Below are 72,089 nucleotides of genomic sequence, written 5' to 3'. Positions count from 1 at the left end.
TAATTCAATCATGTCGCCAATACGAAAACTTGTGATACAGGCAGTACAACATTTGGCCTTATACTTTCCATCAGAATTACCCTTGACACAAAAATTGTATTAAATATTTGTCATGACTGGTTTTCGGCTTCCATTATGACGTCATAAGTGACAATATTACAACGTTTACCTTACTTTTGAGGGATTGTTAGCCAGTTACTGTTCTAAATAACAAAATCATGGTAGAGTTTTGTCTTTCATGTCGGTTTAGCGTCGTACCTGATTTAAGGGCTACTCTTACCTTACGACCATTTAATTCTATTTTCAGTACAAAAACTCAATTAACACATTGCCTTACGGAGTGCAGTGACATTGTCAGCATCAGATCAGGAAAAAAACCTGGCCTAAGTTGAAAGTATTCACCCCATGTTAATAGCTAATACGGTCCCACTCAAAATAATGAAATAATTCTATATTATCAACGATCGAAAATTGATAACACTCTTGGGTGTTATTGCTTTTCTCTACTTGACATTATTCCGTATCAACCCGCTGTCGGAGTAATGCGATTTTTGTCGGAGAAGCATAATGCGAGTAACTAAACGAAGATTGATTAAAACATAAACTTGTGTCGGACTTCGATTTGTATAAACCAGGGCTGTTCCGCCACGCGGAACAGAAGTGCTATATTTTTTAAATTATAGTCATGCTCATACCAGGATGCGCAAATATATTCTAGCATACAGGAGGCATGTGAAATGAATTGACCTACCTATCCAGCGATCAGAAAATGATACAACACTATCCTGTTCTGGGTACTGCCGTTTTACGTACACGCACGGTTTCCATTTCATGATGAACAAGCGTACTCCTTTACTTACTTATTTTTTCGTGCAAATTCTTTTGAGCTGCCGTATTGTCGTGCCTTCGACCCGCCATTTATGCAGAATGCAGAAACGTTGGTATGTAAACAATTGCGCGTCCCATCCCTATCACGCATTAAAATTGAATAAATAGCCATTATTCTTGTCTGGTCTGATCTGTCAGTGAAATTATATTTAACTCATCGTACATTTTGATGATCAACAAGAAGTAATTCTGCTAATTAAGTCGTGTAAACGCATTTCTAAATGAATTTATAATATAATTTGTAGAGGAAAATACGCAAAATTCTCATCAATTATCCACTTACGATGGAACAGAATAAGTTTTAGATTTACATAGTGCCTTTTGACATGCCATCTTGCGTTTTATATATCTATTTGTAAATATGATATTGCATTTCAGCTTGTCACCAAACTCTGTGCATACACATTATATGAGATAATATTCAAGCAAAAATTGCATTCTGTTTTGGGGAAATGTCGCATTTATATCACTTTGTACCAACTTGATATCATGATTATTATATTCCATACAATGACTTTATATCAGGATACTTGCATTAAATTACATACGGCAATGTTAAAAGCTTCATTCTGAGCATTGAAAACGGAAATGTTACAATTTGCGATTTGACAGAACTATTCTATAATGGTTTACGTTCAATCCATTTATGTTTTAGTGAATTTAGTCTGTTTGCTCGCTCGGTTGGTTACTAAGCCATTTCTAACGCACAAGTATAAGTTACTTATTAATTGTCCTTTCAGTGATGTACAATAGACACATTCCTCGTTGAACGATTCTCAGTTTAAAGAAGTTCTTCGTTGAACGATTGATTTTCAGTTTAAAGAAATTTTTATATATATGCACGCACTATGACTTATGTCATTCAGCGGTCATGCGGTATGTTATCATACGATTGCACCAGAGGACGCTGGTGTATTCAGTTTGACTGTCGAATCATAGTACCAAACATGTGGCTATATGTTCGGAAACCTGACATCCAGCATATCCTTGTCTAAACGTACGATCCTTTATGTATGTTTTTTCTATTTTTATCATACCATTTGTTTTCACAACTAAACCAATAATAATTATTATATTATCTATATTTCAAGGTCAATTAAACTGCGGTATATATGGTGGGATAGAGTATGGGAACAAGTAAGGTATACTTACCACGAAAGCGATACAGTGTCCGCCTTGCGAACGAGAGGTACCGTACTCGAATTCCGATTAAGTCTGATTGACGTATCTGTTTAAAAGGAATTGCTACCAGTAGTACATTTATTATTTTATAAAACATCATTGATTTTGAGAGGCTTGGTGTTTAAACTTTCCAAAAAACGCAACTTCATAAAATATAGCCAAAAAAAAATCACAAACTTATATTTTCAGACAATTTTGCGATTTTGTCAGCGGAATTATGCAAATGAATTTGTAGGCTTATAGAAAGATTAGTGATAATCTCTAAGTAATACATAAAATACAGGAACAAAGCGGAGTGAGTTATCTTTATCCATTTTCTTTCTAAAAATTGTCCAAATTTGCTCACATAGATTCTGAGGAATTTCGAAGACAAGATGAAAACACAAAATTCTAGGATGATAAATTCGTTTCAACATCAAACATAAAAGCTTCAAGAGAACAAGTAATGTAAAACAGCATACGTATCTGAAATCATTTACAGAAAGACGACAAATACTGCTAAACATAGTAATTGAGGAAATAAAGTATGCTCCACTTCTTTCTACATTGACAGTTTGAAGAACATACACGTATGCAGATTTTGGTAGGTTCAGCCAGAGTATACTTTAATATAACAATCCCATTGAATTTACTTTCAGTTGAGGAACATTCAAATTTGAAATATGAATAATACGCTTTTAAAACTTTATTCCAAAATGTCTCCATTCATAGTGTATTATATAGTGATATCCCATCAAGGCTGACACATGTATTTGCGTATCATTTACGGTCAAAGTATAAGGAATGCATGACATTTTATTCCAAATTACAATTAATTTAATAAAGCAGTTTGTAGAATTCTTATTGATGAATCATAGACAATTCCATTTCCTAAAAAAACCCCTAATGAATGAGATTGCTTTAATCAGTAACTAAGAAATAAGTCTTTCTAAGACGCACAAAGGTTATTCTTTTTCTTTAACGTATTGAAGTAAAATTATGTTGCTACACAGGTACTGCATTGTATTGACACGGATAGTAGGATTTGACAAAGCGAGGGAGACATTTCCTCGAATGTGTGGGAACCTTACATTAGAAATAACCATTAATGTGTAAATTAGAATAAACGCGTTAATCGTGAAATTTCAACTGGAACAATTTTAAGAGGTAATTATCAGTATTCTCTGCAAATCACGTATTGACAGTACTTTGCTAAATATAGGTCAAGATAAATGTCATGCAGTATTTGTCTTATAAGATAAGTCAATACAACAGATGATATAATGTGAGTTTTGCATTGGAGGTAAATTGGTAAAATATTGACTAATGCATCATTCGTCAGAATGGGAAGGACACGGTACTTGTGTATGTACCTTACAACGGGAACTCATAGGCCAAGCGGTGAAGCTCGCTGACTTCGAATCGCTTACCCCGCACAGCTATTGTTTCGAAATCTCGCTTAAGGTGTAAACTCTTTCAAATGAGGAAGCCATATTCGAAAGGGCACCTGTGATCTTCAGTATGACCTTTACCGTATGACGTTTAATTGTGTGGATGCAAAACACAATAAAATCGACAACGGTGCTGTTTTTTTCTCTCAAATAGATCTTATTGGAAGGCATATCTTTATTTTGTTGTTTCCATAACTTCTAATAAAATTGGTATATGTAATCTAATTAGTAGAAACAATTCGAAGGAAGATCGGTATCATAAGGCGTATGTCGTCCTGTGGTATTTGCACATTTAACGGATGAGTGCAACTTTTGTGAATTACTAAGGCGTAACAAAAAGGCGAAGTAAAATACAATTTTAATAGAGAGAAAAATGTCATTTCTTTTCATCGGCCATTAAGTCTTAAAATATTGAATTGGTTACAAATTGAAAGCAGGAGAATAGATGATATAGTTATATAATCTAGATGAAAGTATTACATGAAAAATTATTCCTATAACCCAAGCTGTGTAATCACAGTTACTGTTTTTCGGTCTAAGCACAGCTTCATGCAACAATCTGAGACTTTATTACTTCACTAACGCTTTTAATAAAAATTGCCCCCAGTTGGTTTTCTTACATTGTCCAAGGAACTGTGTATTGCATACCTTAAAAAGTGACGAATTTGAAATGAAATAAGTATTTGCGCAAATTCAACACTATACCTATGTAAAACACATTTATGGTGTTTGATGGAACTGTGCTTTGTTTCCTCCCTTCACTATCAATTTTGATGATCTCATATTGTTAGAATATTCGTTGTCCACTTAATAAGCAAGCGATACGTTTCCGATACTTTTCCAAAAGCAAAAAGTGTAGATATTTCAGATCATGCTTCTATTTCACGTTTGTATTTGTGGCTATGCTATTCCTACTGGATATTTATCTTTGTTTTTCACTTACGTATTATTTAAATATGGAGTGTTATATAGGCAGCTGCAATCGTCGAGTATGACTTTTCTGACAGACTTTTGTCTTTATTGTTTATGGTGCAGATTTTTGTGTCTATTGCTAACAAAATCACATACGAACGTCATTGTATTTGTCCATCCATTTTTAACAGACATGTTATAATTCAGGGATTTCAAGTATTTGTACTATTTTTACACAATGCATTCTTAAAGTCGCATTATTTTTGTTCTCATCATTCATGCCCATCATATGCAAATGTCAACGGTTGGAGAAAAAGCAAGTTTTTCCTTCTATATTTCCGCTTTATTAAGGCTGTATCCGGTTATTCTTCAAGTAGTCCTATTGATTTTCTATCGCCGTATATATATGACGTAATGAAATGGAAATTTTCTGCGTTGAAGTTTATGAAACAACTATTTCATGGAAATTGCACTGAGACGGAGACATTTGTCTTAAATCAACTTGTCTTAATATCAAGATGGAATCGGTATGTTTCAACGATAGAAGTACCGTACCAGCATTTATTAACAACCTCTCGTTCGTGGAATTTTTTCTACAAAAGAATGTTCTGTATAGTTTTAAATGAGATCATAGCAATTATCATTGAATAACAAGCTTTATCCGAGGTGGATTACTTTGCTGACATCCAATTGGTCTGTGGGCCAGTTTCTGAAAGTCCTCTAGTTTTTCGATTTCGTAACCCAGAAATTAGGCAAAGGTTCATCCACTTCAGCCATTAATACATTCATTCCGGGATTGTTTAAGACCGGATGTCGCTTTCTACTGTCAAATAAAAATTATACACATTTTAGTAAACCTTGTGTATGAAAAATGCGGAATTCTCTCTCTTTGAAAGTATTGTTGGCTACAAACGAATTCTTAACAGATTGTTTCAATACTGACTTTCAGATATTAGAGTTTTGCTTATGTAACTGTTCTAAATCAATTAAAGCTTCACTGTAACAAAGTTTTCCAAATTTTGACGATTTCTACCAAAATTTAGGGGTCAAAATACCCCACCCACCCGAGCTACATTTTTGCCATTTTAAATAACTCATAAAATTATCAAAATTACTATATTTTTTAATAAGACATCATCAAATAATTGTGTTAAGATTCACAATTTTATATATTTTCATGAGAAAATATGAAATATTGCAATCACTTTAGGTTATAGACAACGTGCATGCAAATGTAATACATATAAATCACATGCTGTTTCTCAATAAATCAAGCCTATTTGTGTTTCATTCAGAAAGGTTTTGGGTACCAATAATTTTCTTCTATTTTAGATGTCAAAGTAAGCTTACATGTATAATTTTGACCTTTATTTGATAAAGATACTTTAAAATGTAACATACGTAACAGCCGCCACTCAAATTTTCCACCTTGAAGAATTAGCAACATTGAACATACTCCAGCAATTGCATTTGTATGCTTTTAATTAAAATAAACTATGCACACATGACCGTTATAATTTTGTTGGACTTAACCCTGTAACTATTCTCAATTATAGGATGTCGACAAACTACAGTAAAACAACGGTGCCTCTTTCAGCATCACTGTAAAGATAGCATAGATTTAATAGCATTTTATGGATTCTGCTTCAAAAGATAGCATATTGATAATTAACAATAGACTTGGTTACAGTTTGTACGCAGTCTGAATATTTTTGTCTTTCATTCAAAATAAATACAGAACGTGAGGGTATCTAAGAATCAAATGTACGTTACCTAGGTTTTAGTTTATACTTATTTGTTATAGCTCGATTGTAATGAAAGCTTCAAGCCTTTTGAAACCACTCTTTGAGTCCGCTTCCTGGAGAAACCAATACTGGTGCCATATGAGAGGTCATGGTCGTGATCCTAGTGAGGCTCGAAACCAGAACCACTGGGTTGAGCGGCCGGCACCTTATCCACTAGACCACCTCTCCTACCTAGGTTTTAAAGGTCACCTATTCAATTTTATATTTCGTATATAATTATTCTAGGCTAATACATAAATCATGCTTACTGGCATCGCAAAGCACCAACTCAGTCAGTTTTTACAGCATTACAAAGATGAAATGAATAATATATTATGAAACATACGTTACCAAGATTACACAGAACATTAAGTAATATAAAAGCTACATTAAGTAAAATTAAAGCTATTATAGTTTTGGGGTTTCGATGGACTTAGGCGGTTTCAAGACAGAGGATTTTATATTTTAATGCGTTGTTTTGATATTCACGGAAGGTAAGATTGTATTCATCACTGAAATTATCGGTTTATATGCATTATGTGCTCAAAGTTGCTGATATAACTCCTGAAGTAAATAAACACGGCACATTTTGAACTTATGGAGCATCATACATATACAGTACAACATGGGTACATGTAGTGAAACAAATGACACTTTTTGTAAAACATGCTTTTTAAAATAGTTCTGTTTCTGACCATGATGATTTTCAAATATCACTTAAAATGTGGGACGGAATTACTAAACTACGAATTCATATTACATTCCCTTAACGGAAACATAGATAAGACTCCTTGTTATATCCTGATTGTGGTATCATTATTGTCAGTTCTGCGTTCTTACTAAAATTCAATATTCTATTTTCAAAACTATTAACAAATACAAAGAAACTTGTTCGTTCAAAAATTGGTGTATTTCAGCTGTTACATTTAGATTACCTTGGTATGTAACTGTGTTTCAACCATTAAGTCTAGTAACTACCGTAATCTAATTTCGGTAACGTATGTTTCAGAACTACACAAGAGGACACATTATAACACCTATGTACACCATATGACAGAAATATACTCTAAATTTTGATATGAGAGGTTGCGTGGAAGTCACTTTTCGGTACCAGTATCAGAATAAGTTCATCATACACGTATAAATGCATATGTACATACTTACAGAGTCTGTGCTATTTGCTTGGAAAACGCCAGTGGTAATTTGATATTTTCATGACATATCTGTAAAAGCTCTTTTTAGTTAAGTGCTTTATTCCGTAGTAAAATCATTAAGCTACATCCTAAAAGGGATTGAAACATACGTTACTTTAAATATTAATTACAACAATACCAATAATTATTGCTCATACAACCAAATAAAAGAAACAGATACGATACACGACTTTTTGATTCCAGGACTTGCTCAATTTATAGCTGCGAAGCTCTGTACTACCTGTTCATTATGTCAAGCAAATGCATGACTACAGATATATTCATAACAGTATGGCACTATTTCAGAGGAATACGCATTGAAGGGATTTTGTTGAATGATGTATGATATATCTGACTATTTCTATTTCAAACAAAACAGATAAAACTTTCAAGCACAACCTAAAGGTACATCAATATATATGCATCTTAAATTGATTTGATAGGTTTAGAACTGTATATGCTCATTTCTAGGATACACTGTATATATAACATCTATCAGGCAGCCATTCTGATACAAATTAATATTACATTTTAGCTGCATTCAAAATCCTTTAAATGAAAATTGAGAGTAACATGTTTAGTTTTAAAAGAAATAAAAGCAGTATTTAAATCATATTACTATTATGTCTTTTTATGGTACGCATTTTGAAAATGGCGCCATCTTGATTAAAACAATAGAAGTAGTTCATATTGGTAACGTAGTTTTCAATTGAACATTATAAATCCTTTAAAATGTTTAAAAAGACGTAAGTGTTTGTACAATGATCTTTTTCACTACCTCAGAAGAAAGTGACAATTTCATGGTATGTTCCATTCTCCATTTCTCATTATTCCACTAGGATACACTGTATATGTAACATCTATCAGGCAGCCATTCTGATACAAATTAATATTACATTTTAACTACATTCAAAATCCTTTGAATGAAAATTGAGAGTAACATGTTTAGATTTAAAAGAAATAAAAGCAGTATTTAAATCATATTACTGTTATGTCTTTTTTGGTACGCATTTTGAAAATGGTGCCATCTTGATTAAAACAATAGAAGTAGTTCATATTGGTAACTTAGTTTTCAATTGAAATTATTTTAACTTCTATTACAGCAATGATTATTTAAATCTTATCCATATGTATGTTTGCAAACTTACTTTTGGCGCCCAGTTTGAAAATGACAGGACAGTATCTTTATTAGATTGATCTGGATTACCAAACTTCAATCCTTGGAAACTTATTTGGTTTGTTTTATAATACTGAATATCTAAACAGTAGTAGCTCATCAATATTTGTACATGTAGCCGATTTCAGGTGGTCATTTTGTGAGCGGTAAAATCCTCTGTAACATGTTTCAATCAATATCAAGTGATTCGTGTTATAGTTTTGACTTTTAAAGAGCTACGCCTCTTTCATATGTGCATGTGTGATCAAATTTAAAGCAGTTATTTGGAAATTTGGAAAGTGGTGGCCGTCTAAATTTGAATAGTCTGCGTAACTAAATAACCTAATTTGTTGGTAGTTTAACAAACATAAATTTTGGGTGATTTAATAACTACGTACAAAATGACCACTAAGAAGACATTATACTATGTGGACCTGTGACGAAGTTTGTAAAGCCCTTTCCTTTTTATTGAACAACATTTACATCAGGTTTGGGAATGCAGTTTTTAGACAAGTTGTTGGTATTGCCATGGGAACAAATTGTGCACCCCTTGTCGCAGATTTGTTTTTATATTGTTATGAAAGAGACTTTATGTTGAGCCTTTCTCCAGATACACAAGCAGATATTTTAACTGCATTTAATAATACAGCACGCTATCTGGATGATATTCTTAATATGGATAATCCGTTTTTTGGTCATTTGGTGGGTACTATTTATCCTAGGGAGCTTCAGTTAATTAAAACTAACAATTCGGATACTGATGCTTCATTTTTAGATTTACATCTCTCTATTTATGACAATATTATACATACCAAAATTTATGACAAGAGGGTGATTTTAATTTTAGTATTGTAAATTTTCCCCATTTGGATGCGGATGTACCTCAGGCTACATCTTATGGGGTATATATTTCTCAATTAATTCGGTTTGCCAGAGCGTGTAGTCATGTCAAGCATTTCAATGAACGTAATCAATATATTACAAGTAAACTTCTTCAGCAAGGCTACCGTTATTACAAATTGCGTAAATATTTTACTAAATTTTATTATCGTAATTCTGATTTAGTTTTAAAATTCAATAGTAATTTAAAGACACTTCTGCGAGAAGGTATTTCTAAACCCGTTTTTTATGGGGATATGGTTTACAAACTTCGTAAGATCTTGGGTCATGGTAATTTTCCAAATGTATTTGGAAAAATTATCCAACGTTTTATTAAAAGAGGTTACGACCCAACTGTTTTGCGACATACCGCATGTTTAGTGTTCAACCCGTTTACAGTTGGACACTACGCTTCCGTCTTTGATTGCGTCTGACGGAAGAGGGGGAGGACTCTATGATGAGCAGTTTTTAAATCCTACCAGGACTGAACTGTTTTGATATTTGTCTTCTGACCTGTTTCGTCGGGCCCTTAAGGGTGTTTCTCTTGTTGCTCTGTCTTCTGAAAAGGCATTGAGTACATACGTTTTTGGTTCTTAAGGTTTGCTTTTTATATATTTATACACGAGCATTTTTGTGTTTTACATGCCATGCCTTTTTGTTTCCATTACGTGTGTTAGAGATTCACCTGGAGGGGATTACTTTTATTTACACTGTCCCATGTCTTTGGAACATGGTGGGGGTAAGAGTGAGGTTGGGTGCGCACCATAAACCGGTTTAAGCTCCCCAGTGGTGTTTTTGCCACTGACCGTTCCAAGGCGGTACCCCACTGTGTTCCTTTGTTTGTTCGTTTTGTCCTTGTGTGTTGACTTTGTGTGCGCGCGTGTGTGTATGCTTATTGTTCGTCTTGTCCTTATGTGTTGGCTTTGAGTGTGTGTGTGTGTGTGTTGTTCGTTTTGTCCTGATGTGTAAGCTTTGAGTGTGTGTGTAAGCTTTGAGTGTGTGTGTGTGTGTGTGTGTGTGTGTGTGTTTGTGTGTGTGGTGCACGCGTTTGCGTGCTGGGGGTTCATTTTGAGGAGGCTGCGCTTTTGGTGCGTGGCATTCTCTGTTTGATATTTCTCTTTGTTTTTCTAAGCTGGAAGAGAACTAAAGTCATCAAAACATAAAAACGTTTGTTGCATTAACTCATATGTATAATAATTTTGGATTAATTTGAAATAGCTGTCATCTTGAATAAAGACTTATATTGCTGGATCTGCTTCCATTTTGATGCTCTCCATAGGGAACTTCCATAAAACGTTTGCGGTCGTTTTAGTTATTGCAATACTTTCATCATTTTTACTGCACTAGCAAAGAATAGGTCTGTCAGTATGCAATTCGCCCAGAAAAAAAACACAAACCATAGGTTTAGCCAACTGATATTAAAGTGTAAAGGTGTCTGAAATTTTAGTTAATTATTCATTCATTTCGTTTTCATTACTGTAAACATTAGGATTCTGTTCCTTTATAAAGGATTAAAAGTTCTAAAGATTTCCCGCATAAATATATGTACTAATGTGGTGGATGGGGTACATCAACCCCTACTTTTTACATTTTATTCAGTATATAATACATATCGTAGCATTCTTTGACAACAAAAGTAAATTATTGATTATTTCAGACATTAAAAGATAAGATTTGTTATAAGAAATGTCGCATAAATGTCTCTTACCATCCAAATCGGCGATATCCCTATGCAATGCTAAATCGTATTTATTAGACACCAACGTTTTTTAAATCGTCATTAAATTTTACTGACATGTCGCTCAGACCGACATCCACCCTTAGAAGTTTCCTGAATGATAGTATAACATCATGGTATAGCTCAACCTTTGCCTAATTTCTGGGTTACGACTTTCAAATTTTTTGGCCTTGGCCCACGGACCAAATTGGACCCTTGCCCAAATTTCTATATCTGCAGGAAGAGGCTATATAAAGAGTAAAATTTCTTAAATCAGTATCATCATGCGTTTTATAAAATAATAGAACAACTTCGGGATTATTTAATAATGGTCAATTAATACAGCCAATGTTAATCTCTTGATTCCTTGGTGAAGTCAGTTTGTGCTCTGCAAACATCTGACAACCGAAGGGCAGGAGAAAACATTTTGGATGTATATTTTTATATCAAATCACCATAGAGAAATCTTGGGTTGTAATTTCTTTTCTCCCTCATCAGTTAATCATGCCGGATTACAGTTGATGAATTCGTGAACTGGATACGGCATTCATATTTAACCTCTATTGATATACCGTGTTACACAAATTTATATGTTTATATAAGTAAATGATCATTTATTCTTAAAAAAAATACCATTCTATATCTACTACCTACTGAAACCCTGGTAACGAATTAGAATTTCACATAAATCAACCGTTCTCCGGGTCTAACTGATTTTTCGTAACTATTACATGTGAAACACATTATCAGGTTTATTGATACAAATATTCGAATAAGCATTGGCCGAGAGGGCTAAGACGCTTTCCTACGGAGGTGAAGACCCATGGTTCTATTCCTGGCTACTCCGACTGCGATGTGTCCTTGGGCAAGGTACTTAATCACGATTGCCTCAGACGACCCAGCTGTAAATGGGTACTAACAATTTGCTGAGGTAAGGTATAATTGGTTTTAACTGTTCTTAAAATAGGGTCGCTCAAAAGTTCTACAGAGTTATGATCATTGTTTCGAAAAGCGACGGTAAATAAAATTTACTTAATAATCAAAATTGAGCTGACTTGTAAGTTGCAATTATATGATGTTCTTGTTATATAAAGTACTGACATGGTATTTTCACACGTAGAGGTCGAAAACGCTGTCTGTTTAACAGTCACAAAACAAGCCATTCAATACATACACTAGATTGTGCGTTATCATGCAACACGTCGCTGTTTGTTCCTCACAATTACTACGTCGTAGCGTCAAACGTCATAGCTGTGCGCTGGAAAAGAAACCTACACAAACGACATATTTCAACTTAAAATACAATGTAAGTATCATGAGAGTTTGGAATATACAGGTAACAGATTTCCCAAGAAATTAGTTTATGTAATACTATAAAACCTATATTGGAAAATTATTTCTTTCATATAATAAATAGCACAACTCATGCAAACATTGCGACAGGGTGAACAACCTCCATAATTCAATGTTGGTTGAAACAGTATCGTTACAAATCAGTAAATTTCAGTTATATAGTCTCTCGTACTTTAGTATAAAAACACGAACAAGTCGAAGATATTTGTCACTGATAAGATGGGTACAATTAGTGTGTTAACTCCAGTGGATATAAACGTGTAAGAGACGTTTATAGAGATGGATAAACTTGTAAACTGAGATACAGTAGTATGTTCAAACTATGGACATAAAGCTTTGAATATAATTTATTTCTAGGTTCCTGTCAATATTGCATATGCTGATATAAACAACACGAGGGTGTTTTATTTGTTATCTCAACTGTCACGTAGTTACAGAGTGAGCTTTTCGCCCTTCGTCCGTCCGTCCGTCCGTCCACAATTTCTTGTGAACACGATAGAGGCCACATTTTGCAATCAATTTTAATCAAACTTGCACACGATTTGTATTGGCGTAATATTTCGGTTCCTTTCGAAAACTGGCGTGATTCCATCATGGGTTGAGTTTGGGTGCGCACCATAAACTGGTACGTGGCATTCCCTGTTTAATATTTGTCTTTGTTTTTTCCAGATTTATGGACCTTAAAGGGCCCAAATTTGCTATTTTGGCTTTTGCAGCCATATAGAGACTTCATTTATGGTTTGATTTGATACAAACTTACAAAATATCTTCAACAACAATAAATCTTGGATTCCGTGATGAATCAGTCAGATCCAATCATAGGTTCTAGAGTAACGGCCCCTGATTGACCCCTAAGGAGCCAAAAGTTGTTAAATTTTATCTTGTGAAGACGATAGAAGTGACATTTTACATTTGATTTTAACCACACTTACACACAACTTAAGTCACAATAAGATCTCGGTTTCTTTCTAAAACCGGCTAGATTCCATCATGGGTTCTAGAGTTACTGCCCCTGAATCAAAGGAAAAGCTTGTTAACAACATAGAGGCCACATTTATGACCCTAGGCAAAGGTTGAAATTTGATTTGGTCATATGGGGTAAAAATCTAGGTCACCCGGTCAAATCAAAGGAAAAGTTTGTTAACATTCTTGACGCCACATTTATAATCATATCTTCATGAAACTTGGTCAGAATGTTTATCTTGATATTTCCTAGGCTAAGTTTGAAACTGGGTCATATTGGGTCAAAATCTAGTTCACCTGGTCAAATAAAAAAATAAGCTTGTTTATACTCAAGAGGCCGCGTTTTTTGGTCCAATTTTAATGAAAATTGGTCAGAATATTTGTCTCTATGAAATCACTAGGTAAAACATGTTTACACAATTATTTTATGTTACTCAGGTGAGCGACCTAGGGCCATCTAAGCCTTCTTGTTTTAGTATATACGTATCACACTGCGTTAAGAGTATCAGTATAACTGTCAACGTCACTGGCACCAGATCAGAAAGAAAATGTCTCTGTACATGTTATACTCTACCCCTAGGTATTATATAAGAACCATGGTCGTGAACGGGAAAATGGACTAACCCATTTCAAGCGTACATTTCTCACATAAAACGCTCAGTTCGATGAATGGGTACCAAGCATATTGCACAAGCGGTAATTTATCTTCCATCGTGCACCAGTTACATTGTCTCACTACTTCATATTGCAGAGATACTCCACATTTTTTATGATTTCGTCAACGTTACAGAAAAAACTTGCTTGAACTTCCCTAATGAACATCCGATCTAGAGGTCACAGCAATGTGCACATGTTTGGCGGAATGTAAACAAACAAAAAACAGAATGCAAAATACTCACAGTTATACAATAAAACTCAAAATGATGAATGAAATTCATCTTAGAAATGATTTTGAATATGAATTCATACATTGGTACACATCTGTTTTGTTTATTTTATTCACATTGCACGTTTATGCTGCATATACACATTTTAGCGAACACGTGTAGTTAAACGACGACTGATCTACATTTTCACATCAACCAATCAGAATAGTTTTGTAATCTAGACCGGAACGTCAACAGGCAAGTTCATCAAAGTTTTTTTCTTTCTGTAACGTTGATGAAACTATAAACTAGCATTGTTTCTCTAAGGATAACATATACTGTAGAGGTGTGACCGATACACAATGGAAGACAAATTACCACTTGTTCAATATCCATATTACACATTTACCGAACTGCACGTTTTAGTTGAGAAATTTGCGATTGAAATGGGTTAGTGTATTTTCCCGTTCATGACCATGGTTCTTATAGAATACCTAGGGGTAGGGTATATCATGTACAGAGGCATTTTCTTTCTGATCTGGTGCCAGTGGTCAACGTAAGGGGAATACTGTCAACTGAAACGAAGCACTTTGCCGAATACTAGAAGTATTATCAATTCATGAAAAGCAATATTTTATTTGTTTCATGATACAAAAACAAAGAATTATAAGTGAACAGTTTTATAAAAAAAATTAATTGAAAATTTGCACTAGTAAAAATTGCAAGAAATACATTTACGTCATTACTCCCATTACAAAAGCTTGAAAATTGTGAATAAAACTAGATATAATAGCAGTATAATTTTGTGAAAATAGATAAAATATTATAACGTTTGCTTGAATGGAACTTTTAATGGCAATAAAATGAAGTTTAGCAATGGTAAAATATTGTATATTCTCTAGACTGGAAGTTACTAGTACATTCATAAATAATCAATGAGTTCCTTGTGGGCTGCAGCAAATGTTTTAATGTACAAAAGTTAATAATGGTTTCGAAATAAATTGCTTTTCTTGTGGAAAAGTGTGACATTTATTTAAGATTCTCTCCATTTCCTCACAATGGAATAGTTTATAACCCAATAACTGAAATAGGTTTGGGAAATTTCTGTATAATCAAGAATTTACTGGCATCAATATATCTTACCATGATAAAAGATTTGACGTTCAACTGAATCTTCTGTGACACTAAGGAACAAAATAACAGCGGAGTAAAATACATTATCGTGCCATACTGACCGCAAATTCAGACGAAATTAATTATCCGCCAATAAAAAAAAAAACTGATGTATTTCAGTAATTGAAGGGAAGATGAAAGTGTGTCTATGTAAGTAAAAATGTAATTCTAAAATGGAATTTATTTCTTAAAACTATCAATTCGGCCTTACATTTTAATATAAAAAATATCCTCTTCCGATTACAGCAAAATGTTGTTGTTGCAATATTTTATATTTCATTTTATGTGTTAGATGAATTGATCATAATAATTTTGCGTATCTCAAACCGCAGTAAATAACATAAATAGTCTGACCGAGACAGTAAATAAAAATATTTATTATATAATTGCAAAGAAAGCTCTCATTATTGCGGACCGAACATATAGTAAAAGTTATTTCAACAGACATGTCATTCACAATTTTAAGGCCAGTTTCCTTTACATGCTCTGTACAACGAACAATCTACAATCTTCCCAATGGTGTTGTGTTGTTGACACTACGCTGTGACCCACTGCATAACGTCTGAAATAAAAACGGAACATTTTATGTTTTTATTCTTCCGATTCATATCTACGTATGGGATTTACTCACTTCGATATTTTTGTGTTCTGTGTTAGCGATTCTGTTGTTTTTACTTTAACTTTTTAATATGCTTATACGCCTCTTATTATTACCCCTTTATATCAATTCATCTATCTGTATAATAAGGTCAACTCCTCTCTCGAGTGTTACAGACATGGGGTGCGCGTCGACCTGTTAGTTAAGGTGAAATAGAGCTTTAAAAGACTGATTGGACTTAATATATGAGCATCTATTTAATTTACATATCGTTCATTTCGATAACACTGCATGTCTTAGGGGCTTCATCTGGCGGGTATAAATTTCATATACCTACTTGTAGCTTTCTAACATATATGGGATTTAAGGTGGCCTATAACGGTTTATACATTTGTTTTTGCATTTAATATTTTTGAAAGTACTTTTTGATATATTTAAAAAACACATACACCTGTCCATTTTTTTAAATGTCCTTTTTAAATATATAAAAAAAAACAAACAGACAAAACAAAATTAATCGTTATCCTTAAAAGTAAAACAAATTATAAAGGTCACTATATAGAATAACATTTCTTACATAATTCAACTTATAAATGTTTTAACAAAGCTTCCATCAATGTATTCCCCGTTTGAGGGAAACTTTTCACTTAATAGAAATTTCTGTCCTCACAAAACATGCCCTTATATCAGTGACAATTATTGTGCCTCATTAACCAAACGAAACAGGTCAAAAAATTGAAACAAATTTTCTACAAAGCTATGACACGATTTCCTCTAGCAGGTAAACTGTTAGCCTTTTTAAAAAACTTATTATGGGTAAAACATTTTATTCCCGTTAGTGATTTTATAATTTTATCTTTATATCAGACGAATTATGGTAAGTGTTGATTTTCGTTTTAGAGTTTCAAAAGACATTCCTAAGAATATATTTACTATGTATAATAAAAAGGAAAAACACCTTGATGACTTTAGCGAAAGATTTTCAAAAACTCCTGTTATGCGTAGCTTGAAATTGTAGTGATTATGTGCACAATAAACTGGATTTAAATCTTCATTTATGACCACAAACCATTCAAAGGCTATTCCCTATTGTAAAATGTTTTTATTCTCATGTACGTTTACCATGTCTACGTAATTTCCTATCTGTATCTTACGTACAAGTCCCTATATACACTCTGTAAGATTTTGCGCTAAGGGGACACCGTATGACAATATGCTAAGGGTAAACATCATCAAAAGCTGGAAAGTCGCCAACAGCACGGTATTCCTATTTTGAGGGAAATGTTTCACTAAATGTACATTTCTGTCCTAAAAAAATATACCCTTATACTGTTAGTGACAGAGCCCTATATTCCATTAAACAAACAAAACAGGACATAAAATTAAAACAAATAAGTTTTCTAAATATCTATGAAACAGTTCTCTCGGGCAGTTAAACTTTTTCGTAAGCCTTTTTCAAAATTCAATAATGGATAAACATTGTATTCTCTTTAGTGACCTTTTGATTTGATCTTTTTGTATTTACAAAAATTAAGTTTTGATTTATCTGTAAAATACTTTCCAAAAGTATATGGGTTTATATATTTTCTCTGTATAATAAAAAGGTACAAGCGAAAGAAATTCAAACATTCAATTAACTGGATAAAACTCCTCAGTTATGACTAAAGACCACACAACCTGTCAAAGACGATTTCCTATTCCTAATTTTTATTATTATTTTTCATGTCTACGCAATTTCCTGTTTGTCTCTTATGTACAAGTCCGTTTACAAACTCTGTAGAAATGACACTGTATTGAAATCATAAGGGTACACGAAATCATTTTTCATTATTTAAAGTTGTAAAGTCGCCATATACGGAGTGGCAAAACCATGTGCAATTTCGGTGTCGTACACACGGGAACATCGCTCGATCCAGGTAACATTTTTGCTTATAATTTCCTTACTCATTGAATGATTTTAATAATATAAACAGCGTCGAATACAGGAAAATAAGTGCTTTCCTCGAAACAAAGCGTCTGCCATACATACTCTATAATTTCTCAAACAGTTAGCCCAAATGTTTTTTTTCATGGACCAAATATGTAGATAACGTACACTGATTTGGGCGAAATGTTTGTTTTCCTGTCATCTTATTAAAAAACGTCAAGTAATAAAAAAGATATCGGCAAAAACTTTACCTGACTGGCGTTATTTCTCCGTGTGTACGAGTGCGAAATGTCACATGGGTTGGGTACCCTGATATAACTTTAATAGCATAAATTATGGGATATTATTGAACACGGAGATATACGGCGAATCACAGTGCAGATTTAATAACAATTTCATAGGTAGCGCTGGCAGCTGAGAATGAAATATAAAAATGAATTATTTTAATCATTTGGTAGAAGACATTTTCTTTGGAGTCTGTTTTAATTCATATATGAGTGACATTGTACATTGTATTTTATGTTTTATGATTTATGTTGTATATGTAAGTCAGTTAAGGGACTTGAATAGAAAAATAAATGATAATGATCTTTCTGAATGTAAAACTGTTTTATAAATGTTGATAAACGTTAGTATAATTTAGTGACGCAACACTTAATAATATTAACCTTTATATAATTTCATAACATAAACGCGACAGTTTAACAAAAGACGGAAGACATTTATTTGTTCAGATAGTTTTTCACATAATTTCTCGCCTAGCTTAAGTTAGCTGATTCTGTTAGCACATCATGTATCAGTCTAGATGAAATCTTGGCTTCTGTTGTTATAACCATCTTTTATGATGTTTAACTTTTTTCTACAAAACTATAGTTAATCAGTCTGTAGTCATTACAGAAACGCTAATTTGTTACTGTTATTGATATTTGTCCAATCCAACACCTGATGCATGAGTTAATCTGTATATGGAACAATATAAAATACTTATAAATACTTATTATATTGACCAAAAGAACTGCTTTAGGAATTTTATTATATCTGTCACAAAGCCACAGTATGATACAACCAACAGTTTTATGATTAAAATGTCATTTCCTAGTTATTAAAGTTGTCTGGCTTGAACATCACCAAATATTATGTTTGAATTGCAATATATGATAGCATATCTTGCTAAAATGTCTGTAATTACAGTAATATACTTTTGTTAGATTTCACATTTTACCTAATGCAATTTCGGCATTCCCGGGATCTAGGAAAAATTATGTACCAAAATAAGTCTAAAATCATTACAGACGAAGCATAACGAACATATAAGATTACATAATCGAACGGAATGTACCGATTGCCATTCGGGGTTCAGTGCCTTAAATAGGAATATATTAATCGGTATAGTTGTAACGTTCAAGAGACTTGAAATCTTTCTCAGGAAAGGGACCGAGGCATTTCGAGGGCTGAGCGCGAAACTATTGTATCTTGTTCTCTATTTATATACAGTTACAATAGTTTCGCGCTCAGCCCACGATTTAATGAATATGATAAATTCTCTACCAACATTAAATTACAAATGAACAGTTTTACTTGTAAGTCTTTTCATGATGAAACCTTAACGAATGAGTTGTTAGCCATTTACTAATGTGATAACATTGCCCATATACAAGAGTCTGAAAAGGTTAATGAAATGATGAATGGACTATTTTACTTGCAATGGTTACAATTTATGCTGAATCTGCCAATTTCAAGGTTTTGCTACTGCTACAATAAATGCAATCACATTAAGCTATGTACTTATTTATGATTAAGATGAAATATATAGAAAGATTAGCGGCTCTTACGGACAAAAAGACAAACATTGCAATGTTTACATATCTATACTAAAGCGGCTACTGAGGCGGCACATTTTTGTTGCTATAAATTAATTATTATTACATATATATCATATTGATTCTTACTGATTTGTAAACATTACCTAAATAATGGATTTTTCCATTGTTAAAAGTACAAAAACATCGCTGACCTCAAAACCGAACTGTAGAGGTTGATAGAAGTAATTGCTTCTGAAGCGGAAGCTAGAGAATGACAACTCTGAAAGTATTGTGAAATTGTTCTTGATTAATGGACAAAATACCACAGGACGGCTGCAAAACATCATTGATCTGACGTAACGTGTCAGCTACCCACACAATTAACAGCTTTCATCTTATGCGATCATATGCGGTCGTTTTATTTGACGTTACTTGAAACATCCTGTTTTATTAAAATGCATTTTTTTTTCATTTCTGGAGGCAACTGTTGATAAAATGTCATGCGGAATGTGAAGGAAAATGACTGATTTTATGTGGAAGATAGAAGAGTACGAAGCTAACAATCACGGTCTTTTTCAAATAAAGTACATTTAATCATAAACTCCACTTTTAAGCACATTTTGTAAATTTTGGATACGACTATTTTGCAAACTACTTTTTGAGTTGTACGATCCAGAGTAAAAGTTGCATAAGGTTTAAAGAAACACAAGTTACTACAAAAATAAGGAAGCCCATTTATATCATATATGTTATTTAAAATACAAAAGGGGATTTTCCTATTATTTCGAAGGAATGTAACGCTATTATTAATTCCTAAAGGTATGTAGAGTAAGCACGAGTTTTACCTAATTCTTGGAAAGAAAAAAACAATACAACGAAGATCGACCGTTTTATGGAACAGATAGACAGGAATTTTAATTTTTAGAAATGAAACGTATGTGAATGTCGATAATCAAATTTTTGCAAGAGACATACTAGTTAGAAATCTGTGAAACATCAAATCAAAATTATATTTTTGTGTCTTAACGGTTAGTTACAGTGGAGAAAAGCGTTCATGCCACGGCATATTTTTGATGTGAAAAATAATAACCCAAACGAGTTTACCTACCAGATAAGGAAAAGTAGCATTTAACTTCTTTAATGACATGTCATTTTATTTTCAATTATATACGCTTACGATCATGTCATATTGGCGAAATAATGTGGAATCAACCATGTATACACAGAGAGTTTTGCGTTACCTTATTTAAATTTGAATGACTGCCTGTAGGTGGCCTGTTACATAGGCAGGAAGTGTTCAACTCTCAGATACATTTTCCTTTTTTTTTCATTGAAATTGTTTGAGGTGCAATGATTCTAATTTTTGTAATTAAATGTTTCCCTAATTACTGTCATGTGCAAGTAAATTTCTTTTCAGTGCTAAACATCAGTCACAAGGCTTCCAGACGTCCCTATTATATGTACGCACGTATTGGGTGGTAAATGTCCTGACTAAAGTTATTTAATAGTGTACATTCAATACGAGCGTACACTCAATGCGTCAATGCGGTGATTTAATGCCGAACTGCTGCCTCAGCGGTCTATAGTTTTGTCAGCTGTAGTCCCAGTCTTTGACTCTAGTTTCCTCCTCTGACGGTTCGCCACAAAGTCGTAAGAAATGGTTTTTAAAAATTAGCGAAATCGAGGAACTCGATAAATGGCTGGTAAAACAATGATGATGTAATTGCGAAAGGAAAAGCATTTCCGAATAGCAAAACACTTCAAAGTACAAAGAAAACTTACCCACTATGGTGTCTGATTTTTTCCATTTCGTTCTGGTCTGTTGTTGCAATAAGAGAACGTCAAGAACGAAAACCTAGTACGCCAATACGAAAATTACCTTAATTGTTTGTCAACGCACTAATTTGTCGTTCTGGCGTGTAGGCGCGATTGAAGGGCGCCGATGCGCTAACAAGCAAGAACGACAAATTGGCTCTTAGTAAGTTGTCGTATCGGCGCGTTTATTTGTCGTGTATTTATGAGAGGAGTAGTCATGTTTCCTTTTAACAGGCCGCTATGATCCCCCTTTGGGAGCGGCCATGATGTCTTTCAATAATCTCTAAGATTCTTGACAGCAGTCTCAGTTATGCCTCCAGCTAAGATTAAACATGCTGATTTTAATACCAGCTATGATCTGTTCCAGTGGCCGCCATGATATCCATCAAAAGTCGCTATGATCCTCTTCGAGAGTCGCCTTTCAAGTGGATATAAAGTACAATGCTTCTAAAACAGAGTCTCCATGATGCCTACAAAAGTCGCTTAGATGTATTTGAAAAGTCATCATAATTTCTGTCAAGATTCGCTGCGATGCATATCGAAAATGACCATGATGTTCAAGAATCGCAATAAGACCTTTTCAGAGTAATCACAAATTCCTCTATTAGTCCCTATTGCACTCGTCGAGAGTCTCCGTGATTTCATTCGCACGTTATACTGAATAAAATAAGCTTGCATGTATTAAGTTAAACTCAAGTTTGCTTTTATAGATAGCAAATAGCGTCTATGTTCGTATAAGCAACATTGGGGCAAAATATTAAACGAGACCTTTTCTGCGATATCCAACATGCGATCTGACGACGTTCACAAAACACAATGAAAGGGAAAACTCCTCGACTCTTATATTTAAGGATATAGAATGAAATTTATAATAAATTCATAAATTAAATTCAGGCACGCTATTTTTGTCGGAGAGTGGATTAAATCTTAATGTGTGCGGGCGTTTTTGTTGTTCCTTCTATTTGTTGTACAGGTCGGTAGTCAAAGAATTATCTTATGGTTTCCTATATTTAAGGAAAGGAAATTGGTAGTATGCTTCTGTAAAAAATGTAAACATAAGATTGAATGTTATTTCTTGTAGTTTAAAGCGCGATTCATGGATTTGCCAGAAGCATCAATGTGGTTTATACTCGTATAATTATGCACTATCTGACGGATAGACGGACGGACGGACAGACGGATGAACTAAAAGCCGGAGGTCAATGCTAAAACAATATGCCTCGCCTTTGAGGCTGATAACTATGCGTGTATTTGTGAAAAATAATCAAAAATTTCAGACATAATCATCGTAACATTATATACATACAGTTATCCTGAAACCTTAAAATTTGCCTTGTTAATTAGTTGGTGTCATTAGCATTCAATTAATTCTCACTTCCAATATCGAACAGTTTATAGCCTACACAATAGAAATTTGTATACCTGATTTGATTACTAACTCTGTTACATTGTATCATATGGCGCAGCTGTATATTGCTTGTATATCAACGCGGTAAAAGGAGCGAAGAATCTATTTCAAGACTGACAAGAGGTCCGCCACGCAGGGAAATATAAGCCCGAATGGTTATATTAGAGAAGGACGGAAGCAAAATTTAAATATGGTGAGATGTGTGTGTTGGGGGAAGCAGTCTACATGTGTGTGGTGGTGGTGACATGATACTATGGGGCAAAAAACTAAATGTTTTTTTTCCTCTTTCTTTTGCCGGGTGTGCGGGGGTGGGGGTGGGGGGAAGGTGTTTATCGAGGGGTGTAATGTAGATTGCTGCAGTCTGCACATCGCCTCATCACCATCTATCTATATTCCAAGTTTCAAGTCAATACCTTTAATATTTTTAAGTTACGCTCCGAACACGAAATACTACGGGCAGATTTGACCTTGCTGTGACCTTGATCTTTGACTTACTATCCTGGTTCATAAACTCTGCACATCGTCTCATCACAGCCTACATATATCCCAAGTCTGTAGTCAATACTTTGGATGGTTAAATACGTTATTCTCCGGATACGAAATATTACAGACATTTTATATTTGAGCCTATTTGTTTACCTTGACCTTGGACTTACAGACTCGGTTGATCTGCTCTGCATATCGTCTTATCACCATCTACCTACATGCCAAGTTTGAAGAAAATAACTTGCATGGTTATTAGTTATGCTCCGGGGACAGTTTTGATCTTTTAGCTCAATTTGTGACCTTGACCTGTGACCTACAGAACCGGTTCAAGCGCTCTGCACATTGTCTCTTCAACATCTATCAATATGCCAAGTTAAAAGTTAATACCTTTAATGACTATTAAGTTATGCTCCGGACACGAATTATGACGGACGAACAGACGGACGGATGCACGTGCCATCACATAATACGTCCGTTCTTTTTTCAAAACGGGCGTATAAAAATGACATGCATTTGTTTTCATAATACTAGTATAATACAGACGTGTTTTCAATGGCAATTTTGTTGTTGTTTTTAGCTCACCTGAGCACAAATGCCCGGGGTGAGCTATTGTGATCGTTCACCGTCCGACTTCCGTCCGTCCGGCGTCCGTCAACACTTTCCTTTAAACAACATCTCCTCCTAAACCACCGGGCCAATTTTGATGAAACTTCATAGGGCTGTTCCTTGGATGGTCTTCTTGTTCAAATAATTAAATTCCGTACAGAACTCTGGTTGCCATGGCAACCGAAAGGAAAAAAAAAATTCTTATCCAAAACCACATACTCTAGGGCTTTGATATTTGGTATGTAGAATATTCTAGTGATCCTCTACCAAGATTGTTCAAATTATCTTCCTAGGGTCAAATATGGCCACGCCCCGAGGTTCATACGGTTTATATAGACTTACATAGGGAAAAACTTTGAAAATCTTCTTGTCCAAAACCACACGTCCTACGGCTTTCATTTGTGGTTTGTAGCATCGTTGAGTGGTCCTGTACCAAGACTGTTCAAATTATTCCCTTGGGGTCAAATATGACCCCGCTCTTGGGATCACATGGCTTATATAGACTTTATATATTTATATAGAGTATTATTTATTATTTATTTAGGGTGTATTTACTTCACAACAGCGGGTGTTAAGTGCTGTGTGGCCAGGCGGCTGTAAAAAGTCGCACATACTTTATCTCAGTGTTGTTTTACGTTCTGGTCCTTCGGGATCAATGATTTCAACTCATTTAGATTTGAAGATTTAATACTGCTTAAGCCGGTGCTAGCGGGCATGGGCAGTGTTGCATATTCCGTTACTGCTCATGAACATACTCAGTCAAACCGAGTCTGCAACTTTCACTGTTTGCCTTGTTCTCGGTGCTTCCGAGGGATCTACATTCCAGAGTTAATATAGGGAACATTTTAGAAAATATTCTTGTCAAAAACCCACAGCATCATCTAGTAGTCCTTTACCAAAGGTTTTAAGAGTATCCCCTTGTGTCAAATATGGCCCCGCCCTGGGGGTCAAATGGTTTATATAGAGTTACATAGGTAAAATATTCTTGTCTAAAACTACACGTCATACGGCTTTTATTTGTGGTATGTAGCATCATCTAGTGGTCCTCTACCAAGATTGTTCAAATTATATCACTAGGCTTGAATATGGCCCCGCCCCGGGGGTCACATGGATTATATAGACTTACGTGAGATCTTCGTGTTCAAATAATTGAATTCCATACAGAACGCTGGTTGCCATGGCAACCGACAGGGAAAACGTCGTGTCCAAAACCACAGGTCCTAGGGCTTTGATATTTTATATGTAGCATCATCTAGTGGTCCTCTTTGGTCTATATTGTTCAAATTATCCCCCTAGGGTCAAATGTAGCCCTGCCCTGGGGGGTCACATGGTTTATATAGACTTATGTAGGGTAAACTTTGAAAATGATTGTGTACTAGGGTTTTGATATTTGGTATGTAGCATTGTGTAGTAGTCCTATACCAAGATTGTTCAAATTATCCCCCTAGGGTTAAAACTCGCCCCGCCCCGGGGGCACATGGTTTGAAAAGACTTGTTTAGGGAAAACCCTTCGAAAAATTCTTGTCTTAAGCCATAAGACCCAGAGCTTAGATATTTAGCATGTACTAGTGGTTCTCTCATAAGACTGTTCAAATCATTGGGGCAGTGGTTTGCAGGTTGGACTACAACGGCAGCGGTCCGGGTTCGATTTTCGGTCGCGGCAGATATTCTGACTAGTCTTCAATGTTTGGTGATTTACTTAAATTGGAACTGTTTCCAGCAGTATCGGCCTAGACCGGATGCTGGGGAGGTAAATATGACACCTGCAGTGGGCTCGGTATCCATCCATTCCAGGTGAGGACTTTCGTCGACTACCCACGTTAAACAACAAACTTTACTTCACTTTACTTAGTACCCTTGGGTCAATATATGCCACGCCCAGGGAAACCCTTGTTTTACATTGACTTATGTTTTGAAGCAATGGCAAAGAAATTTGGAACAAGTATTATGTTTGATACAGATTTCAATACTCATCTTGAATAGTCTTAATCATGACCATCTGTTTTCAATATAGGAAAAAATTTTAAGATCTTCTAGTACAGAACCACAAGACCCAGACCTTTTGTATTTGGCATTTAGTATTGTCTAGAAGTCAACTATCAAATTTGCTCAAATCATGATCCTGGAATTAAAATTGCCTGCGCCCCGGGGTCAACAGTTTTTACATTGGCTTATACAGGGAAAAACAATTAAAGCTATTCTTTTCTGAAACCATAAGACCCATTACTTAGTTATTTGGTTTGTACCATGCTTTAGTGGATCTCTACTAAGATTGTTCAACTCATGACCCTGGGGTCAATATAGAAATCTGGACCACATTTATAACTTTTGATACAGATTTCAATACTCATCTTGAATAGTCTTAATCATGACTACTGACCTACTTTCTTGTTTTGGAAAACACAGCATAGAAATTTGGACCACATTTACAACTTTAAATACAGATTTCAATACTTATCTTTATATTCTTGACCCTATCCTACTGACCAAGTTTCTTATTTTGAAGCTAGAGCAAAGACATTTTGATAACTTGTATAAATTTTAACAGATTTCGGTAGTTATCTTCAATTGTCTCTTAAATAATCTTTACCATGACCTACTCACCTAGTTTTTGTTAGAACTTTGTTCAAGCAAGCAACTATGCTTTAGATACAAATTTCAACACTCATCTTTTATATTCTTAACCCTGACCTACTGACCAAGTTTTTTGTTTTTGGAGCTACAGCAAAGAGATTTGGACCTGTATAAATAACAGATTGCATTAGTTATCTTAAATAACCTTTACCGTGACCTATTCACCTAGTTTTTGTTTGTGAAGCTTTAGCAAAGAAAATAGTCCAAGCAAGCAACTAAACTCAGTTGAGCTATATAGGCCCATCATGGCCCTCTTGTTTGTATTATTTTGCTATTGCATGTTTGTAGCCATTTCATCAAATAAACGCTTTCCAAATATTGCTTTACTACAATTCACAGAAAACAATCAAGCTGGTACACATAATTAATGTAAGACACACATTTCAATATATATCTTATATAAATCAATTCAGAAAACTAATTGTAAAATACTAGAAAGAGGAAGCAATTTGGTCCCAATTAGACATATTCACTTCAGGTGTAGTAAACTGGAGTACCCTGCTTTGAATATGTACAGTTGTATTTTAAATAAGTAATATTGTTACGTTCATTTACACTAAAAAGTTATTTTACAATTCTTATGCCGGACAATGATTCTGCACAACTATAACTCTTGAAATATATATCATAAAAGATTTAAATGGGAGTCCTATCTCTGCTTATGTTTTTTCAAGAATCCAAACAAGTGTCACTTAAACAATGAAATCATAAATAAATCAGAATAATGCAGTTAGACTGCCACATGACGTTGATACCAAGGCTATGATATATACAACCTATTATACATTAGTATATTTACACATTATTTTATAGCATCGTTATCTTTTCAGTATGATTCGTGGACTTTTCCGTTATTTTCCCAGGTTTGTTTCCATTCCTCTGCTCAGTACAACTTCTAAGTTCTATTCCCCGGTAATGACGATTGGAAGTTTTTGGTTTAAGACACAGCATCTTTTTAGTTTCTTTCCGGAAGTTATGCGACCATACAAGATAATATATGATATTCAGACAGGAGCTTAGGTAGTAGACAAGTTGAAATGTTTGCTGTAATATCCGATCTGTGAGCGTGTACGGACGCCTTCCTTCCATCTCTGTAAGAATCAAATGTCTCAACTTATTGATATAGGAGGGCCCACTCAATAAGACAAATGTCAATGAAATGGCCAACAGCACTCTTGTAATTCTTACAAGACTCTTCTGCTTCTTTGACAGTCGTCTGTAAATTGAATTGTCTTGCCGATCGATCTTTTTCGCATTGCAGAGATTCTGTGTTAGAATGGCTACAATCAGTGTCGTTGTGATTATAATAGGTAATACAAGTGTGGTGATTGTGTCCCAGAAATTATAAATCCTATTTAATTGGGAATATTCTGCCACTTCCGTACACATTGTGTAGTTTTCAGTTACTTCAACGACGCCTGTTGTCCAGAATTGTCCACTATACAGCAAGACAGAATATAGCACCAGCAATCCAATGACAATTTTTGCACGAAATACCGTGCAGTACACGACGGCCTTCGAAAGGTGGAATGTGACTATATAGTTTTCTACGGTAATGCAGACAATAAACCATACAGACATGAAACTGAAAAAAATATAAATAAGATAACTTAAAACAATTATATATATATATATATATATATATATATATATATATATATATATATATATATATATGTTGCTGTCAAACTAGGTTCCTTAATACAATAGACCTTCCTCTGGACTTGACCGATTGTTAATTTATGAAATGATCAAAAAGTAAGCTGATTAACTGACAACAGTTATCGAGATAAACTTGAGATGTTCCTTTCAAACACTTAGATGGGAGCAGAAAATAATATCTTTTCATTTGCTATGTTATTCACTTTTCTACATTGAAAACTCATCTATCGTAGCTCATTTCTGCTATGTCATACTGTTGTGTTTGCGCCCTCCACCAGAACTCCTACACAGCAGCACAATAAATGGTTTTAGTTATGTTGGCACCCCCGCAAGCACGAGGACACGAATATGGCCAGTCTATGTCCAATATCATGATAATTGCAATCACTTCTCTGAGAAAATCTCTAAAATAGACTGTAATTTGTCGCTATTTCATAAAAAAAAACTTATGTGACAAATTCTTTATTAGTCTAGTAGTGGCTACTCTAGAATACTGCGTGCGCAGGATGTTTTATGTTGTCACTATGCTGCGATCATCCGTCATCCAGTTAATTAATGAATTATTGTAAATGACTTTCGTATTAGCAAACATTAAACGGCGTCTGTCACGAATAGTCAGCTATACTTCATTCTGCTTTAATGAAAATATGCGTTACTAGGTCTTTATTTATTTATTTATTTTTCTGTTAAACATTATTTACAGAACCTCTATAGCGCTACTTTTATTTCGAAGCAAGTATATGATATCTCATTACTATTCTATTTTGTCTTTTCAGCTGAATGGTAACTATGAATGTTTCATCAAATGCAATGAAATATACACACTGGGCATCATTTCAATTAATACAGCTTACAGATATTCTGTTTGAAAAGGCAGACGTTTTATTCTTTTTCTGCTTATTAATAAATACTTTAAGGATTCTTTACTACGGGATGCCATCAGAATTTCTTGCAATTTTGAACATCGGAGCCAGCGCTAAATTTGATTTAGATAGATGCGTTTTGTGGTGTATAAATTTATATTCTGTTTTTCGATTATGAAGTGAGTATTTTGTATGGAGTTCGAAAGACTTATTGTTCTGCCATTTGTTCTTGGTAAAACGTGTGCTGGGCGTGCACACGTATTAGAATTCAAGCGGGTTTTTTCTTCATCATATACCTGTGTATATCTGATAAATAACCAACAAGAAAACAATCAAGGCCTAGTTACTAGTAATAATAACCAAAAGTGATGGCGGTGCAGACTATATCCAGATTCCTAGTGGGTAACTCTCCGCCTGACATACTTTTTATTATGTAAATTACTTTTATGTTATTTGTATCAGGTGTTCCATTCTTTTTCGTATTCTGAAAAATATTAGTTTCTTAGAGATATTTTCTATGTTCGAAACTGAATTAGTCATTCATTTAAATGAATGTTCATGATCTACTTTGACAGGAATATATGTAAAGAGTCATATCTTTTATAACATGCAATTTGGAATATTCAGATGTGTTTCCTACATTTGCTTAAATCCCTTTGTATTCAATATACAATATGCATGCTTTTCTCATGACTTACACTGACAGTTATTTTGTAAGTTGTAGTGAGGCCCTGATAGAAAGTTAAGTAATGCAAACATTAGAATAATGCATGCATTCCTTTGAAGAAAATTAACGACATTAAGAAACGTTAAGTTTTGATCTTTTAGCCAAAGTTGTTCATTTATTGTTCTCAATGGTGATGCATCGGTTTACACAACATTTATATATCAAAATGTAAAATGTATATATCCAACAATGAGAAATAACAAAAAAAGTTCAATTGGTAACACAAAAATTCATTGTCGTCAAATATAATTACAATGTTTTAAGGTAGTGGTTGTAATTACTACATGTTAAGGTAGCTGACAGGTAATGACTCTATGTAATGTATTTTAAGCAATTCTCAATTTAAACATTCTCTGGAGGGAACTAGCACGATCATTTGCTTTCCTTGAAAAACGAATAAATGCTGAAAAAGTATATGGAGATTACTCTATTTGATGATTTTCGTTACAGGTCAACTACCCTAAACAAACTAAAAGGTGTTTTATTTATTGTTGAAAACAAAGTAATCGGATAATTTCAGATATCAACATTAATTTAAAACTTATTCTGTTTACACAACTTGAAAAAAGGTTTTTGTTGGGGCCTCTCATTTACAAATATATCAACAATTATCACCTGAATTGCATTCATGAGTGGAAAATATTGATAGTAAAATGGTGTAGAGGTTTGTTTACAATACAAAATCTTTAATAACTTCTTTAAGGTACATTTTTGGTATGGTTTTGGTAAGCTTATAATAAAGAGCATGTCATTCTCTTTCACTCAGAATTTTTTCAAGCGTTTTAGACTCTTGGCTAGTCTTGGAATTTGACTTTATTACAAGACAAAAGGAAGTTCAGTATAGGCTCTTTCAAAATGTTGAAAGTAGAGTAAACTTACCTTATACTCTATTGAATTTATTTAGCTGTTGGAGCTTTTGATATAGACTATAATTGGGGAAGTCCTAAAATCTTTGAAAAACGGTCAATACAAGAGTTGTTCATTTTGCTTCAGATATTTTGAGAAAGTCATTTTTTAGATATCAAATATTGCTATTTTTGACATGGAGAAGAGGAAAACCATGAATATATTTAGAAAATTGGTGCACTTAGCTATCATTTCAGTCTGAAAAAAACCTATAAAGATGAATTTGAATTTTTTAGGTACCATCTCTAACTTTAGCGTTTACGTGTTATATAACGTGTTACAGATAGCGTGCTGAAATGGAATTAACTAAATTAACTTCATGCCTTCTGAATGTATTTTCGCTGTTAATGATAATAATTGTCTGCAAATGCACATTACTTCTATGTAGTGTTAGTCAGTTTTTATAATATTACTTATCATGTTAATATTTGGATACAATTCATTTTATATAATGATAAGCAGCAATTTTTGCGGCAGCTTTAAACGTCACATCAAAGACAAGTAACGCAGTCTCTGCTATACATTGAAGTTATGTTATGTCTGGGTACGATCTAAATTGTTCCTGTATAATTTTCGATATAATGTCGATATTGAAGTCTAAATAAACATAGAACTTAATTCATTTAAATGTTTAATCTGTATTTGACAAACACAAGAAACCAATAAATGAGCAAAGTTAATGGTTGTGGCATACATACCTGAAAACGTAGCCAAAGTAGACAATGGCTTGACAAAATCCTTGCATGTGTACGATAGGAACATTAACCATCTCCAGCCATTGGAAGAAAAGAACCAGATTGAAACCATAACTGCTCCCGGACAAGGCTACAATAGAAACAGAAGACATTAAACTGTAATGAAATAAAGTTTCAAATCTTTTTACCGGAGAAAAGATATTTAAACGATTTAAGGAATGATGTTCTAAATATACTATATAGTAAGTTAAACTAAATTGATTTTAAATCCGAAGTGAAATTTTACCCTGGTGTCTTTCTCGTTGAATTATTTTATGTACAAAATATATTTTCATCGCTTATTTATCATATTCATCCTATGCATTCTCAAACTGTTCTTTTAAGCGTTAGTTAAAAAGTCAGCTAACACTTTAACCTAATAAAATAAGTATGTAATGAATATCAGTGTTATTAAATTGTATTAAATATCTTATTATACCGATATGGTACATTTCCTGACTGTTCGCGAAATTCGATCAGTGTTACTTGTATTTCTATAAGCAATGTGATTGTAACTTAAGCCAAAATGTTATTCCTTGTATGTTTTGTAACATGTATACTGTTAAATATATGCTTCAATATCACCTCGTGGATTGTACGATGTAGGCAAAATTACCATACATGTCATTAAAACATTGTGATGACGTCACTCCTTTGTTCTCGCTGTACTGTATTTTTAATATTGTCTGCTTTCAATGGGACTTAGTACAGTATTTTCCACGTGGAGTCCAATATTATTTTAATATTGGACTGTGTTTTTAATATTGGACTGCACGAGGAAAACGATTTATATACAGAATCAATGTCTTCGTGTAGTCCAATATTTATCAATACATGTAGCGTAATTCCATATATAGGTATCGCACAGTAATAAGGCGCTTTGAAATGTAAACAAACAAAACGATAACTTTAATTTAAATCAATACACTACGTTTACGATGCAAACAGTAATTCCTCATTGGCCGAGCGGTAACGGTGCTCGTGTTTAACTTTTTCGCCGGGAGTTCGATTCCCAGACCGACCCGTAAAAATTTATTTTTAAAACCATATTCAATTTCTGTTATTTTTAATACGTTTCAACGAAAACAACACGAGCCGGTTAATCTAGTATTAACTTATTCACTAACTTATATAGAACAAAGCAGAACATATAGTTGTATATACGTCACGATTAACACGTAATTATGTTTAAATACGCTTCATCTTTTTTATGATTTAACACTTGAAGCTTTCGTGAATGAATTTGCAAGCAAAGGAAAACAAACTTACACAAAGAATGTAAATTAAAATGCAAAATGAAAATATGGACGGATGCAAGGTTCGAACCATCAAAACTATCACTACAGAATGATAATATGTCTATCCACTCAATCTACTGTGCCATCAAGCCAACTATTGAATTCATTCCTATATGTTTTGTTTTAAAAGAGAGTGTTAAGTACTGATTGTTTATTTACGTGTTGCTAAAAATAAAAACGCCACAATACTGTGCGGTACTTATAGAAATATTGTAATCAAATGAAAACAGTCCAATAAAATAACACAGTACTGATAATAAAAAGGAAAATTAATATTAAAACTAAATTTTATGTATAGATGTAGATGCATAATATATCTGGACAAAATCGCAAAATTTTATAAATAGCATTATACAGGTCTAGTATATTCCCCGATTGGTGCATCATGCACCGATCGGTGTATCATACACCAATTGGTGTATTCAGCGATACACCAATCGGTGTATCAACACGTAGGATGCTATTTTAAAACAAAATATTTCGAGAACCGGAAAAAAACGCATTCCGATACCTTCACATGTTGTTGATAAGATCGGCCGCCACAACACTTTTTCTGACAGACTGCTGCGTTTCTTGCGTTTTTTACATTGAATGCACTGTCACATAATTTTAATTCATTGACAGGTAAACAAACACCATTTAAATACCCCAACAAATGTGATTTTTTCCCAAATTTCCTTCAGTAACCTTTGCCTTAAACAATCGCAGCCATGTTAGATTCGGATCTACGCTTATAAAGCTACACAATTTTCCCAGCATCCCAAAATTTGAATGACATGTGTATTACCCTGAATATATATGGTGTACCTGTAGCGACATAATAAAATATGAAATAAATTTTCACAGTGTCAGTTTTGAAACCGCGTAATGTTCAAACTTAATTTAACAGTTGTATTATCAATAAGAAGTGATATCAAAGTTAGTAACATGTTGGTTAATTAATGATATAAGCCATTATGTTATATAAATCAAGAGCGGATCAAGGAGTTTGGTTAATAATTATCTAAAGCTTTAATTTCTTTAATTTCGATATTATCTCTCCTCTGTGATGATTAGCATGGGTTTAGTAACATCAGACATGTGTCACTTTCTGACTTGCTTTCTCTAGTTTACAATCTGTTAAAATATGTATTATCACAATGACATGAGTGCATTTATCATTTCATTTTGTAGCTTATACAACACTTGCTTAGATATTCAAAAAAAAAAATCATTATTTGCGGTAATTTTATATTTTGGTTTATGTCATTTTTTGGACACCATACTTTAGTCTTATTTTCTGACAGATGCTGATTTTTCGAGCGTTCAGGCGCCGAATCAAGGGGAAATCACTCAAAATTACCCGGATATCAACATGGCGGAACACATGCTGCAGTGGCATTGAGAAATCTTAAACAAAAATGCTTTTTAACACTAGAAATTGTTGTGTACGACAATAAATAATATGTAAGTAGTACATGTGAATGTGATTTATCATTACGCTACCTAATACAATTAAAAAATAATGCAATAATTTGAAAACTTCACCTCGGAGGGTTGTTCTTTAGTTTTTCCCATGATGCGGAAATATCAAATACATGTGAAATAACGGTCAGCTGATCAATTTTCTTAGCCAATACACCGATCGGTGTATTGTTGAATACACCAATTGGTGCATGATACACCGATCGGTGTATGATGCACCAGTCGGGGAATATACTAGACCTGTTATACATACATGTATTTTGCATGCGTCAACGTAGTCTTACTCCCTAAACGACTTCCTAGAGCAACAATTTCTTCAATATTGTTCACGTTTCCAGTTTTAAAAATTGTGCAAGAATTTATTGCTCTCTGTTTAAAAAGCAGTTTTATAAGACCAATCATGATAGTTCTTTGAGGCCGTACTGTCAATGGTCTTTATGATTTTGTTAAGTTTAAATGAAATGTCATTGATACTTTTCAAGTAATGCTCCGGACAAGCCTTATTTTGTATAATAAAGGGAGATAATCCAAAAGCTAGGTAAGGTACAGTTATGGTTCTTTGACACTGCTCTTTGATTGCTCTATGATTATGTGAAATTTTAATAAAATGCCGTTAATACTTCTTAAGATATACTACGGGCGGACGGACGGAAAGACGGACAAAGTGTCAACCATATGCTCGCCCTTCGGGAAGCGTAAAAATAATAGTAATAATAATTTACGATTTACGAAAATTAAGTGAAGCATTGCATCATCGTATACATAGCCCATTTTTTGTTATGTCAATCCACATTTTCTGAATTTATCCGTACATCTGTACATAGAAAAAACTGAAGAAATGCTTACACGTTAATGTTCATGTAAACCCCTGAAAATGATATGAGCCGCGCCGTAGGAAAACCAACATAGTGCGTTTGCGACCAGCATGGATCAAGACCAGCCTGCGCATCCACGTAGTCTGGTCAGGATTCATACTGTTCAATAACAGTTTGTCTAATTGTAGTTCAAAGTGAATGATATCAAATATATTTTTCAGTATTCCAGTTGGGACTACATTAAACATCCATTGTAATAATAACAAATAAGAGTAGCTTCGAGTGCATAAATAAAATTCATCTTGAAAGCAAGTTTTCCCTAGTTTTCAGCTTCCGCCTCGCCACTATGCGTCTTTCATTAATCCGTTAAAAGGAACGAAAATAATATCACAAGTTTAGTATGATTTGGACTTACCAGTAGCTGTATCCGATAATATATTAAATTATGTCTGTTCTGTAACTCTTCTTGCACTAAATTTGAAGATTTTCGGGCAAATTCATGTACAACCCAACAAAAACTGTCATTGAACTAATAAATCACAACAGTATATTGCCAGGCGTGTAAACAAACAACCCATTTTCTCATTTAGTGCACATGCAGCATTCATTTTCTCCAGCTGTCCGATTCCAACTACGCATTCAGTGAAACATTATCCTAATCCGTCATACCATTGTAAATATTAACACAAAGAACGTTTCCTGGTACACACTTAAATAAAAAGAACATAATCACTTTACCCTTGCCATGAATTAAAATAAATCCAGTTTTTTGTTTCTAAAATGTCACAAAATTTCTTTCCTCGAGCCGCCACTCATGAGAATACTACTGCTTATTCCGTACATCAGTGTACATGTGTAAACACAATAAATAGCATCACGAGAATCCCGGGCTAACGAAAGTCCAATATTACGAAGGCGAGATACCCGAGAAAAACGCAGTCGTGAATTATGAGAAAAACATCCCTATTGCGAATATCAGTGTTTAGAGCCTTACATTGTAGTATTCAGCCTTAGATGCAAACTGGTCATGTTCAAATTCCAAAACTGAAGGCAATTATTTCCTTCAAAATAACATTCAATGCGGATTTTGTGTCAATGGTGATCAAGAACAGTCATTAGCTCGACTATTCATAGAATAGTAGAGCTATTGGACTCGCCCATGCGTCGGCGTCCGCGTCGGCGTCGGCGTCGGCGTCGGCGTCCGCGTCCCGATTTGGTTAAGTTTTTGTATGTAAGCTGGTATCTCAGCAACCACTTGTGGGAATGGATTGAAACTTCACACACTTATTCACTGTGATAAACTGACTTACATTGCACAGGTTCCATAACTCTGTTTTGCTTTTTTACAAAATTATGCCCCTTTTTTGACTTAGAAATTTTTGGTTAAGGTTTTGTATGTAAGCTTGTATCTCAGTAACCACTTGTGGGAATGGATTGAAACTTCACACACTTATTTACTGTGATAAACTGACTTACATTGCACAGGTTCCATAACTCTATTTTGCTTTTTTACAAAATTATGCCCCTTTTTCGACTTAGAATTTTTTGGTTAAGGTTTTGTATGTAAGCTGGTATCTCAGTACTCACTAATGGGAATGGATTGAAACTTCACACACTTGTTCACTGTCATGATCTGACATGCACAAAGCAGGTCCCATAACTTTATTTTGATTTTTTACAAAATTATGCCCCTTTTTCAACATAGAAATTTTTGGTTAAGTTTTTGTATGTAAGCTGGTATCTCAGTATCCACTAATGGGAAAGGATTGAAACTTCACACACTAGTTCACTTTCATGATATGACGTGCAGTGCAAAGGGTCAATAACTCAACTTTGCATTTTACAAAATTATGCCCCTTTTTCAACTTAGGAGTTTTTGGGTTAAATTCTTATATGTAAGCTGGTATCTCAGTACCCACTAATGGGAATGGATTGAAACTTCATACACTTGTCCACTGTCATGAGCTGATAAGCACTATGCAGGTTCCATAACCCTATTTTACTTTTTTACTAAATTATGCCCCTTTTTCGACTTTCTTATTCATTCAAGCGACAAGGCTGTTAAATAGTCGAGCGTTGCTGTCCTCCGACAGCTCTTGTTTTAATAACTTCTGACAAGCATTTGGCTGACCTGGTCAGAAACAGTATCCCGATGTAGCTAAAAGGCGAAATTGCAAATGTCTAAACAGTAGTCTAGTTCGGCATGGAGTAGTACGGAAAAATGTAATCGAATGACAGGTAGTTTTGTTCTACTCAGTAAATAAGGGAAACGTTAGTGTGCAAAGTGCTGTGGACTGTTCCCCTATAGTTTTAATTTGTTATATCATATATTTCATACATTGTTCATAATGCTTTTTATGATGTACAAGGAATGAAAGGGAAAGAAGACTATCCGCTAATTTATTTCTATATACTAAGACCTATTTCGCTTTGATTGCTTTACACATACATACGATTTAAAGTGTACAAAATGCAATAAATGTTCAGTTTTGTAATTCGTGGAGTTATAAAAATGCAGTTTTGTTTTCTGAACTAAAATTTTGGAAGAAAGTAAATAGCATTGACATCCGTTACTACAATACGTATTAAAATGTATTTATACTGTGGGCTGGTCAGCCTGGTGTTAGTATAATGTGACTGGGAGGGGTTTTATTTCACGAGTCTTCGGCGTAATACTTCAATGCGGCAGCACTACAAAGTTGGGCATTGCGCCCACTGCTACAAGTAGACACCCTCATTTATAACTGAAAATTGTTTAATACAAAAACTGTGTCAATTGATCTCTAGAATGAAATCTATATTTTTTGCTTTGCTTTGAATATTCTTGATGTCTTTTACGTAGCATAACTGCCGGAGTCAAGATAGTGTCATGTGTGTACAGAGTATAACATATTGCCTCCTTAGATATTCAATTTGCAGCTACCATACCTTGCCTCAGGAAATGTTACAATTTCTGTTGTAATGAACAACATACCTGCAACACAATTAGGGATCAAAATGTCCGCATAATCAGTAGCAAATCAAACGAAAATATACATCAAAAGCAAATGACACAATTACTTTAGAATACCAGAATCATACAGTGCCTTTACAGAAATTCCTGTTCGATCGAAACTTAGTGCTGTCTTTGACATGTGCTGTCCAAATGGTTTGTATTTTCGTATACCTTTAGAGAATGACATGAGTATTTTGCGGCAAATTTTGAATTAAATATTTCCGATAAAACTGACAAAGTTTTTTTTGCATAATTATCAAGCGCGTCTTTTTCAGGTTTCAGTACAGATTTGTTAACTTTGTATTAATGTAATCAAACAGTTCATGTAATATTTTATTTTATGTTTTATATGTAAGAATGTTCTATGCTATGTGTCATCAAATTGCAGTCTTCAATATGATTAGCTCATTATATCTGTATACTAGTCTCAAGCTGATACACACACTTACAAATACCCCGTAATTATACGAAAACTAAACGCAGGTATTTCAATTCTGTTCTCTACAAAACGTCGGATCAATATCTTAAATTGCAATGAATTATATAACGAAATACAATATAGATATTTAATTTGCTGTTTTGTAGGTGATTTACACTGCACTAACTAACACTGGATATTGTTTTCAATAATTAAGAAAGGTTTACTGTGATGCTTCGGTCCCTACGCAAACTCAAGTTGAAAGCTCGGTATGACTTCTTCTAGAATAACTCATAATGCAACATAAAAAGAGAATATTAGGAATTAAAATTTATTAGGTGATTCGAATAAATGTAGAGGCTTTTATGCGTGAAGGTAGGATAAATACATATATGCGTGTATTTTATAAAAAATCTGATCGCAAGTCGGCTGGAAAATGCAGGGATAAAAGATATATTCAGATGACTTTCAATAAAGCTGGAGGTCTCCAGTCCTAAAGATAGGACTTACACAGTCAGGTAACAAACATAATCGCATAAATATACCGTACAGCAAACATCAAACCATTTATTGGATAAAACGTGTTACCAATGCATTGCTAAAACGCTAAAATATTTCTGTTACTGTCAGATGCGTTCTTTTGTACAATAAGGGCCTCTTTGGCTGAGTGGATGAAGTCGCTGACTTCAAATCAACTGTCCATCGAGCCTTGCTTGAGGCGTAGATCCTTCTTGTGAGAAAGCCATCCAGTTGGCTTACGAAAGGTCGGTAGTTCTACCCAGTTGCCCGCAGGTGAAGAAATAATGCCCGGAGGGGCACCTTGGGTCTTCCTCCACCATTAAAAGCTGGGAAGTCGTTATTTGATCTATATTTGTGTTGTTGTGACGTTAAACTAACAATAACAAAAAAAAATCTCCCATAGTTTTCATAAGAGAGTTAACGGCAAACAATGCCTTTATGTCAACCAAAGTTGTTAACATAGAACATACATTTCTTAAAATGCCTTGAAACTCTTTGACAATAGTGCAGATGTTCTGTAAACGTTAATCGGATGCACTGCAAATTGAGTGATCAGAAATTTTAGAAAGATCTTAGAAAACAATATGCCAGCATTGGAACACTTCAACATACGAAAATAAAGGCTTAAGCCGGTGCTGGTGGTGAAGGGGGTGGGGGGGGGGGGGGGGGGGGGGGAGTTGCACATTTCATTATCTCTCATGAACAGACTCAGTCAAACCGAGTCTACTATTATTTTTCTTGGTTGCATTCTTTGCTTCCAAAGGATCTTTTTACTGATTGTTTTGAACAATATAATTCATCTCAAAGTTAATTACAGAGAATGTCAAATAAAACAAGTTCCATAAAGTAATGCACTAGCATGAGTATAGCAAAAAGTAACATACAGAGTACATTTAGATATCATTTGGGCCTTGGAGTTTATAACGATTTTTACTCTATCAAGTTTCCGTAGAAACAACGCTTTTGCCTAGTCAACATCCGCCTTCATCTCGAATACAAAGTTTGAGTAAGTGTTTACTCTCTGATTATATTGTTGCCATGAATCTGGAAACAAACAAAAAACGTCGTCTTCAAGCATAACGTTTGGAATTCATGCTCACAAGCATACACACATAAGGGTCAAGCGCGTGCTGCTGAATATAACAGTTTGAATTACGCGTGAGGAGCTAATTACATGGTATATAAATGTTGTCACCACGTTTGTTGAAAATTCAGTATCTTTAAGTATAATGTGTACACCTTTAAACACTTCTTTGACAAAATAATAGTAATAAGTGCGATATTATCTTTGTCTTAAAACTTATGTTTTAAAAATACAAATTTATGTCTGATAACTTTACACTACCATCCCAGTAACGTATTTACTTTGTTAAACCTGCCTTAAGTGTAAAGCAACTCAAGTTACATCGAAGAACAGCCTAAAATGGTGATCATTATCAGATGTGTATTATCTTAACTGGTGGCGTTGACAATTATGCAGCTGTTGTCGGAGATTTTGCATATGACATGCACAACAGACTGTCTCACTCATTTATTTCGACGCTATTACAGGACATCTGAGATGATTTATATTATAAATTGGGTGGATTTACCTCCAGCTGTTCTCGTAACGGCATTTATTTGAGCGGATTATGTAAAAAATTATGTCTTATATTTAGTGTTTTGCACAGCTGTGTAAAGGGCAACATTTATCATCTACATAAACACGATATGTTTTAAATTTTTGTTTAAGGCGGTATGTACTTGTAAAAATTGTTCAATATAAAGGAACAAAATATATCTATGCTTACATACGTAAGATTGCGGTCTTGGCGGGTAGAACAGACTTGTGATATTTAATTAGTTTCTACCTACATTATGCAAGGTACAACAAAATCGCAAAGGGGCAGATATTTCATTGAGTTAAAAACAAAACCCTACTAAGGTATACGAAACCAATTTAATAGATTCTCCTATTAAATATATTAATTTTTGAGGCATCTGTGGCCAAATCATTATTGTCGCTGTATAGCGGTGACTTTGAGCCCTTCTCGAACAATTACGTGCTTCTTTGTGGAAGGCCGATCGGTCGTTCTACCAAATGACCGCTCCTGGTTGAAATAACCTTGGGAAGTCGCTTTGTTCTTCGACTTAAAACCGAACAAACAAATAACAAGTATATTTCAAATACAAGATAGGTATATTTTTACAATACAATACTAAAATGGTATTTATGTCAGAATGACGTCTTAATGAGCAATCGCACTGCAGGAAATATAATTATGATATTACTGCAACATCATAAAGCTAGAATTGATATTGCATTACGAGAAGACATTTATTAATTTAATGATCACACAAATGTGATTAAGTATTATGTTTTATATTTCCATAAATACATCATGTCAAAACCCAGTGGATGGCATTACAAAGAATCAAAAGCATATGCTTTATAAAGCAGTTGTAGTTCACTAATTCATCCAATTTGAGTGTATTTTGAATTGTTGCTTTCTCTTTAATTTTATCATCATGCATCACGTCATTGTATCAGGCAACACATATGTATTTATTTTATGAGAAGTAGACCATTTTTATAGACTCAAGGTTAGCGTGATGATAACTTTCTGCTGATGCTTCACATTCATTTGATTGTTTAATTAAAGATGTTATCAAATTTAATGGACGAATAACGCTACAAACAAATTGTATATCCACTTTTGTGTTTTTGTGTAGTTAAGTCATTGGCTGTTCCCACTGTCTTTTCTATACCAGTAAAATATCATAATGCTTTATTGTTCAAGGTTTGGTAAATGATATAAAACAATATTTGAAATAAAAGAACAACATAACTATCCAACATCAGTTTTCATTTAATTAGAAATCTTAAGCGAGGAAGAATATGAAACTCTTATAAACGTGTACTTCTTTATGCACATAAAATAATATCATCAAGAACATATACTGGTTCATTATATTGCGATATATGAGAAACTATAAACGTTATACTCGTAGAACTCTTTGATCTTGAAGCATTTCCGACATAAACGTTATGAGGACAATCCGTTGTGTATGGCGTTTATGACGCGGGAATAATTTGGTTAAAACAGATATAGACAGATCTTGTTTAAACTAGAATTTACATTTTTACTGCGCCATTCTTTAAATATTGTATCTGACCGATTTGTCTTTTTAAGTGTCACGTTATCAATATAAAATTAAAACTTTTGGAATGTCCTTTACCTGATGTGATAAAATCTCTATAAAGAATTTAAAAATGAAAAATAATGATAAAACTGACATGCAATTAAGATAAAAACAAAAACACTCTGAAGGTACTAATTCAGTTATGTCGTGTACTATAACGCCTATTCGTAAGTTCACATTTGTTTAATATCGTATTTGTGTCATTAAATAACATGTGATATTGCACGTTTTTCACCGACCTCTTTGGAGACAGTTTTTTTTTGTTCTGGAAATAACTTTGCAAAAGAGAGAAAACATCTGCGTTACATATTTGTCTCCATAGTTTTGTCTCATTTGAGAAAACAAGCTTACATTACATTAAAATCTGTCCATTAATTTCCTCAATTATCGATCTCCTCCATTGCATTATATGTAAGAGCTACCTGATGAAATACCTACCTGAGACAAGAGTTTCGTTATTTGCAATCAGAGGTATAAATAATTGATTAATAAAAACGAATGTTGATGTTTAACGAAATATTATTTAGTTACATCAAAGACTTAGAAAATGTTTTACTTCATTTTTACTTTTATGACTTATGCGGAAATTTAAGGCACTATCTGAAAAATTGATATAAACACCATACGTTATAAGATCCTTAAAAAAACAGTAAGTAATGTACAATTAATATTTTGTCTTCTTAAAAGGACTGAGAACAATGAATTTATTTAAGATATTTGTTTTGTTTGTTTTTGTTGAGTTTAACCTCACACCGACACAGATATAGGTAATACTACCGGCCTTCCGTAAGTCAGATGGATGGCTTCCTCACATAGCTTGCATTTCTTTAACGAATGCGGACAAATCATTTGACCTGTATAGTTAAACCTGTGTTAAGTAGTCAGGCAAGGGAGCAACAAAACTTGGCTTGTTAAGACAGATGACTACTTAAAACAAGCTTGAAAATTATTTTTTTTAGAAAGTAAGCTGATTAGCTGCTTGAGATGAAAATGACGTTTTTCTCTTCATGTAAACATCATACAAGTATATCATTTCTATCACTCTATTCAATTATTTCTTTCAGATGTTGGCTGTAACCAACAAAAGCTAGCTTAGGTCTTAAATGGAATGTATTTGAAATTGTGATCAGCTTAAAGAAAATCAATTAGGATATATGTCATTCATTTATCATGCAATGTACAAATGTGATGAGATAATGTCAGAAATTATGTTTTTAAAGCAGCATACTAGTTTAACCTTTAGCCTGCTAGATATCTAAAATGGACCAGTCGACCGTTCATTTTGGGCAATACCATTTATTATTCAAAGGGGTGTTCACTTAAACTGGAAATATACTGACTGAATTGCGAAAAGTGCAGACCATTATCAGCCTGCGCGGATATGCAGGCTGATCTTAGTCTGCACTGGTTGCAAAGGCAGAATGACTTACCGCCAGCAGGCTTAAGGTTAAAGGCGTTTGCTACAGTTTCTGTATATGTTTGGGGGAAATGCAGTTTTCAAGAGCAGCTAACTCTTTTTCAATACTGGTGACCTATGACTTTGATTGCATATCTTTGTTTCGTAGACGATTGTCCTTCAATATCCAAAGTTTGAAGAAATTCTGTTATTGCTAAATAGTTCGCCCATCTCATATACAGAAACTGTAGCGAACGCCTTAAAATTTAAAGACCAACCCATTTTGATAAGAAAACACCTCCACCCCCCCCCCCCCCCCCCCCCCAAAAAAAAAAAAAACAACAACAAAACAACAACAATAAAAACATACACAAAAACAACAAAACAAACAAACATGTATATGTACATTTTCAAATCTTTTCATGTTTCCATCGGTGTTTGTTTCGAATGGGTTGTTTCTATGCCAACATTGTTTACGTAAAATAAAGATATGTAGTTATCATTTATTTGCGAGGAACTGATAGAAAATCTTCTGTGATTTTTATCTTATCACTAATAATCGATATGGTATATATAAATAAAATTATCTTCGAACAAAAGTTGATTCATTTTTCTTCGTTTTGATTTAGTCACTCCGACGAAAATAAGGGTTACATGTTCATTGTGCAAGAAGTTATAGATACCTCTTCAAGCATTTAGTCAGGCATGGGCGGGTACTTAGATAGAACCACCGACCTTCCGTAAGTCAGCTGAATGGCTTCCTGACAGGAAGAATTCTACACTAAAAGCAATGTTTGGAACCTACATCAGTGAAGGGCAATGCAGCGACCTTAACCGAACAAAAGATAAGAAAAAAGGATATACGCCATTTGAGTTCTGAACTTGATTTTATTTTCAACGACAGAAGTTATGGGACAAGTCAAATATTACTCAAAGATTACTCGCTCACCTGACTGAATATTTTTCTTTGGAACAGAACAATATTAATGCTGTAAAGTAATTTTAAAATCGCACCAGCGATACTACACCTGGATAGAACGTAATTAGTCATAATTGTAATTAAGATTTTCATGTTACGTAATTTGATGAGGAAAGTGTTTTGGTTGAATATATTATTCCTATAGATACATGTACATCAAAGAACAGTACAAATAATAAAATCTGTAAAAAGATCCGTATATAAATACCATGCAACCAAAAACGAATAATAGCAGACTCGGTTTGAATCTGTTCATGGGAGGTAATAAAATGTGCAGCACCTCTCACGCTCCCTTGCTCCGGCTTAACGGAACTCTATTACGCATCTACTGAATGGACTCCATGATCCCTAATGTGTGTGTGTTCGGGATTAACGTCTTTTTCAACAACTTTTCAGACATATCAACGACGTTGTCTACTTGTAGCAGTGAGCACAATGCCCAATTTTATAGTGCTGCCCCACTGAAATATCACGCCGTAGACACGTGACACGCAGTCACATTATACTGACACCGGGCTGACCAGTCCATGATCCCAAAGGACAGGAAATATAACAACACTGAATCCAAACATTCATCAGTATAATAGCATTCTTTAAAATATCTTTCCTCTAATTGAAAAAAAGCAAAGCATGTTGTCCATTAATTATTGGATCTGGACAATACGGAAAGATTGTATTATGGTAAATACTTGTCTCAGTAGGTCATCACTGAATAAATAGAACCATAATCATGATTTAGTAAACATAATGAGAAAAGCAATTGAGCACTCCCATCTTCCCAACAGCTTATCAACCGATAAATGATGGAGACAAATAAAGAGTCAATGCGTTATGTATTGATCTTGTAGGTAATCCTTTTTAATAAATAACTGTGTGAAAAGATCTTTTGGTTGCAAAGATTGAAACCAAGCTAAATAACAACAGAATCTATTTGCGTGACTATGTTCATGAGAGCAAACGAAACTTGCAATACCTCTCCCGCCACTGGCTTATGTGAAATTGTGTTACATACGAGTATAGCCAAGAATGGACGCCAAGATACCAAAAGGTCCGAAGATATAATCAGTTTGTTGAATATTGAAGAGAAGCACCACTTTCAAAATATTTCTTTAGCATAATGTTTGTTCTCGTAATATCGAATCTAACAACATTTTTTTCTATGATTTTAAGGCGCCTTGTTATTGAGACATATCATTGCTAGGTTTTTCATGGCAATGCTTTTAATGCTTAGCGAAATTATAAGTACATCTATGTGTGCTTAAAATGATTGATTAGATCAGGTTGTAAGATTCCATTAAGTAAATTGGGCAAAGATTAAAGTATAATTGAGAGTGGATGTAGAATAAATAGAAGCGTATCTGTATGATGATAGATAACCGACTTTCAATCATAAAAATATAATCCCCGCAGTGCAACTCTTGAACTAATGATAATAAAACTAAGAACCAAAATATGTTTCCACCATTTTTTTCCGGCAATACAGAACAATTCTTTCGTAAAACATCGCAGAAAAATAAAACATTAAGCTAGTTAAATAGTATGTGTTTAGGACTTTCCGGAAACCAGCATTTATAAAGCATTAAGAAAACCTATCAGTCACTGGTATAATATTTTCTCCACTACTAGCATCTAACAAATCTGTTTACCATTTAATATATTCTTACCTTTTTAAAAATTAGTTTGACAAGTTATAATTCCGCTTGATTAAGTTGGATATATTCAGTGTAGTGACGATGCATTCTTTATTTGAAGATCGCTTGCAAATAAATACCTCTCTTACTCAATCACATATTCGTATTCTTGTAACTACTTGTATGTTGATTTTTACAAATATCTACGGTCTAGTTTAGTATATTTCAATTTCTAAATGTCGCGCAATACTGTTGGCACGTAGAACTAGCAAGTGAACCGAAGCAACAACATACCACACCGCTTTATAAATGTGCCTACAGAACTAATGACGGCCTATTTACCCTGCAAATCAATTGTTTAACACAGAATATGATATAAGGTTCTTTTTAGTACCTCGGATCTGCATGCACAAACCTATGTGATGTGTTTTTAAGGGGAACTTCAGAAAGGACTTGGAGAGTATTTATATGTGAAATGTGAAAATCCTGATTGTGAATACATTAACCGTGCTGCCTACGGAAAGACATACCAGACAGCTGAACGTCGAGGCATGCCTTGCTTTGCAGTAAACACCAAACTTGGAACTGGTATGTCACATTTTAAAGTGTTATGCTTGCATTAGATGTGAAACTGTAAATATATAAATCAACATCAGCATATAGACAAGCTTACTCAGTAGTTACTGTCGCTGAGCGGCTGTTTTTTAATTTCTGACTTTTGCAGCCGTTACAGTTTGACCATCACAATATAAAACAAACTGTATACATCGGATTAGTTCGACTACATCAGCATAGTACCAGTGTGGACTATTTAGAAAATATTAATCAATGTAAATGTACAGTCCTCTAAGTAAGCAGAGATCCAATGGTCTAAGAGTGTGACCAGTGAAATTTCTGTCGGACCAGTGAAAATTTCCAAATGACTGGCTTGTTTGACCAGTGAAAATTTTGGTTGGATCTTGTCTGTACATTTATCGCTTATACCTCGGTAAAATGCATCAAGCATGTCAAGGGAATTCCATTCATCTGACCGTTAACGTTTGCTGTTTAGAATTCCCTGCTCTTACATGGCTTTGTATGCAAGGAGTGACAAAAAAATGGGTAAATGTCATAATATATGAAATCAGCTGCGGTTTGTCATTTGTTTTGCTTTTATTTTGAAAAGAAAAAATGAGAAAAAAATGTTGAATGCAATGAAGATGTAAGTAAATGTGTACAGTACCACCACATGTATAACCAAAGATTTTGGTCAGTAGAAAGTCATCCGGGCCAGTAAATTCTGCAAGCTTAGTGGCCCGAATGGCCTGTGGGTGTCAGATGACTGAATGTTGTTACAAGATCCGGTTTCTGGTTTGTGTACCAGTTGGTACAATGTATTGTTCGGTAAGTCAGGGGCGGCGACTGCCTCATTATGTATTATAATACAAAGGTCAGCTAGCGGGGTCAAGTTGCGTCCACTATACTGTATATATGATTTTATAATGGTTTAATTTCTTTCCTTGAAAAACTGTCAATATCTTTTCAGCAATGATCGATAGTCTGGGTGGGCCAAGACGTGTAAATAACAATATTAGCTACACTAAATCTAAAGACGGTGTCAGATGCAAACTTGAAAAAGATGGAGATTCGGGCAGGAAATGTTGTGGAAAAAGTTTCCGCTGAGTCATCACAACCCGTATCTGAGAAGGCATTTAAGAATGAAATGGAGTATGTTTGTTTATTGTTAGATACATAGCCTTAGGTTGTATACTTGATATTTGAAAGATTTCTATATCATATGCACTTAATTCTATCAGTCAATCAATCAGTTAATCTCTGATAACCAAGTTTTTTTCTACATTTTTAGAACCAGGAGTCCAAAGCTGTGATTTTGATAAAAATACAAAAATAGATTCCACCTAATTGAAGGTAATTTTTCAAAAATGTGTGGAAAGTGCCAGTCCATTAAATTTTGCAAAAGTTTGAGTCTATGTACTCCAAAATATAAGCCAGTAACAATATTTGATATTTCTCAGTTGTTTTTATAATTCAAATTAATTCTACAGGACCATTGCACATGCAGAGTCTCAAGATGCACTAGTTGGTATGAGTGGTTTGATAGAAGACTTGGGCGTTTGTCCACTACCAGATTCATCTCCTGCATCACAGTAAGAATATCATTTTTTAGATCACTCAAGCCAAAGACTGTAACTTATGGCTAACTGAATGTTCAAACCAAAACCTTAGATTGTGACTTACGACTAACTGTATCTTCAAATTAACAACAGAGCTAGTGCTTCCGGTGTGTTTCTTATTGCAAGGATACATTATATTTTACATTGCACAGTAGGCCATGAATTTGTACTAAATACAATTTTAAATGCTAGCATTCTTTAAAAATAGGTTGAGGCTTCATGATGATGAACTAGATTGAACATATACTGAGAGTGATGATGAGGATAGCTATCTTGAACATGTTGAACAGGATGTTCCAGAGACTGCCTCTTTACCAGATAACAGTTGCAGGTACTTACATGTTTCAATCATTTTCTAAAACCTTGAAATAAAATGCCTCAAAGTTAAGATTTCAGTCTCAGATTTTTTGGAGACTCTTTATTTACAGTACAGATGTTAACCCTTATCATGCTGGACACGATTTATTCTGCCTTTGTGACCAGTGCAGATCATGATCAGACTGTACATCAAGCAGTCAGATCAAGATCTGCACTGTTCGCTATTCAGTATTTTTTGGTAATCATCCCATCTAACAGTTAATGATACTGTCCAGACAAGTTCATTATAGAAATCTAGCAGGGTAAGAGTTAATTTGTCAACATGTAGACCAGCATACACGGACCAATAATCAAAACTCTTTGCCATTTTATTCATATGTGGAGGCTCTACTTTTACAGTTACTGTCTCCACCAAGGGGGATTTTCATGTTCTGAGCTCTTGTAATATTGAACTTGTATGTTATGATATGGTCCCCTTTACAAATACATATGAGCCACACCATGAGAAAACCAACATAGTGACTTTGCGACCACCATAGATTCAGACTAGCCTGCGCATCCGCAGTCTAGTCAGAATACATGCTGTCCGCTAACGTTTCCCCATATTACAATAGACTTCAAAAATGAACAGCATGGAACCTGATCTGCGCTGGTCTGGTTTCATGCTGGTCGCAAAGCCACTATGTTGGTTTTCTCATGGTGCGGCTCATTTATGTTGTTTAACACTTGGATATTTTAAAACATAACTGCCATATTCATTATAATTTTACAGCTACTTTTGTTACTAGGACAGCAGTCAGGGAAACTAAAACCAAAAGATGAATACATTTGTTTGCATTTATTCTTTTATATAACAGGAATTGGTCACGGCGACAATGTAGATGTGGAACAGATTCCAGATTCCATTCCAAGGGGTAATTTTTAACCTGTCCAGTTACCAGGACCCCCAACTGTTATATCTTTTGACTTGGAAACAACAGGCCTGAGTGAGTAATTGTTTAGTTTGTTACAACTTCAGAAATCATGTCCATTAACTTCTGTATTTTGGTGTCAGACACATGGTTGCTAGTGTCTGCTGTATGTACAACATAGTCTACCAGACAGCTTGAATTTGGTATAACATTGTTATCATTGAAGAACTATTTTTTATGCTAGGTTCAACAAAATTATTATATATACAATCGACATGGGAATGCATATCAGAATTTTTCTTATGGAGGGTCACCGATAGCTCTTCCGACCAAAGTGTCAGTCTGAGAAGCTGGGGACAAGAGTCCAATCCCCACTAGCAGTTCCAAAATTTTGACAATCTGTGCAAGTGAAGTAGGGGAATGGACATTTACTTCTGAATAAAGTGAATATGTATACATTTTTTTTTTCAATTGTTTTGCAGTTAAAGACGGAGTGCTTCCGCATATTACACAGATTGCTGCAGTGGAGTTACAGTCAGGAGAGCAGTTCAGTACATATGTTAAACCAACAGTTCCAATTTCTACGACTGCAACAACTGTTACTGGCATATCATTTAATATAATGAGGAAATGACAGTAAATGGAACAAAAGTGCAATCAGTGTCTATAAAAACTGCTATGGATGAATTTGTTAATTTCAACAAATCTAAAACACTCTATTTGCCATCATTGAATCCGTTGATTTATTCAGGTGTGATAAAAAAAAAACTACCGCTGAAAACATTGCTGGGTCTGGTCTGAATATAAATCACTTAAAACTGTTGCATACCAGGGGTGGGGAAGATGCTTTAAAAGATGTGTTTATTTCAAAGAACTCAGAAGGCTTACCAAGAGTCTCTAACAATAAGAAAGTGTTGGAAGAGATTGTACCACAAATTGCTTAATATTTTGAAAATCACTAGATTTTTATACACTGGTATAATGACTGTTCAGGGACAAAAATGTTTTATGTACATTTATTTGTCACAGTGATAATTAAGGAAATAACAATATAGGTATTCTATATTTATTGCAATGTTCTTATCTATAAAACATCATACAATGTATTTACCAGAAAATATTTATGCAATGCGTAAGATATATTATTACTCAAATTTTGTCTTGGCAAATTTACTTTTTGGTGGTATCAAATACCTAATGATACCTTATTATTTAACATTAAAATGGTTAAACCAACTAGTAAATGTATTCACATATGTTTGTATTGTTATAGACTCCAAACAAGTTGTAAAAATGTCAATAATACATAGATTCTGATCGTTATAGGCAGCTGTCGATATGTAGTAGTGAAAATAGTGTTGAAAATATTTCCATCTGTCCAACTTCCCATTGGTGTTTTTTCAATACTAGACGGGCAAAGTTTTCAAATATGGAATAGGTCGATTATAAAAAATAAGCATTAATTTGTTTTGGAATAATCATATTATTGCCGAAAAATCATACTTTTAGTGTAGTCACGACATTTTGCCGCGGAATAAAGTGCTTTTGAGTTTGCACATATTCTCATGGGTAAATGCAAATTTAGAAGAAATGTCTTGCAAATAAACATTTAAATCATCTTATTTGCAAACATACAACACTTCTTGGTCGATATACTCCAAATTTAGTATTATATTGCTTAATATAAGTAATTTATGGCCATTTTATTTACCCTAGGGGTCAGATGATTTTGAGTAAAAGTGAAAACATGGGGTGGGATGGAATTTTTAAGAATTTTTTTTTATTCACCTGGAAAGGTGTCCTAATATTTTAAAAACAATTCAGTGGTATGATATAGATAATAAAAAACACATTTTGAATTAAGTTTGGAATATTTTCCATTAGAGTTGTCCAACCTTAAGTCATTCAATTAGAAATCTAGTAAATAAGTTATCTTGATATTTTACTAATTGAGTTATAGTAACGGAAGTCATATTTATTTTCATATTATCTGCCAGTTAGAAGTTGCATTATACTTATTTACATGTACGTGTATGTCCGTTGATACTGGTACACTGTATTGCAAAACCTCTCAAGCCCCTAGCACCGGCTTTAGTAGAATTCTTTGAAAGTAAAATTAAATGGATTTCATAATTCCAAAGTTTAAACTGTATTTTGATTTGCAAATGAACGGGTATGCACCAGAAGATTAAAACAGAGCAAAAACACGAGCAAAAACGAAACTTGAATTAGCAGATTTTATAAAATTATGAAAACAATTGACAAGTGTAAGGAAGTGAAGCCGTATACAAACATATTTTTCCTCATTCTTTCGGTATAGAGATGACACTGGTGACAAAACCGTCTTTCTGGTATATAAACCTAATTTGTAATACATATGACCTGTGCTGTTATTTGAATAGCTACAAGACGCAATTTAAAAAATCCCAAGTAATTATTGTGAAATAACAATAAATATTTATTTACAATGTCTACGTTACCTTTCGTTACTGTGTATTTTATTTTAGAGTAAAAAATTTCGGTTTCATTTTACGTTGAAACATCTTTTGGAATAACAGATGATTTAAAATCATTTTAAATCTTGTTCATCTTAAACGTGTAATCTAAATAACAATTTTTATAACACAATTTTCCTGATAATGAAAACATACACGTGCTTTGCAAGTACGTATTCCCCGTCATTTCCACGTCAAATAACATCAGTGAAATTAAGAGCGAATCACTTTAAGACCGCTGTTCTACCGTGAGATTCCAATACCAATTGTCGTTTTCCTTGTGATCACGGGTAAACTGTCTTATCTTGATTTTAAAAAGCTGTAGAGATGTAGCAATACTACACTTCCTTTATTCAGATATTTGCGATAGAAAACAGTGTTTTGCGAACGCTAGTTTTGAGGACCACTACGTATGTAGTTAATAATTACTTTAAGTTTGGGGACGGGGAAAAGTGAATTTGAAAATTGTGCAAAAATATATATACAAGTTTGAGAAAATTTTGAACTATGTAAGATATATCATATTTTCAAACGTAATGCAGAAATACGTTTTCGAAAAGTAATTTGCTGTTCTCCAAGAATAACCACATACAATAACGTATATATGCTAGTCAGGGCAAAATGTATATTTGTAAGCACAATGACTGTCGCGACTTCTTCATTCAGTCTGTACTCAATACTATATGAAATATGAAATTGTAAAACGGAAATTTAGTCGACAGAATGTAAGAAAACATATCACATGAACATTAAAGCCGTTTGAAATTATGAAAAAGTAGCTTTATATCATTTATCTATCGCTTGTACCGATGGCATTGTGCAAACATGGGTTCTTACGGCTTTAAAATGTTCATGAACTGTTCTAGAACATCAAGAACATTTCTTGACCCATTCATGATACCTGTTCATGAACATATGTTATATTGTTCTTTAAATTGTTATTGAATGCTTTAAGGACTATTCTTGTATATTGTGAGTTCATAAAATGTTCAACTGTCATTCTTGAAGTGATTTCAAGACCAGCTTGTGTATAATTTGAGAACTAGCATGTCTTGAAGCAATTTCTACAACAATTTCAGAACTGATGTTGAACTTCAAAGTGTTCTCAAAATATTCTTGGAGTACCCTTAAAGTAATCAATAATTGACAACTGCACCAAATTTTAAGAAATACAGTGTTCATTACATAATTATTTTATTAATGATAACAGCTGTTTTGAGATGTTGTCACAACCAGTTCAAGAGTAGTTATATTAAAAATACTTTTAGCACAATATGCTTCTACTCATTTACCTTCTGTAACATGTAATTGAGTAAAGATTTAGAATTGCAAAGTTCTTCTGCTCCTTTTCTCAAAATGATACTAAGAGCAATATTATTATTAAAATCTGACATTTTGTAAAAAGACTCTGCCTTCTATAAATGCCTTCTAATTCTTTGCTATGAAAATGCATGCAGATAATTATTCTGACTATTATTTGTGTTAAATAAGACACTACACTCAGTTAAAGTCAACCAGTTATGCGTTATTAAATGACATTGCCTGTTAATCTAATAATAAAGTAGCAATTGGATTGTTAAACTTCAAATAAAAAAGCCTTGTACATTTTGTGTTATGTTACTTTGAACAATACAGACCAAAACGGTTTACATTTTTCCTTATTATCTTATATAAATCAACTATGGATATCCCGATTCGGTTATTTCGATTTTTTTTCGATATTTCGACTAAATTTTCAATCTCAAACTTTGAAATTTACTCTGTTTTTAGCTAGTTCATGAACAAAACATCTTTATCAACTTAATTCATTAATAATTCATGAATTTCATGAACATTGACATACTCATCTATTATACATAAAACTTAGGTTTATACCCCAGGTATATATTTCTCAGTTAATTCGGTTTGCAAGAGCGTGTAGTCATGTTGAGGATTTTAATGAACGTAACTTATATATTACAAATAAGCTTCTTCATCAGGGCTACCGCTATTATAAATTACGTAAATACTTTTCCAAATTTTACCATCGTAATTCAGATTTGATTTTGAAATACAATAGCAATTTAAAGACACTTCTGCGAGAAGGTATATCAAAACCCGCTTTTTATTGGAATGTGGTTTACAAACTTCGTAAGATTTTGGGTCATGGCAATTTTCCAATTGTATTTAGTAAGGTGATTAAACGTTTTATGAAAAGAGGTTATGACCCAACTGTTTTGAGACACACCACATGTTTGGTGTTCAGCCCATTTACAGTTGGACGCTATGCTTTCCTCTTTGATTGTGTCTGACGGAACAAGTGGAGGACTCTATGATTAGTAGTTCTTAAATCCCACCAGGACTAAGCTATTATGATTTCCGTCTTCTGGCCCTTGTTGCCCTGTCTTCTGCAAATGCATTGAGTACATACGTTTTAGGTTCTTAAGGACTGCATTTTTATATACATATATACAAGAGCATTTTTGTTTTACATTTCATGCCTTCTGTTGCCTTTACGTATGTTAGGGTTTCACCTGGCGGGGATAACTTTTATTTACACTGTCTTGTGACTTTGGAACATGGTGGGGGTAAGAATGAGGTTAGGTACACCATAAACTGGTTTAAATTCCCCAGTGGTGGTTTTGCCACTGACCGTTCCAAGGCGATGCCCCACTGTGTTCCTGTATGCAGCAATTGTTTACTTTTTATAATGCCTCCACCCCACTTCAAGTTTACTGATTTACTCTTGCCATTAAATGTCCACTGACCACTTCCTAAACTGTTCTTTAGCTGGCTATGAACTGTTCACGGATTGTGTGGGTGTGTTCAGGAATGTTTCATGAATCGTTTTAAGGACTTCACCAGAACTGGGTTAGAACGACTGTCCTTCAATAACAGTTTAAGAAATGAAAATGTTAAACTGGACACTTCTGTGGACCTTTCAAGGACAGGTTTTGAACTTTAGTTCATGAACAGTTCATGAATTGTACTTGTATTGAGTCCTATGTAATGTTCGAGAACAGTTCGAGAACTTCTTTAAGGATCATTTTAAAAAAGTGTTCTTAAAATTTGGTTCATCTTACAATTCTTAAGAAGTGCTTAAAGTGTACGAGAACACTTTAAGAACACTTTTGACACAGTTCTAGAACTTGGTCTATGAAACTGCAAGACTTGTGCATGAACTGCTCTTTAAAGTTGCACAGGGGAATAGAAAACACACTTTCGATTATATAACTGAAACAAAATGGTCATGGTGGCTCAAGATTTCCATCGAAACCGGATCACCTCAGCAATGAAAAAATATTTTCCAATACACCACAGATAAACACATACTTACCGATGGCATTTAACCTCCGGTACCCCGTTACTAACGCTTTTCAATTTTGAATGATAAAAAATTGAAAAATAACTGTTTCTCATGTGTTTCTACGAGCTTCGTTATTCTATTTGTTTGCAAGGAAAAACATTTTCCATACGAATTATATACCCACGATGATCACATATCGATAACTGTAATCCCAAGTTGAATATAGATGTTTTTAAATTCTACTTACACTTTCAAAATGTTGACAACAAAGCTCTGATTGTCTGGCGGAAAGGTTGTCTGAACGTGACCCCCAGTCAGATTGCTCATGTGAACATTTTTGAAAGAGGACCTTATCAAATGTTACAGATTTCAAAATAAAATCATGAACGTCCATGTGTTGTTTTGCCACTAGGTTGATTTACGATATTTTGCGTATTTTACAGTCATGATGTTACGTCAAATAGTATCCATAACAAGAGGGCCATGATGGCCCTATATCGCTCACCTGTTATCACTGCACTTAAGGACAAGTCTTCAAGGTCAAAAGATCATAATAGAAATCAATCAAAAGAATTATGAGAAAATATAGTTGAAATTTTCTTTAAGTAACTTTAAAAACAAGATTTGAAAACTTTTTGTAGATGTCCACTAGGCAATGCTACATGTCAAATATCTAAGCTCTTCTGGTTTATTTTTAGAAAATTTTGAAGATTTTTCTATGTACAATCAAGTAACCCCATGGGGCCTAGGTCAATTTGACCCCAGGGGTCATGATTTGAATAAACTTTGTAAAAGTCTATTAGGCAATGCTACATGTCAAATATCTAAGATCTAGGCCTTCTGGTTTATTTTTAGAATTTTTTTTTTAAGATTTTCCTATGTAAAATCAAGTGACCCCTAGGGCGGAGTCAATTTTGACCCTGGGGGAAAAGGTTTGAACAAATTTTGTAGAGGCTCACTAGGCAATGCTACATGTCAAATATCTAGTCTCTAGGCCTTCTAGTTTATTTTTAGAAATTTTTTGAAGATTTTCCTATGTAAAATCAAGTGACCCCTGGGGCGGGGTCAATTTTGACCAAGGGGGTCATGATATGAACAAACTTTGTAGAGGTCCACTAGGTAATGCTACATGTGAAATATCTAAGCTCTAGGCCTTCTGGTTTATTTTTAGAAAACTTTTGAAGATTTTCCTATGTAAAGTCAAGTGACCCCTAGGGCGGGGTCAATTTTGATCCCCGGGTCATAATTTGAACAACTTTAGTAGAGGTCCACTAGGCAATGCTACATGTCAAATATCTAAGCTCTAGGGCTTCTGGTTTTTGAGAAGAAGATTTTTTAAATATTTTCCTATGTAAAATCAAGTGACCCCTGGGGCGGGGTCAATTTTGACCCCGGGGCCATGATTTGAACAAATTTTGTAGAGGTCCACTAGGCAATGCTACATGTGAAATATCTAAGCTCTAGGCCTTCTGGTTTATTTTTAGAAATTTTTTGAAGATTTTCCTATGTAAAATCAAGTGACCCCTGGGGCGGGGTCAATTTTGACCCCGGGGTCATGATTTGAACAATTTTAGTAGAGGTCCACTAGGCAATGCTACATGTCAAATATCTAAGCTCTAAGGCTTCTGGTTTTTGAGAAGAAGATTTTTTAAGATTTTCCTATGTAAAATCAAGTGACCCCTGGGGCGGGGTCAATTTTGACCCCGGGGTCATGATTTGAACAAACTTGGTAGAGGTCCACTAGGCAATGCTTCACACCAAATATCTAAGCTCTAGGGCTTCTGGTTTTTGAGAAGAAGATTTTTGAAGTTTTTCCTTTCGGTTGCCATGGCAACCAGAGTTCTGCATGGAATTCAATTCTTTGAACAATTTTTGTAGAGCTTCACCCAAGGAACATTCCTGTGAAGTTTGGATGAAATTGGCTTAGTGGTTTATGAGGAGATGTTGTTTAAAGGAAAGTGTGGACGGACGGACGGACGACGGACGGACGGACGGACGGACGGACGGACGACGGACGGACGGACGCCGGACGGTGAGCGATCACAATAGCTCACCCCGAGCACTTTGTGCTCAGGTGAGCTAAAAACCAATACAACTAATTGTGATGGAATGTTGAGAGATGATTTTATAGGTTTCGACTTTGGAGTTGTATAACATATTCTTCCTTTAATGTAGTTTTATGTTAGAGAACCGTGCATTATAAAGTTGAACTACTGAAATAATTTCCGCGTGGTATTAACTGCCTAGCATATTTAGATTGTTGCTAACGCTGTACATTTAACATCGACTGAACGCTTCAGTGGAGAAAATAAAACATTATGCTCATTCGCAGTGGTTTTTCAATTATAAACGCCTATCTGAAATTCAATAACTACAGTTATCATTCTTGTTTTGAAACTACGAGAAATAAGAAAGGACACTAACCTCAGTGCAGTTAATTTAAGTGCGCATACATCGTACGTAGGTATGTTAAGAGCTTATACATCGTGCGTAGGTATTTTAAGTGCTCATACATCGTGCGTAGGTATGGTAAGAGCTTATACATCGTGCGTAGGTATTTTAAGTGCTCATACATCGTGCGTAGGTATGTTAAGAGCGTATACATCGTGCGTAGGTATGTTAAGTGCTCATACATTGTGCGAAGGTATGGTAAGTTCTTATACATCGTGCGTAGGTATGTTAAGAGCTTATACATCGTGCGTAGGTATGTTAAGTGCTCATACATCGTGCGTAGGTATGTTAAGAGAAACAGACCAGTGTTCGAACTTTCTGTTTATAAGTTATAAGTAATAGCCTTTTATTAAATGTTCCTGTTATCTATGTTCGACAATGAAACAAAGCAGAGCTCACATTAGGTGACATTACCAGAATGAACCTGCTCAATCGCCGCAAGTAGCTGATAACATAGCAACATTAATCGGATGGCTCGCCATATTGTTTTCGAGAACAAAAGACACATCTGTGATTCCAACCTGCGATCAGCAGATTAGACGTGGAAGAAAGCTGTACGTATATGTTCATTACGTCATTATTAGATTACAAGTATTGATACTTGAGTCATAACAAAGGTAACACGTGTTAAGACACCGATACTAGCTGGAAATATATCCGTATTGAGATATCCAGATAGGACGGTGTAAGAGGATACATTACATTTTAATCAATTTCTTTTGCTATAAGAAAACACGCATTATCTAGTCTTAAAACACGGTTGTGATGTAATCCTTTGTTAGTTTTGTCCATTACGTAGGTTATTGTACCGACACCGTTCTATACACACGATTATTTTACTTTACCTGTCCATTATTAACATGTAACTGTCCATTCTTAAAATAATGGATACTTTAAGAATGGACAGGTACAGGTTAATAATGGACAGGTATAGTAACAACCTTGTACGTTGAGAGGTTTGAGTACATTAACCTAAGCAACGTTTTATAGAATTTGTAACTGCATTAAAAAAAAAACTGAAGAGGAACGTATGACTTTAACCCAAATCGCCCCACAAATTATCAGTCAAATTAAAATCAAACAATGTGCCAAAAGTAATTACAGAATGTTAGTTTAAATCTTCAACCGTTAGAAAGTAATAAAGTCCTTTTTGTGCACTCCTAAATCGCAATAGAAAAGTATCGCAGATATACATCTGGTATGGCATTTTCAGTCAAAAAAAGATGAAAATAGGCAACGTTATGTAAAAACAATAGCTGTCGGAGTAAAGCAACGCTCGACTATTCAACAGCCTTGTCAACTGAATGAATATTTAAGTCGAAAAGGGGGCATAATTTTGTAAAATTGCAAAAAGGGTTATTGAACCTGTACAATGCGTATCAACTCATGACAATGGGCAAATGTGCAAGTTTCAATCCATTTCCATTGGTGTGTACTGAGATACCAGCTTGCATACAAAAATTTAACCAACAACTGTTTAGTCGAAAAAAAAATGGCATACTTTTGTAAAAATGCAAAGTAGAGTTATGGAACATGAGCACTACATGTCAAATCATCACAATGAACAAGTGTGTGACGTTTCAATCCATTTCCATTAGTAGGTACTGAAATACCAGCTTACATATAAAACCTTAATAAAAAGTTATACAAAATAGAGTTATGGAACCTATGCAGTGTAAGTCAATTTATCACAGTGAATAAGTGTGTGAAGTTTCAATCCATTCCCACAAGTGGTTACTGAGATATTAACTCACATACAAAAACTTAACCAAATCGGGACGCCGACGCGGACATCGACGCATGGATGAAATAAAAAAGTGGAAAACCACAGGTCGCCTAACACGACATAACCGAAAATGTTACAGGCTCGGTTTGATTGAGCCTGTTCATGGACGGTAGTGGAAGTGCTAGCTACCGTCCACGCCCTCTAGCCCCGGGTTGAGCAGAACTCAACATTTACACATGTTATAAGTACCAGAATGTAATTAAGAGACATCCGCAGATGTATTCATACGACGGTGCACATGGAACCTTCAATGATGCACAGAGTGCAAATCCATGAAAAGCGGCGTATGGTCCCCAGATAAAATAATGGCTGTGCCCTAAACGAGAAAACAGTGGGCAGAATTAAACAAACTGGAGTCCAATAGCTCCACCTATTCTTTGAATAGTCGAGCTAAAACACATAATTTTCCTTTCTTTTTCAAATGCTGCAGACCTATCTTTCTCATGCAGTGTTCGTGTAAAATTGGTTAAATTTGTGCCTTAACTGACATTTGTTGCAGTCCTACCCAGAAATGTGCAATTTCATCTTTCTGCTACAAAGACAAAAACAACGTCAATTTTCCTAAAGTTTTACTGCAAGTTTCGGTATTACCAGAAAATATGGCCGTAATGATCTTAATTGAACTTTAATACAATTGTCTTGCAATAACGATGCTATTTATTGTAACAACGAAATATTTTCTCGTAAAAACGACATATGGGTCATAACGAGTAAAGATCTCTTGTGATACGGGTAATTTAATCTAATAAAATTGAAAGAATATCTCGTAATTACGAGATAAGAACGATTGTTTTCTAAAATTGATATAAAATACATATACATACATTTTAGAATGTCTTCACCTGGACGCGTCATTAATTAAATTACTTGATTTATATTAAACTGCAAACTTGGTACGAACAAAGCATGGGCAACTATTAATACATACATCATAAGGCCAAGTTTAAATTTACCTTTTGTAAAGGTACTTCAAAACGAGATATGTTCGAAACTTTCCTAAGAATCAGCACTGAATATCATTAGTGTTTAAAAAACTTTTAATTGCAATAAATATTTATATGCAATCAAATTTAAACTCCATTTGACTTGGTATTTTTATTTAGCACAGAGACACAAATCAATGAATTGATTTTGCCTCAAAGAGGATATCAGAGACATTATATAATATCACGACAATCTTGATTTTTTCGTGAAGACCATGTTTTAAGTCAGAGAAAAGCCTCAAACTATCCATTATGTAAAAGAATGGACAGTTTTCGGCTTTCTCCTTTACATAATACTGGCTGTGTACAGATGGTATCTTTATTCAATTTCTAAAATAGAACTGTAAAAGTTCGCTAATTTCATAGAGAAATGTTGAAAAAAAAAAGAAAGAAAATGTGAATGTTGACGAAGCAGACGTTTTATATAGTTCTGGACGGAAGATAAGTTATTTGTTATGTATTCTTGCTAAGTTTAACATTTAAAACACTGGCTAGGAACATTTTGTAACATAGGGCAAAGATTTGTTTTTATTATTGGGTTTGTAAGCCAACGTTAGTATCAATTATGTTTCTACTTCGAAAAGATAAAATAGAATCTTCAATGCTCATGAAACGTAACATATGTTTGCAAATGTTATCTTTAAAAAGTTCTGAATGAAACACGATAAAATTGAACGACAAACTGTGAATGTTGATGAAACGACAGATGTAGCTTTATTGTTTTCGTTTCGTTAAGATTTAATGCTTGAACATACTTGGACTTGTCCAATAAACGTGTTACAATATGATATTGTTCCGATAGGATTGTCAATGGAATGTACAGTTACAAACTGTATTACACAAACATTCGTTAGCATTAGCTGTCAGTCAGTATTATAACTAATTAACTTCATTAAAATTCATTCTTAGATATAAAGTTAAAGTCAATTGTGTACTTGCTTTCGGTGCACGTGTAAATAACAGCCCATTATAAATATCAATACATGCAAATAACTCTTCATCGGTCTTTATTACATGAATCAGGTCTTCATTAGTATTATTATATAACAGAATATATTTTATTTCAGTACCTTATACATATACAATACCTGCACAGCTATTGTCCAGTTATAATACAGTTACACCTTGAGCTGACAGTTCGAACATTTTATGCCCTCTCTCAATTTTTGTTTGAACATAAAATATCACAGAAAAATATATTGTTTTTTTTTTTGTTCTCCTAAATTTCATTTTGTTATAATAATCAAAAGTTCCCACTGTTCTCGCGCCAATCATAAAAGATTACCATCATGGGAACACAAAAGATCTTTTCTGCCCTTTGTCTTTAAATGCGCTTTAAATACGATCTCGCTGTTTGCTATTTTTGTCCTACTTATGTGATTTTTTTAATGTAAAATAAAAATTGACATGTAAGATAATATTTGAACATACTATGTGCTTCTGTGATTCAGTAAATAAGAAACTTTAATATCATAAATTTCATCTTTTAGCGTTCAAACTGCACCTTCGAAGACCTCATTCTAGTGTTGTCACTTAAAGTTCCATAATGCTTTAAATGAATAAAACAGCTTTAGAAATTATGCATAATAATATGGTTAGAAAAGCGCTACTTTTGATTATGTACATGAACAGTTAATGTCATAAAGGGAGGTAATAAAAACAATAGATTCAGTAAAGCTTTCTACTTTGCTCATCAAGATTCAAGCATTTGACAAATATTAGAGAAAACAATTATGTTAAATATGATTTAACACGAAACTGATATATTTTCATGTTCATAACGAAAAAGTGACAGCTTATCTGAGATTCAATCTAAAGGAAGACTATTTGAATGCATAGAACGTAACCAATTAAGCAGTGGTTTGATTTAGTCAGTCCGTAAAAGATATTAAATGTACTGTACAACACATTTCAAAGCAGGCTTCATGTAAGGTAAATCGCATGAAAACAATAATTTCAAAAGGACCAGAAAATATACCAACATTGAGTGAAAGTACGTTGAGAAGGTCTTACAGTCCCCAGCTGGGTCGTGATAGTTAACCCTTTGGAAGCGCATAACGCGACGAAGCGAACAAATAGCATACACATTTTGAAGGAGTCTGTTGAGAGATAACAAATATACACCCTAACATCCCAGCTTAAGCGCGACTCTGTCATACAGATAGCGAGCATCCTATGATCTCAAAAGATCAGAAGATATATCATTACTGATTATTGCCACATGTACTATAAAAACGCGTGTCTGAAAATTGACACCCGCCAGTAGACTTTTTATTTAATGTTTGTGCATATGATATTAAAATTTTGTCAGCCAAGATTTGTTTTATAAGACATTGGGCTGTAAACAAAATCATGTTAATGCGTTTATAAATGTATACATACCTCAGCTTATGTATTATGTGAATTACTTAATATTAAGATCAGAATATAGGAATTATAAAATACATTTATCATTCCGTTGTACAAGTACAATGTGTATAAAACGTTGATGTTTCTATCGATTTTACTAAAGTTGTTTAGGGTTGTAGGGAAATTTCAAAAGGTTTTTTGTTTGGTTGAAAGAGTATTGAACCTTTTGTCTAGTTGAAAATATGTAAATGTTTATACTATAGAAGGACTACAAAACCAGGAAGAACATTCTTTACATGTCACCACAGTACCTACGTTTACCCTTGAAAGTCGGTAATTTACCTACTAGGAACAATTTAGAGTAACGGATTTTGTCAGAGTTAAAGTTGGTCTCCTTGAATTTTTAATGACTAAACGTTTTATTTACAGTATATTTAACAACACTGTAAACAACTGTATTGGACGTAATGTATGCCATTCTTTGCTGGTCATTTAAACTTTCGGGTTGAACTGATTCCAACATAAGTTTTTGGTGTGGAATAATTAGCGTGTAAGAGAAACACAGAAAAAAGTCATCAAAAACATCATAGCATGTTTTTGAGATACCAGTATTGTTTTTGGAATTTCGAAGTAAAGTCTAATATGTAATGTGGCCATTAATGCGGACCATATGCTTTAGCATAAATCTTTGCTTTGAAAAATATTTCTAGATTTCTAGCAAGTACTTGAAGGCTGCGGCTAGTATTCACCATCTTTGTCAAAACGCGTTGGGGTGTCAAAATTCAGAACATAGATGTCAAAATTCAGAACACAGAATTTGTAACCAAATTTCTTAAACAAACCTATTGGCATTGAAGTTAAAAGGGGTTCAACATGAAAAAATGTGTATCTTAAAAGTCAGAAACAAGAAAAAACAATTCATGTTACTGCAGATGGGTGGGATACTTGTAAACACCAATATTTGCTCGAAATTCATAAACAATTACGGCAATTATCCATAAAATACTTCTTGAACTGCTTTATTATGTAATGTATGCATGTAAGTAACAAATGATCTACTATTTCGTTGAATTGATTTTATTTTAGATAAATTTGCATATCTTTGTTTTATTAAAATCTAGTAGAAGCTATCGTCAATATTACATAATTTTCTAAGTTTGACTTGGATTTCTTTTGTACTTTTTTCCTGGATTGCACAAGTAAATAAAGATGATATATCACCAATAAAACTTTATGCTGGAATTAGTTTAAGGTTCTGTATTTAGTAGTATAACTGGCCTATTAGTAATATCGAAGGGGAAGAAATGCCTAACTGTAAGTTGCTCTTGAAGAGAGTTATTAAAGTAGATGTAGGTTTAATGAGGAGGTGTTTAATAATGTCTATCACTTCAATCATCGTGCACAATGTGCAACATCTGCGCTAATAACATTAAAACCAGGAACCAAAATAACTTGCTAAAACGATCTTTTCCAGGACTCACAAATAAAATGATATTTCAGAAAAGTATTGACTAAACTACTTCCTGCTAAAGCTACCCATAAACTACAAATACAGATATACATCTTTCTCAGAATACCAGCATAGTGATCCTTTGAGAAATATAACAAAGAATTACTACACTGATATTTATTCACTCTACATTAATCCAATTTTGAGAAATATTTTGTTGAAACATTACTGTTTCAATAATTTCACAGTCTTTGGTGAAACTTCGAGAGATATTTTGGCAGAAAAGGATAAAGATGTTTAACTGAATAAAGTTAGTCGCTTGGAAATCGTACGCACATTTAAATTTACAATCAGAACATCATAAAATCCTAGCGACTCTATGGCTCATCAAGCCACAATAGATCAAAGCAAACAGTCCATTTTATAGTTTGAATATGGTGGGGGTAAGAGTGAGGTTGGTTGCGCACCATAAACCGGTTTAAGCTCCCCAGTGGTGATTTTGCCACTGACCGTTCCAAGGCGGTGCCCCACTGTGTTCCTTTGTTTGTTCGTTTTGTCCTAATGTGTCGGCTTTGTGTGTGTGCGCGTGTATGTGTGTGTGTGTGTTTGTGGTGTGCGCGTCTGCGTGCTGTGGGTTTCGTTTTGGGGAGGCTGCATTTTTGGTACGTGGCATTCCCTGTTTGATATTTGTCTTTGTTTTTTTTAGACACAGAAATCCACTGTTTTCGCTGTATTATCTTTAATATGTGGCCTAGACAAATAATGAGAACGTTAATGATTTAGCTTAATTGTTACTTTCAAATGTAAAGCATTAATTGTTTCATTTCTAGTTCCCTGATGAAATATTGCACAACCTTTCTACTGCCGTATAAGATGCTTTATAATATATCAAAATACGTATCGTACTATTATACAAAGGCCGACAATATATGTTTGGTAGAAGAGGAAAACGAAATGAAGACAGGTTTTCTTCACAAAGCACACATAATGAAACTAAGCTATCTGTTGCAGTACTTCGTGTCATTCTGGTAAAAGTCGTCGATGTAAAAAAAATGAACATGTGTCATGCTTTTTTATAATGCGTTTCACAATTATTTTCTGATATAAGCTGTATATATCGATCTTGAATATCTCTATAGGTTGCAACCAAATTTTAAAAGCAGTTTTATTTGATTTAGTCTGTTTGTGGGAGGTTATAGACAGTAGCTAGTAGCCGTTTAAACGGAACTCTGTTATAAAAAGATATATCGAACTCGGAATGAACACCATAAGTTACTCAGTAAGATGCCAAATGTTTCCTCGTTTAGGGCACTGCCATTATTTTATCTGGGGACCATACGCCGCTTTTCATGGAATTATCCACTGTGCATCATTGAAGGTTCCATGTGCACCGCCTTATGAATACATCTGCGAATGTCTCTAAATTACATTCTGGTACTTATAACATGCGTAAATGTTGAGTTCTGCTTAACCCGGGGCTAGAGGGCGTGGACGATAGCTTGCATTTCCACTACCCCCCATGAGCAGGCTCAATCAAACCGAGCCTGCAACATTTTCGTTTATGTCGTGTTGGTCGACCTGTGGTTTTCTACTTCTTTATTTTAAATATTTCGATTACAACGTACGATTGCATTAGCAAAGACAATTGAGTTGTTTTAGCTGTCAAGAAAATAGTTTACATCATAAAACTAAGTCATAGGTCCAGCCAGTTTCTATAACTAATTGATGCAATTATTCAAGTAATGTTTATGTTGATAATTCCATTCTGAAAATTTCTCCCAACGTTTACCAGAAGCATGATAAAGCGAATTTAATTATGCCTAAACGTTGTGGGCATGAATAGAAATCATTTAGGGCTAGACCAATAAGTCAATTATAATTCTTTTGATTGAATAATAAAACGTATTAGTCATATTAATGTTTCACATAATGTCCAGAAGTTGTACCATCTCTTATATATTGCTGACATTGTCTGTGGCGTTTCTGCATTACAGAACATACAAGTTTATTAACGCAAAGCAAAAAACCTATTTATTTACCAATCTTGGAATCAAACAAAATGTATTTGCTTTTTATGTAGGAGTTATCTACCGTTCAAGGCTGCAAATATAGTGCAATGTTTCTGGATACAATTAAATAAAAAGCCCGCCCTCTTAGCCCAATAGGGAAAGCGCATATCTACGTATCTCGGGGACGCGAGTTCGATCCACTGGCTGGGCGTATGTTCTTTGTGACGACTTGATAAAATACATTGTGTCTGACATCATTCGACATCCACCTCTGTTTCATGTGGGGAAGTTGGCAGTTACTTGCGGAGAACATGTTTGTATTTGTAAAAAAATCCAGGAACACCGGTGACTGACTAAATAATTGTTTCTATAGAAGTTTTCTAATTCATTATACAGATATCAGTGCAATTAAAAGGCCCTTGTTGTGGTGTAAATGCTTGTTGTTTTCTGTTTATGTAGTAATAAAAGAATAAAACAGACAAGCCTTTACTAGACTGGCGCCAGTTTCGAAAGGTAGAAATTGCTTTCAATACTGATATGATATATTACATTGCTAAAAGTCAAACGTACACAGAACTGATACAATGTTTTGTTTAATATACAGACACTGTTCATAGTCTGTAATATCTGTACAAAAAGCCATTGAAAGCATTGTCACACACAACGTCTTAAACGACTTTATTTGTTTTCTAATTAAATAAAGACTAGAAAGTATGTGTTTTGAGCAACAATGCACTGTTTTTACGTTACAATTATTACGGCACAGCAACAAATATCACAGCGGCCCGTTGAAAAGGATCCCAATCAAAACAGGCGAATATCTGGTAGATGTCGTGAAGGATGTACAAAATTTAATCCTTGCTAATAATGTGTTATGATTGAAATAATGTAACTCAAACAGTTACTTGCTCTTGAACATTTTTTTTTCATTTAGATGCGCCTTCGTGATATTTTTTCTTCGCATTTGAACTCCAAGCAATGATTACATTCAGCGACAAATCACTTTTTGAGAAATTCAGCAGCATTCTATATGACAGAACATTTCTTATGTAATATTATGTTAGTTTTGTTTATAAAAACATTTAATTGTTGGTTTAGAGGCACGCATCTTGATAATTGTAGAAAGGCAATGAGCAAAATAAACAATACACAATTTTCTGTTAGTTTTTCTAAATGTAGATTTAATGGCAGTTTATTTATTGTTCAACTTAAATAAAAGGAGAGTTTACTTTTTGCTTTTAACAGTCCCATTATTTGTCGCATATACAATGTTTGCTACAATTATTCTAAATAAAAATAAGAAGTAAAGAAACTTTTAATAAAGCAGTAAAAAACACATTGTCAAATAATATCTCTTGATGCTAAAAATGAATCTGACTTCGCTTACTTAATACACATGCATATATACATATCTGTACACATCCCAAAAATGCCCAATGAAATATACACAAAACAGGTTAATTGTTTTGGAATGAATTCATTGTATGGCACAGGTAAAATTACTAATATATATGAAAGTTAATTAGTAGTATATGCGGCATTCAGATTGATATATAATTTACAAAATAAATGTACAATAGATGAATATATAAATTAATTTTACTGAAATTTAAGGAATAAAATGCACTTACCTGCAAGATATAAATTAGAAGATATCTTTCTCATAGACTTTGAAAGAAACACACAAAATGACATAAAATTCCCTAATAACCCTACAGTAAATATAACTGGCTGAAGATATATAGTTGTATATTTAGCAAAATAGAAGAACGAAGGTGAAATTTCGTCACCGTAATATTCAGTATAGTCATTTTCTGTTTGTTCCGTTAAGTTATCCATTTTTGATTTTGTTCATCAGATTTTCCCGTAGTACTTATTTTCCGTTCCGTTCTTAATCTCTTCACATATTAAACGTACTCTATTTTTAGTTCTCAAATCTTGTTTAACATCCGACACTTACTATTTTACTTCGCTGTATAAATTGCGTCGAAACTTTACTTCAGGAAGTTAAGCAATGGATTGATTGTAAATAGCAGACTGTTATTTAGATTTAATACTTCTCCCCAGCAAATGTATATCTTTAAAAGCAATCGATCTAATATAAAGCATACAGTATATATATATATCGCTATCATTCAAGCAATCCAAGCGTGTGTTAGATATTTGATACACATGTCATAGAACGTAAAATGGCGCTCTAAATAAATAATTTTTCGAATTGTGGAAAACAAAAATATCCTTAGTACGACATGGTAAATGCTTCTGCTCAGTGTTTCAAACATGGTTCTAATACATCCTTAACAAACGAATCTTCTATTTAATATAACGTCACTTTCTCATAAGATACCATAAAAGAATACCGCAAACTGGTGCTTTTCCTGTATTCTCTCTGCTATTTCCACATCCAATAACGGGTTTGCAATTAAGAGCGAATCACTGCGAAGCCACTGTTAAACCGTGAGATTCCAATACCAATGTCATTCTTTGACTGGAAGCACGACCGTCATTTCGGTCCTTTTGATAAAAGGCAAATGGCCTTATCTTGAATTGTAACAATATGACATACACAGTAATACTGCACTTATATCTGAATCTTTTGTTAAAAAATGTCTGGTAGAAAAAGGTACTTGCGTAAGACATGTTTGGGAATAAGTGACGTATATAGCTAGAAATTAATTTCCCTTTGGGGAGAAACTCGGGAGAGTGAGAAAATTGCAAATAGAGGTAAAACGACAAGCTGGCAATTACCCAACTGTTTACAAATCCTATTAGTAGAATAGTATTTTGTTCTTGTTTATGAAAACAGGATATTTAATTTCTACCGCGCTCTATAAACAGACGACTTTGTTTTATTTGTTCTGAGCGTATTTTGATAGAAAAAAAAGCGAACGTGCTTTTGAATGAAAGTAAATCAATTTCGTGGGAAGTGAAAAAAGTGTAAACACGGCCAACGCATTTCCGCATACATCCTTTGTTTCTGTTATCTTCTTTTCAAAAACACTTTCAAACACTTTCACAACAGTGTACCTCATAGAAGCTACATCACTGGAGTGCTTTATGTTTTGGACACATATTGCTCTAATGTTGAAACTATATAATTGTTTTGTGTCAACTGAATGGATATCTAAAAGCTCATAATGCCTCCATTTATAATCATTAAATAAGTTTAATGCTATTATGTCTTGTAAAAGTCAGAAGAAGGTATGGGCATTATCAAAATTTGTTAAAGAAGCTTCTGAAATTCGTAAAAATACCCTTGAAAATCTAACTGTTTCATGAAATGTAAATTCATATTTATTTGTAATGCTATTATATATTTGTATTGTATGTCTTTGCCATACGTCATGTGTATTTATGTAAATGGCCAAAGGCAAATTGTTTTGCTGATTATGCCAATAAAGTTGAAACTTGAAACTATAATGTAGCTGTTTAAATGTTTTGTGAAATCTTATTTTTAGTAATTGTTTTCATGCGTGTTTGTCAACATATTCATTAACATAGCAGAAAATATCATTCAAGTCATGGTTTACCTGCCTTTATGGCTCCAAGTTTATAAGTTCATGCGTAATATTAAAAGGAGTCTTTTTCCAAACATTTAATTATGCAAATTATCCAAATGGACAACTGTTTTATCTGGATTTTTTAAACAAAAATTAAAAACCTTATGGAACTAAATTCTGTTTTACACAAGGGAAAAAATGTGAACTACTTAACTTAAAATCATGTGGTGGAGTATTCTAAAATATTGTTTTAATAGAACATTGTATCTGAATGTGTCTTTCATAGCCGGAACTGCAGTTGTGAAATTACACTTTATTGTACATTGAAATATCAATATAAACGCAACCAAAATAAAACACATCTCAACTTGCAATTTCTTAAGGTGCTTAATAAACAAAGCAGAAAATATTAAAACAATGCACATTTCATTGCCCCTTTAATCTATTTTCTTACACATGTTCAGTCTTGTAAGAATTTCTGTATCACTTTATGGTTTTACATTTACATCGATGAACAACTTGCAATGTTTCTACATTGACAAGAATACATTAAGGCCGCTCCTTTGATATCACGTAATTTAACTGTTATTAGATTTAGCTGTATGATATGGCTAATCAGAAACAATAGAAATGATGACATGAAGTGGAATAAATATTGAAATGGATCGCTAGTTTCACATCAAATCTCAAAAGGAGATGTGATGTAATCAGTTTAAGATAAAGTCGTGAGAAACAGACGTTTCTGTTACTGTAACAGTAGAATCATACGAACGGAATTGAGAAACTGCCAGCTTAAATTATAGATAGGAGACCTTTAAGTAATTTGTTGGCATCTTGCATCTTGGTAGAATGCCAGTCATTCTAGAAGCCAGGTGGATCGCCACCTGTCACATCTACTTTCCCCAGCGGCGTCCAAACAAATAACAAGGAATCAGTAATTTTAATCACGCCATAACGATTTGCAAACCAATCAAAAGGTCTTGTCATTAATTACAATATATATTACAGCATCTCGAATATTCGGTATTTTACATGTTGCTGCAGAGTATTAAAAAATGTCCAAATTTTAGATGTACTTTGTAAGATACAGTAAAATATCCTCTTCTATTGGATTCATTTAAGAATTTGATTCTCTAAAACGAGTTCACTATGTTTAAACATAAATGTCTATTTGCGATTAGTGCTACAAAGAGCACTATGCGTAACTTCATCGGACATATCTATCTGATATATAAATGTCGTGTTAAACCTCCATTCTAAAGTCCATTTCAAAATAATTCTAACAATGGTCATTTACATGATAGTAAGGTGTTTCTATCAGTTCAAATGCTGTTTCACGGTATGTACCAGTATAACAGCTAAGTCTTTAATTACATGCAGTGATACGTTCAATATGTATGTGTTTAATCCTTGCAAGAAAGAGTCAATTTAAATCAGAAAAAAATGTGAGAGAAACCTCACAGAAGAGACTGATCGTAAACGTAAAGTCTAGCTGTTTTTCAATATATTAAATATCAAGAATATATATAACCTTTTTCAGAAAAAGTCATTTTCATTCTACCAAATGTGAGTGAACTCCCCCTTACTGACTGGTAGATAAAAGTAAACTTTATTTAAAGTCGCTTTGTGAGCGAACATAAGCGCTGCAGAGCTTTTGAGCACCCATATTTTAAGAACAGTTAAAACCAATTATACTTTACCCCCAGCAATTTGCTAGTACCCATTTAAAGCTTGGTCGACTTAATCCTGATAAAGTGCCCTGCCCAAAGGACACACCGCAATGGGAGTAGCCGGAAAGCAAACAGGGCCTTCACTTCAGTAGAAAAGAGTCTAATTGATTAACATCTCTCTATTTATGACAATATTATACATACCAAAATTTATGACAAGAGGGATGACTTTAATTTTAATATAACTGTAAATTTCCCCCATTTGGGTGGGGATGTACCTCAGGCTACATCTTTTGGGGTATATATTAATTCGGTTTGCCAGGGCGTGTAGTCATGTTGAGGACT

At 34.0% G+C, this 72,089-nt stretch overlaps 1 protein-coding gene and 1 pseudogene across 1 annotated transcript; one reads left to right on the top strand and one right to left on the bottom strand.

The window, feature by feature from the left end:
* Positions 1 to 26,997: 26,997 nt before the first annotated feature.
* Positions 26,998 to 69,105, bottom strand: LOC123553933 (somatostatin receptor type 4-like). The gene is made up of 3 exons (XM_045343682.2): positions 68,206 to 69,105; positions 31,629 to 31,755; positions 26,998 to 28,357 (listed from the first exon to the last, which is right to left on the bottom strand). The coding sequence occupies exons 1-3, from the start codon at positions 68,411 to 68,413 to the stop codon at positions 27,580 to 27,582; spliced, it is 1,113 nt and encodes a 370-aa protein (XP_045199617.1). The 5' UTR covers positions 68,414 to 69,105; the 3' UTR covers positions 26,998 to 27,579.
* LOC123543415 (uncharacterized) lies at positions 46,798 to 51,476 on the top strand (annotated as a pseudogene).
* Positions 69,106 to 72,089: the final 2,984 nt, after the last annotated feature.

The sequence above is a fragment of the Mercenaria mercenaria genome, chromosome 7 (assembly GCF_021730395.1).
Source record: "Mercenaria mercenaria strain notata chromosome 7, MADL_Memer_1, whole genome shotgun sequence".
NCBI classification, from domain to species: domain Eukaryota; kingdom Metazoa; phylum Mollusca; class Bivalvia; order Venerida; family Veneridae; genus Mercenaria; species Mercenaria mercenaria.
This window is presented reverse-complemented; position numbering and strand designations above follow the sequence as displayed.

What these genes read in the sequence shown, in the direction of transcription:
- LOC123553933 (XM_045343682.2), bottom strand. Translation starts at nt 68,413, where the DNA reads ATGGATAACTTAACGGAACAAACAGAAAATGACTATACTGAATATTAC. An exon ending in TTCTAATTTATATCTTGCAG is followed by an intron (nt 31,756 to 68,205) that starts GTAAGTGCATTT and finishes TTTCTATTGTAG; the next exon opens with CCTTGTCCGGGAGCAGTTAT. An exon ending in TACTTTGGCTACGTTTTCAG is followed by an intron (nt 28,358 to 31,628) that starts GTATGTATGCCA and finishes TATTTTTTTCAG; the next exon opens with TTTCATGTCTGTATGGTTTA.